This window comes from Natrix helvetica, assembly GCF_964273705.1.
Source record: "Natrix helvetica genome assembly, chromosome: 2".
In the NCBI taxonomy this organism is placed as follows: domain Eukaryota; kingdom Metazoa; phylum Chordata; class Lepidosauria; order Squamata; family Natricidae; genus Natrix; species Natrix helvetica.
The window spans coordinates 198,971,333-199,043,421 of record NC_138552.1 but is presented as its reverse complement, the minus strand read 5'-3'; the positions used below and the strand labels follow the sequence as shown (position 1 = coordinate 199,043,421).

At 40.3% G+C, this 72,089-nt stretch overlaps 3 protein-coding genes across 6 annotated transcripts in view; 1 reads left to right on the top strand and 2 right to left on the bottom strand.

Annotated features, from left to right (window-relative positions):
• Positions 1–14,814: 14,814 nt before the first annotated feature.
• On the top strand, positions 14,815–40,346 carry SLC2A12 (solute carrier family 2 member 12). 2 transcript variants are annotated; one of them, XM_081945547.1, is made up of 5 exons: positions 14,815–15,958; positions 27,642–28,973; positions 33,982–34,104; positions 35,194–35,326; positions 39,789–40,346. In XM_081945547.1, exons 1-5 carry the CDS (start codon positions 15,856–15,858, stop codon positions 39,892–39,894), a joined length of 1,797 nt encoding a protein of 598 aa, XP_081801673.1. In that variant the 5' UTR covers positions 14,815–15,855; the 3' UTR covers positions 39,895–40,346. The 2 variants fall into 2 exon arrangements, with proteins under 2 accessions (XP_081801673.1, XP_081801674.1); XM_081945548.1 differs by having other exon boundaries at positions 14,815–16,078.
• Positions 40,347–46,354: 6,008 nt separating this feature from the next.
• On the bottom strand, positions 46,355–58,333 carry TBPL1 (TATA-box binding protein like 1). Of its 3 annotated transcripts, none has more exons than XM_081944679.1 (7): positions 57,967–58,333; positions 53,864–54,050; positions 51,821–51,903; positions 51,651–51,714; positions 49,399–49,502; positions 49,170–49,264; positions 46,355–47,606 (listed from the first exon to the last, which is right to left on the bottom strand). In XM_081944679.1, the coding sequence occupies exons 2-7, from the start codon at positions 53,996–53,998 to the stop codon at positions 47,527–47,529; spliced, it is 561 nt and encodes a 186-aa protein (XP_081800805.1). In that variant the 5' UTR covers positions 53,999–54,050; positions 57,967–58,333; the 3' UTR covers positions 46,355–47,526. The 3 variants fall into 3 exon arrangements, with proteins under 3 accessions (XP_081800805.1, XP_081800804.1, XP_081800806.1); XM_081944678.1 differs by having other exon boundaries at positions 58,044–58,330; XM_081944680.1 differs by lacking the exon at positions 57,967–58,333 and adding an exon at positions 57,482–57,860.
• An 11,806-nt stretch (positions 58,334–70,139) lies between these two features.
• TCF21 (transcription factor 21) overlaps positions 70,140–72,089 on the bottom strand; it is a 3,980-nt gene continuing 2,030 nt past the window's right edge. The window contains exon 2 of the mRNA XM_081940316.1: positions 70,140–70,729. Coding sequence (XP_081796442.1) covers positions 70,640–70,729 — 90 coding nt within the window. The 3' untranslated portion in view covers positions 70,140–70,639. The remainder of the gene's footprint in view (positions 70,730–72,089) is intronic.

Sequence of the window (72,089 nt, the reverse complement as noted above, 5' to 3'; positions counted from 1 at the left end):
ATTAGATGTCTTGAATAAATCTGAATTAATTGCATGAGAGAATTGGCTCCTTCCATTCCCACGAGATACCACTACCAATGACTCAAATAATTGTGTTGTGCAAATAGTATATACCTGCTTGCGCCTGAATCAGGCAAAACAGGGGTTTAGACATGTTTTGTGCTATGTCACAGTTACAACAGAAGATCAAACATATGGAAATGTAATGTGGATGAATCTTCAGTATCATGTACCTCACTGGCCATCTGGTCCGACACTGCTTGTTTTCCACATACCCTTCTAACACAGCCCCAAACATGTCCAAAGCTAAGCTTAGCAGGCTTAGCAGAAGAGATATTTTCAGATGGCATCTGATGATTCAAACATCTGAGTCATCACACCTACCATGGGGGCAAAGTATGCACAAGTACTTTCATCCTCCCTCTCAAAACATTAGCCAGCTGGGTTTGAGGGAAAGTGCAGGCACAAACACAATAATGAGCCAGGCCCTTACATGTATGTACACATACCGGGAGGTAATTTGCTGTAAAAGCTAGATGGTTTATGAAGGAATCAGAAAGAAAGGGGAATGGGGCAGAAGAATACATTATATACACAAACCATACTCAAATTCTTCCTCATGGCCTCTGAAAATTTCTTTCAGGTCATCATTCCTCCTTTTTGAAATTTATTTCATAATTATGAGATAAAGAAAGTCTTCTGCTTTGGACAAATGGTTTATGTGGCAACATAGAAGGTATGTAACTTTGCTCATGTTGTATGTTTGCATTACCAGCAAACACACTGTTCATAAAACATAAAACTTGTTTGGCCTGTTACATGACCCAGAAATGATTCCCCAGATGCTGTTGAATTAAAACTCCTGTCAAGCCGGCCTCCCTCAGCAACCAAGAAAGAAACCAGTTAAATCCATTTTGCAGAATTAAGAGTACTTTTACTGGTTATGAAAAGATAGCAGCTAAGCAAAGCAAGATCTGAGGCAAAAGTGCGCGAAATCATACATATCAATATGTGACCAACCCCTCCCCCTGGTAACCCTCATTCCACTGTCCAATCTGCAAATCCCTTTGGTGGCATGTGAGTTCCATCTTCAAGGAGCATCATCAGGTTGGTATGCAGGATGGTTGGCCTTGACCAACACCAAGCACTAGTCTCCAGCATGCCCAATAGGCGGTGAGAACAAAACTCCCTTTTAAAATCTCTCCTGTACTTAAGCCTCCCCTCCCAAATAGCAGCCCCCCTCCCTCCCCGTTTCAATGGCAGCCGAAAGCAAATAGTGAAACAGAGGCTGACAACCCCCAAATATGTCACTGTTTATGCTGAATAGGGCTATTGGCTGTTATAGTTCAGCAACATTAGGAGTGCTGCAGGTTCCTATTTTGTTTCCCAGTCAGTGGCTTTTCTGCAATAGGAAAAAAAAATTGGGGAAAACACTGGAAGGCTAAACGTGAAAAGTGATTGCGCTTGTATCGGCAATAAATCTCTGTAAATGGGTCATTTCACAATGAAGCCTTGTTTAGAATCAATCATGAAGTCAGCAGGAGATTTCAAGTTTACATTGCAATTTTCCCTTGGAGTAATTTGCAGCACAGTGAAATGTAGATAAAAAGTGACACCATGTGGTTTGCTAAAGATGTGCAGATCCGTGTTCCACAAAATGAAACAAATCACTTTTTAATCCTTTAAGCTTCAAATGGCTACTACAACACCAGGAAAAATAAGGTACTGATATTATCCTATGGGGTTTTTGTGGAAGGGTGTGTGTGTGTGTGTGTGTGTGGAGAGAATTCTGGAGGTCTGTATTGCAAATTGTGTGCAGATTTAAAAATTATAATAACGAGCAATAATTTTATTTATTTATTAAATTTGTGTGCCACTCATCTTGTCTAGAGGTGACTGGGCGGCTTGCAAACATCTTACCCAAAAAGGAAGAAATATGCCAAAATGTTGGAGATGGAAATTTGAGGAAGAATTTCAGTCCAATTGCTCCTAGACAACAACAGATAAGCATTAAAATGGATATCTTAAAGGCGTTGAGAATACAAGATCAGAAAATTGAAAATAATAGTAATAGAGTGCTGCTGTACCTAGATACAAAATGGCTGCCATTGTGGAAGGAAGAAGGAAGGGAGGGAGAGAGGGAAGGAAGAAAGGAAGGAAGGAATCAAAGCAAATTGATGAGGCTGTATCTTGTTAACTCTTACAGCTTCTCTATCCATGAGGGTTTCTCTCAGTAGATCTTATCTCGATTTCTCTCCCCCTTCCTCACTCTCTTTCTGTCTATTTTGAGGGGGAGCAGGGAAGATGCATAGGCTCCCACATCAAATACAGGCTATATCCATTTTTTTATTTTGTAAGAGTGCCTATGATGGCTACTGGAGACCCAGGGGAAGTCCTGTAAAAACCAAGTTGTTGAGTAAGCACGAAAGGCGAGCGGAGTCGTGAGGAGAATCAAACAGTCTTTATTGAACACAACAGTCTCGACAAAATACAGGAAAGAATCAATCCAGGGTTCGTCTGACAGCTATTTATACGAAGCTGTCAGACGAACCAGCCAATCCCCAAGCCAGAGTTTCCCCGCTCTCAGCCAGGTCGCGTCTTAGCCAATCAGACGCGACCTGGCTGTTGCTAGTGCAGATGCCGGCTGTCAGGGGGAATTCCCTGACGTCATCTGCCTGGACACAATACTCCTTCCCCCCCAGTGACTGCGCATGTGCAGGCGACGCACAAACGTAGTCACGCAAATAGTCTGGGCGGCGTCGGACCCGCCCAGAACGCCTCAGTTCGACAGGAGGCGCCGGAGAGGGAGGTGGTGTCCGTCGAAGCTCCTCCCGCAAGGGAGTGGAGCTCTGGGCGCCATCTTGGAGGCCCACCCCTGACGGAGAACGACAAGGCCCAGGTAGGCAGGGCCGAGGGGGCGCGGCCGAAGGCGGGCTTAAGCAGGGCACTTCTTGGTAGGCCTGGCCTGACCCGGGGAAGGCCAGTTGGAAACCGGGAGGCTGACGCCTAACGGGCGGCACACCCTCAACAATGGACGGCCGGGAGGCGGCGTCCGAGGACGGGAAGGCCCTGGGCAGCTGGACCGGGTGATCAATGTCTGGTGGAAGGGCACCAGGAAACGAAACGTTGGAGGGCTCAGGCGCAGCGACGTCGATGGTCGACCTGGCGGGGGTGTTGTCGCTGTTGCAGGGCAGGCGGCGCCTCAATTGATCCAGGTGCCGCCGCCATTCGGTCCCATCAGGTAGCTGGACCCTGTAAGAACAGGGGCCGGTTATGGCGGAGATGGTGGCAGGCACCCACCTAACCGCCCCTGAGAATGCCTGAGCCCAAACAGAATCGCCCAGAAGGAAAGAACGGGAAGGGGGCCCCAGGTTGCCAGGCTGTTCACTTGAATAGAGTGGGTGCAACCTATCCAAGGTGGTCCGCAGGCGCCGGCCCATCAGCAGCTCAGCTGGAGACTTCCCGGTCAGGGGGCAAGGAGTGGCATGCTGTACCAATAGGTAAGCAGCCACCCTTGATGGCCAGTCTGCCCCATCCATCCTGCCTAACGCCTCCTTGGCCGAGCGGACCGCCCGTTCCGCCCGGCCATTACTAGCCGGATGGTATGGGGCGACTGGGGCATGGCGGATACCCTGAGAAGCCAGGAACAGCTGGAACGCGGTGGATGCAAATTGAGGCCCGTTATCAGAGACAATGACATCCGGCAAGCCATGGGTGGCGAAAAGCCTAGTCAGCTCCCTGATCGTGGCCTCGGCTGTGGTGGACCTCATGAGGATGAGCTCCACCCAGCGCGAATATGCATCCACCACCACCAAGAAGACCTGGCCTCTGAAGGGACCCGCAAAATCCACGTGAATGCGGGACCAAGGTCCACGGGGCAATTCCCATTCCCTAGGAGCGGCTGCCGGTGGCGCCGGTCGGGAATGTTGGCAGGGGGGGCAGCCGGCCACCCAGGCGGCTATCTCGTCATCAATACGAGGCCACCAGACATAGCTGCGCGCCAGGCACTTCATGCGCACTATGCCTGGGTGGCCCTCATGAAGGCGAGACAGCACCTGATGGCGCAGGCTGGGTGGAATGACCACCCTGTCACCCCACAGGAGGCACCCACTGTGAAGTGACAGCTCCAACTGCCTGGCCTTGAAGGGACGAAGGTGCTCTGGCACCGGTCCCTCAGGCCAGCCCCTATGAATCCATCTCATGACCTGGGACAGGTCAGGGTCAGCCCTAGATTTTGAGGCCACCTCTCCGGAAGAGAGTGGCAGAGCCAAATCCGCTATGGCCAAAACCGACAGGCAAGGCACTGTCGGGGGGTCTGCAACGGGCAGGGGGCAGCGGCTGAGGGCATCAGCGTGCCCAATGTGCTTGCCCGGGCGGTAGAGCAGAGTGTAGCTGTATGCAGCCAGGAACTCTGTCCACCTTGTCATGCGCGGTGAAAGAATGGGAGGGGTCGGCTTGTTACCTGCCAAAAGCCCAAGGAGTGGCTTATGGTCGGTGAACAAAGTAAAGTGCCGACCATAGAGGTAATCATGGAACCTCTTAATCCCTGACACTGCAGCCAGAGCCTCCTTGTCGATCTGGCTGTAGTTGCGTTCTGCAGAAGTCAGTGTCCGGGAATAAAAGGCTAGGGGGGCCTCCGAGCCATTGGGCAGCACATGGCTCAGGACCGCCCCCAAACCCACGGGGGAGGCGTCACAAGCAAGAGTCAAAGGCAGCTTGTCCGAATATTGAACGAGGACTGCCTCTGACGTCAGCAAGTCTTTGACAGCCGCGAACGCATGCGCTTCGCGGCTGCCCCAGCGCCAGGCTGCCGATCGGTCGAGCAACCGATGCAGCGGCTCGGCTAGTGACGCCTTATGCGGCAGGAATGGCGCGTAGAAGTTAAGCAAGCCAAGGAACGCCTGCAGCTCCGTCTTGGAGGCAGGCGTGGGGGCGTTCCTGATGGCTGCTACCTTTGAAGGGGTGGGGTGAATTCCTTGGGCGTCAATTGAGAAGCCCAGGAAATCAACCCGGGGCACAGCAAATGAGCATTTGCTGCGCTTTAATTTTAAACCCGCGCCCCTGAAACGCTCGAGGACCTTCACTAGTACTTCGATGAGGCCCGATCGGCTGCTGGCGGCGATCAGGACGTCATCGAAATACAGAACCACGCCCGGGAGCCCATGGAGCAGCCGCTCCATAAGGCTCTGGAAGATCCCCGGGGCTACGGAAACGCCGAATTGCAAGCGGCGGCAACGGAAAGCTCCACGGTGGGTGACGATGGTCTGCGCAGCCGCCGCCTCGTCATCCACCGGGAGCTGCTGGTAGGCCTGCGCCATATCCAGCTTCGCAAAGATGCAGCCCTGCCCCAAAGAGTGGAGCAAGTGCTGCACTACCGGAACTGGATAGGGGTTCGCCTGGAGGGCAAGGTTGATGGTGGATTTAAAGTCGGTGCAGAGGCGAATGGACCCATCCGCCTTAACTGGGATGACCAAAGGGGTCTCCCACTTGGAGTAATCCACCGGCTCCAAGACTCCCTGCGCGACGAGCTTGTCTAGCTCCGCATCAACCTTTGCCCTCAAGGCGAAAGGCACCCTACGGGCCTTCAGCCAAATGGGGGCAACCTGGGGGTCTAGGTTCAAGGAGATGGGCGTGCCCTTATACGCCCCCAGCTGCCCATCAAACACATCAGAAAATCTGGCAAGGACGTCGGCCACGTCAGGAGGCGTGGCCACCACTTGCCTTACCCCGTGCACTGATAGGCCAAGTGCCGGGAACCAGTCAAGGCCCAGGAGGGCCGGCAAAGGCTTTTCCACCACTAGTAGGGGAAGGCAACCCGAAAAGTCCCCGTATTCCACCCGCACCAGGTGACAACCCAGGGTAGGAATTAGAGTCCCCTGGTAGTCCCGTAGGGTTGCGTCTGGGGAGGAGAGCTGGGTCTTCGGGATGCCTGGACAGAGGCGGGAGAACTCTGCCCATGACAGAAGGGATCGGGATGACCCCGAGTCCACCTCCATGGTGCAGGGGGAGCCCTCGATGAGGAGCGACGCCTTGATGCGCTCCGCACCTGCACCCGTATGGAAGGCCAACTCTGCGGGGTTGGCGTGGAAGTCAGCGTCCACGGCGTAGCAGCCTCCGCGCGAAGGCTGCTGCTGCTGCTGCTGCTGCTGCTGCTGCTGCTGCTGCTGTCGTCCAGCACGGCCTCCAGGTCGCTGTTTGACGGCGGCTGTGGTCGGGACGTCATCTGGACGCTGTGGCAAAGGGAGCTGCGCTCGGCAGACCTGGGCCAAATGTCCCTTCTTAAGGCAGCGGCGGCAAACCGCGGCTTTAAAGGGGCAACCCGAACGGTCGTGGTTGCCTCCACAGCCAAGGCAAGCGGTCACAGCTTCCAGGGCTCGCTGAGGGACGCGTCTTCTAGCGGACTGGCCAATGAGCGCCACCGCTCCCTCCTCAGGATAGTCATTTGGCAAGGGAACTAGTTCGTCCACCAGGCAGGTGCGGCCTGGCGGAGGCGGCAGGTTGAACATCTCCGCCATTGACTCGTCGGAGAGTTCAGCCGCCCTTGCCTGCTCGATGGCCCCAGTCAGCGTGATGTCTGCTTGTGACAGGAGCCGCCGGTGAAGGCGCAGATCTTTTACGCCACTGACGAACTGCTCTGTGAGGTTGCGATCGAGGTCGGCAAACTCGCACCTCATCGCCGCGGTGCGAAGCGACTGGAGGAACTGGCTCACCGACTCCTCCGGCTTCTGGACACAGTGCCTGAAAGCGTAGTGCCTCGCCACCCAGGATGGTGTGGGGGCGTAGTGGCGCTGAAGGCGCTCCGTTAATGTGGCCCAGTCCAGAGAATGGACTGGCTGTGGGGCGGCTAATGAGCGAGCGGCGCTAAACATTGGCGTGCCGCAGCAGCTCAAGAAGAAGCTGCACTTCTCGTCATCTGGTACATCGCGACGGCCGTTGGCTATCAGGTAGCACTCGAAGCGCTCCATGAACGCTTCCCAAGTCTCGCCGTCGCAGCCAAATGGAACGAAGGTTGGCATTGCCGACATGGTCTCCTCAGAAATCGAGCTAGGCTGGCAGGAACGGGTCGCCGGTACGATCGTGCCAAGATGGAACGCTCGGTGGGTTAGCGGCTGAATCCCACCTTCGTCGCCAGTGTTGAGTAAGCACAAAAGGCGAGCGGAGTCGTGAGGAGAATCAAACAGTCTTTATTGAACACAACAGTCTCGACAAAATACAGGAAAGAATCAATCCAGGGTTCGTCTGACAGCTATTTATACGAAGCTGTCAGATGAACCAGCCAATCCCCAAGCCAGAGTTTCCCCGCTCTCAGTCAGGTCGCGTCTTAGCCAATCAGACGCGACCTGGCTGTTGCTAGTGCAGATGCCGGCTGTCAGGGGGAATTCCCTGACGTCATCTGCCTGGACACAATACAAGTAGATAATGCCTGACACTTTATTTTGCAACATACATGGTTCCCACTTAAAAATTAGAAGTTACCAATAAAAGCATATTGTTTAAAAATCAAACAAGAGAGGAATCTGATAAGAACCAAGGGCATGACTTAAGACTCAATACATATGGGGACTACATTTCCTGTTCCTAATTCAGACTTTTTTTCTTTTTGGTTTTCTAATTTCAGATGGGATTGATTTAAAAAAGAAACTAAATTGTATATATTATGTCACAACTATGATTATTTTTCCTTTCTGAGTTTAGGGGGGATTAAAAAAATGCACACTCACACAAACTCATATTTTATTTTAACCAATTAATTATTGCAGAGGGTCTTGGCAGATATAGTTTGAAGAATCAATATGTCCAGGATAGGAGTTCAGCTTTTAGATAGATTTGTTATGACAATGTAAACAAAGTTTTTGAGGAAACCCAGAACTAATTACATACAGCCCTTCAGGGATTCTCTTCCTTTTTGATGCTGCACAAAAGTAAAAACAATCCAGAATATGCAACAAACTTAGAATTACCTATTCCAGTTCACAGAACTCTCTTAGTCTGCCAGTTATTTCAAATGGCTAAATGCTAAAATTTTAATTTGACTTCAATCACATCAATCTAAATCATATCAAGTGCTAACACACTATTTTTATTTTTCCTGATAGGCATTCATTCCATATCAACCTTCTCTTTAACATTTCAATTTTTCGTGGAAGCTTTTATTTGTTCACACAATAATGCTGGTGGGATTACACACAGCCTATAATATAGCCCCATCAAAATGGTCTAATCCAGTTTATGGGTATTTGTCTAGCAACTGTTCTTCAACCATTTTTGAAGTATAGGTTTCTTTGTTCTCCAGATAAGGAAATCTCAATTACTTTACTTGGTCTGGACTCTCCAATACAAAAAAATGCTGAGATCCTAAAAAAATGCAGAGAAGAGCAGCAAATATAATAAGGTTCTGCAGGCTAAATCATATGATGAACAGCTAAGGGAACCAGATATGTTTACCCTAACAAAGAGAAGACTTAGGGGTGACATAACTGTCTCCCAATACTTGAAGGCCTAGTCAAGAGACAAGGAGGTTGATTTATTCTCCATAGCACCTAAGGGCAGGAGAAGAATGGGCCATTGCTCATTGGAAGGAGATTCAACCTTGAAGGAATATTTTTTGACAATGAGAACAATTAATCAAAGGAACAGCTTCCCTTCCAGAGTTGTGGGTTCTCCAACTAGAGGTTTTCAAGAAAAGATTGGACAGCCATTTGTCCAGGACGGTAAAAGAATTCCTGCCTTGAGCAGGAGTCTAGAAGACTTCTAAGCAGTGGTGGGATTCAAATAATGTAACAACCAGTTCTCAGCCCTAATGATTTCTTCCAACAACCAGTTCACCAAACTGTTCAGAAGTGGTGCGAACTGGCTGAATCCCACCACTGCTTCTAAGGCCCCTTCCAACCCTGTGACACTATGACTATGCTCTCTAAAATGGCAGCAACATACATTAACATAAAGACTGAATAAAGGAGAGATTTGCAAACTGAATTTTCACATTGAAGAATGAACATTAAAGTTGGATGAGCTATAAGTATGACGTGAAATGACAGATTGACATGAAGGAACTTGATTAGATCTGGATGGCTGGGACTGTTTTGATTCGGCTTGATTAGATCTGGATTCAATAAGTGTGGTTATGAAATCAGGTTGGTAGTTGTGAGTCCAGACTTGTTGGGATTGAGCAAACAAGCTGGTCCATTAAAGTCTAACAGTCTGATTGCTTTTTGGTGTTAGGAGTAGCTAATCAAAGCAATAATTTTTTAACCATGGCTTGTTTAAGCCTTACAACTAAATGGAATAACTGCTTTTCTAATAAAATATAATCTTAAACTGAAAATACAATAAATCTCTAGTTTCTAATCCAGGCTTGTTCAGAAAACAACAAAACAAGGATCTTGTTTTGACATAATGTTAAGCAAAATATGCATGGAGCTAACAAATATTATGATATAAATAAACATCATAATAAATTTTTTGGCTTATTATAGTGTGACCAGCCTGCCAATGGGCAAATAACTGAGCCTCAGCTCTTTCTTTCCAACATGGAAATATTATAAATAGTATATAATTAAATTTGTAATGTGCTTTGAATGTTTAAAATATTAAAAATGATAAAATTGTAGCAAATGGTTTCACCTGAGACTTGGTTGAAATATATTGCCTACTAGAAGAGCCAACAGACAAAATTATTGTTTTGATGACCTCTAGTGGAAGAAACATGAATATATATTTATATTGTTCCTGTTCATCCCTAATGAAAAACACTGCTTTTTCTGCAAAAATTGTTTGCTTGTGATGGTTATTTACTAGCAGATTGGGTCTAACTAGTGACAACTATAATGGTACCCAGTGCTCCGGGCAGGCACCGTTATGCCCATACCGCCTGTAACCCACCACTGGTACACCACTCACAGAATGTGCAGCCTATATGGTCACTTGAAATATACGCAAGGAGAGGATAGCTTCAGAAAATAAAGGCTACAGGTCTACATATTTCCAAATCAATCCACCCTCCATCAAATTTAATTATGTAACTCAGCCATGCAAGTAGAAGATCAGTGAGTATAACGTGAGCATGAAAATCCACTTGAATGTACACTTCACCATATGGAATCTAATTGCTCAGCACACATGAAGAGCTATTTATAAGGAGGATCAATCTCAAGTGATAACTAATGTGATCTTTCCTTTATTTTTAACAAGCTTAGATCTCACACCATATGAAAGGAAACACATGAAAAGAGGAAGAATTTGTTTTAATGGACAACGGTGGTTAATTATAATTATACTTAGTTATAGCTATTGTTCTTTATCTTCTATTTGGAAGTATCTATTGAAGCCAGGTTGCAATTTACTAAGCCTTCAGTTGATGCCTTCAGCTGTTTTTCAATCTGACAGTATACACAATATAGACAAGAATGGTGATTTCCATTACAAAGTGCTATGAAGGACTCACACAGGAAACAGCAAAAACCCAGCCTTACTTCAAAGTCTCAAATGTTCTGCTACATGAAAGGGTTCTCATTGGCGAATAGATCTTTCATCCATTAAAAAAGCTTCTAGATTTTGTGTTTTCTAGTTTGCGAAATAAATTAGAAAAAGGGGGGAAAAACTGATATCCTGGAATACACATAAATCATTCAGTTTAATTTATAAACTATGAGGCATGATCAAATCCTAAAAGTTGTTGCAGGCACTCAGCTACACAAAATCACATGACAGTAATATGGGCTGCATATAAATGTAATAAATAATAATAACAACAATCAGAGAGGTAAACATTGTTGATAAGAAAGACAAAAACGCATGAATGTGGTTGTACCTAGACACAGCAGAATGTAAGAGAAAGAACTGGAGAAAAATCACAAAATAAAAAGACCTGCAAACAGAAGTAGAACAACGGTGACAAAAGAAAGCAAAGATACTACCTGAAGCGAGTATGAAAATCTACTTGAATTTACACTTCATTATATGGAATCTAATTATAGAGGATCAATCTCAAGTGATAGCTAAGTTGAACTTTATTTTTTAACAAGCTTAGATCTTACACCACGTGAAAGGAAACACACGAAAAGAGGGAGAATTTGTTCTGGTGCAATCCCAAAACAATTGGAGCACCATTTACACACCATCAACATCGACAAAAATCATTATCAGTCAATTGCAAAAGGCAACAATTACTTGGAACTGCTTATATCCTATGATTCTTTTAACACACCATCAAACAATAACATCTGCTTATCTGACGTCCATGGATATGATTTGGTAGGTGGATAAAATGCCAAATCCAATTTAAACATCTGGCTGATCATGCAACAAACCAGAGTTTTATTCTTTGTGGCCTGGGTTTGATCCTTGCAATATATTTCACGTACAGCTATCTTTACTGGTTTTGGTTGTACTGCACTGTTCTTGTTATTCTTACAATAGTTTGTTGCTAAATAGATTGTGCTGGATGCATTTGCAAAAGACAGATCTATACTATTTAGCTATCTGCAGGCATAGATATTACATTCCAACAAATTCTACATATATGTTTGTTTATGTTTGTTTGTTTATTGGATTTATATACCGCCCTTCTCCCAAAGGACTCAGGGCGGCGTACAACATTAAAAAAACCACATATAACAAAAGTTAAAAAGGAAATTAGATAGAGTATCCAAAACCAAACCCAATTAAAATTAACAATAACATTTTAAAAATTAGATTAAAATTAACAATTAAATCAATCATTTATTTTATTTCGTTCAGGCCAGGCTGGCTTGCTGGAAAAGCCAACTTTTTAGGGCGCGTCGGAAGGACCGGAGGTCGGGGATTATGCGAAGCTCCGGGGGCAGCTCATTCCAGAGGGAAGGCGCTCCCACAGAGAAGGCTCTCCCCCTGGAGGTCACTAGCCGATACTGCCTGGCTGACGGCACCCTGAGGAGGCCAACTCTGTGGGATAGCACTGGACGGTGGGAGGCTACTGCTGGCAGTAGGTGGTCTCGCAGGTACCCTGGGCATAAGCCATGGAGCGCTTTAAAGGTCGTAATTAGTACCTTGAATCGTACCCAGAACCAACCGGCAACCAGTGCAGGCCGCCTAAAAGGGGTGTAACATGGGAGCACCTAGGTACCCCCATGATAACCTGCACAGCTGCATTCTGGACCAGCTGAAGCCTCTGGGTGCTCTTCAAGGGCAGCCCCACGTAGAGAGCATTGCAGTAGTCCAGGCGAGAAAGGACGAGGGCATGAGTGACTGCACAGAGCATCCCGATCCAGGAAGGGGCGCAACTGATGTACTAGGTGAACCTGGTAAAAGGCCCCCCTGGTCACAGATGTCAGGTGTTCTTCTAAACTAAGCCGCGTATCCAGGAAGACTCCCAGATTGCGAGCCTTCTCTGAGGGGGCTAAAATTTCTCCCCCTATCGTCAAAGATGGAACAAGATGTACAAATCGGGATGACAGAAACCACAGCCACTCAGTCTTGGAGGGATTGAACTTGAGCCTGTTCCTCCCCATCCAGATCCGCACAGCCTCCAGGCATCAGGAAATCACATCGAGGGCATCGTTTGGGGTAGAGATGAAAAGTTGGGTATCATCAGCATATTGATGATACTGTACCCCAAAACCACGGATGATCTCGCCCAGCGGTTTCATATATATGTTGAACAGGAGGGGTGAGAGAACCGACCCCTGGGGCACCCCATGTGACGCGCCTCGGGGTCGATCCCTGCCATCCAGTCACCACGGAGGAAGAGAACCACCGTATATACTTGCACCTGTTGGGGCTACACCTAATTACACTGAATATTTTGAAAATAATATACTTTTGTCCATATTTGCTGTAGAGAAAATCAATATAACCAGACTAGAAACCAGGAGACCAAAACTTCTAGTCCTGCATTAAGTACAAAGAAAGCTGAGTGAATTTGTACAGTCAGTCCTTCTCAATACTAGGAAGAAGACAAGAGCAAGTCGTTTCTGAAATCTTGGCAAGAAAACTGCAGGGACTAGTCCAGGCAGCCACCAAGAGTCAACAATGAGTCAAAAGTACACAAAAAACCCATCAACTGTAACAGGGACATGCTATTGGTTTGGAGAGTACAATATGAGCTATGTCAGGGTTTGTTTAGCATTGAAAATGTATTGCCCATTGAGTTATATGCTTGTTTATCATCCACCATTTGGTTGACTGGAAGTACTCAGTGAATTTTGGGTTTAATGCCATCTTCTAATAATTTCTCTGTTGAAACATTCAAAGTTGCATGTGTGTCCTCTCTTTATTGCCATTTGTTTGTTGCAGCTTGAATACCTTGAATATCTTAAAGCCTTGATAACAAAGGAATAATACAGATAATCCTTGCCATACCCATTTGTTTAATGACTGTTCAAAGTTACAACAGCACTGAAAAAATGACTTACTATATGACCAGGTGCTTATGCAAAACACACTTATGACTACTGTAGTATCCCCATGGTCATGTGATCAACATTGGAGTGTTAGCAACTGCCATATATCTATGACAATTGCAGTGTCTCAGGGTTATGTAATTACCATTTGCAACTTCCCAGCCAACTTCTGAAAAACAAACTCAATGGGGAAAGCTGGTCATTCACTTAATGATTACATTATTAACAACTGCAGTAATTCACTTAACAACTGAGTCAAGAAAGGTCGTAAAATTGGATACAATTCACTTAACAATTGCTTTGCTTAGCAATGGAAATTCTGGTCCAAATTGTAGATATAAATCGAGAACTACCTGTAATGATAGCTTCATATTTTTTCATACACTGCAGCATTAGCCCTTCAATAGTGACTTATTTTTTTCTGCTTTACCTTGCAGTACAAAAAGTAGGGAAGAAAACAACTAAATTGCATCTGAGTACAAATATTGAATTTAAGAAAACAAAATATTACACGTCTCATTGTTGTGTTGGGACAAATATTTTATCTGGAGAGTTGTGGAAAATGTTTATTGAGGATAGAAGTTATAGATGAGCCTTCTCTTTGAATTATTCTTTGAAAATAATGAGACCACATCGGAAGTAGAATTAAAATTCTTCTTGATGAACAGCTTCTCATTTGTCTATAAAGATTCTCATTCATCAAGGTCACGATTGTCCCAAAGTAAAGGCACCAGGAGTTTCTGATTTTTTCTTTAAGAGGTTTCACTTCTCATTCAAGAGAAGTGAAGCTTCTTCAGTTCTTACTATGTGAGAGGACACAGATTATTAGCACCAACCCTCATTGACTGGCTGTTTGCAGAATGTATAAATCCCTTCCATGCCCGCAAGTTAGTTAGAACTGAAGAAACTTCTTGGATGAGAAGTAAAACATCTTAAAGAGCCCAGTTGCCTTTAAAATAAAATCATTTTTGAAGTTTCTTATTTGCTTTGGATTTTCCTCACTTGTGTTGATTTTAGTACTTCTGCCATTCACTAGAAAATTGTTATGATAAAATCCCACTGCCGAGGACACTGAATGGATCTGGAATCATAGTCTCCCCTGCTTAAATGTTAAATTAAAGTTAGTAAACCAAGCCTGATACATTCTTGACAGGAGCACTAGAGGGGTGTTTGCGTCAAAAAGTCAAGGTAGTGACAGGAGTGCTGTGATTAAATCCCCATCTCTTTTTCACATCATGTACTGTGCATGATGTGCAAAAAGCTATAGAGCTTCAATCACACAATTGTGGCCCCCTCCTCTTGACTTTTTTTCACATTTACAGACCCCACCTTGTGATTTCCACTATATTCAAAGCTAGCAGAGCGCATGTACTGAAATTTAAAAGTTTAAAAAAGCCATGGTAAACATTTACAGCATTACCCTCCCCAGAAATGTAGTATTTAAATATTACTGGCGGGATGACACATTGTCCTGAGGCAGTCTTGTTTTGCTTTGTGCAACATAATCAACCCCTGGGGTTTGTAATCCTGTAATCCTCCAATTGGTTTATAATTTTGTGGTTATGTGTGAACCCAAACAATTGGGGGTTGTTCAGGAAATGATGCTACTTAAATAGAACATTGTGAGATTAATATAGTTATTAAATTTATTGTAGGCAATGCTACATTTCTCATGTAATTTCTGCAAGACAGCTGAATCAAAAATATTTATACACACCCACATCCTACTCTTGCCTGGGCAAAATCTCTTTAATTTTTTACAGAAATAATCCACTTTTGACCTGGCTATAAGCACCCCGTTTTTCTTTACTTACGTGTCCAGGGTTCTGCTTCCTTTTTCTTGCCAGCATAGCATCCTTTATTTTGGAGCGTGGGGCGCAATAAATATTGGATTTGCTTTAAGTGACTCTTTCCCACATTTATTTAATTGTTCAGAACGGTTTAAAAAAGATATAAAATGATGGTCCTGTGCACGGACGGTACCCTGTGTGCTCGTTTGGCTCGTTTGTGTAGGCCCTGCAAGTACTTCAGTTCTTAAAACACACACACGCCCGCACGGGGCTGGCTGGGGGCGGGCGGAGTAAACAGGAGCGGGGATAAAATACTCCTTGTGGAGAAACAGCTTCGATTAGAACGAGGAGCTCCAGAGCTTCGGCTGAGCTCCACCTTCCTCCTCTTCGGTTTTCTCAGCTATTTGTTCAAAGCGAAAACAATACGTCTGAACAACAACAACAAAAAAAGATTCCCTCCCTTTCGCGCCGCTGATAGGCTCCGCCAGAATAGCAACAGGCCGGGTCACCGAAAAGGGCAAAGCCAGCGGTAGCGGAAAGAAAAGTTACTCGCGGGTCGCTTTGGTAACTTTCAGATTTCTCCCCGCTGCCATGAGCAGGACGGCGAGACTCATCGCCGGTCTAGAGCGCCTGTAAAGGCGTTTGAGTCTCGAAGGGCCCCCCCTGGCCTTTCTCAGGCTCCAGCCATGTTACTCGGGCAGAAGAAGGAGGACCTCAGTCCGAAAAACCAGAGCGAGACAGAAGAGGGTACCGCACGCAGGAGCCTTCACGAACCTCCAGCTCAAACAGGTAAAGCAACCGAATCCGGATTGTCGGCATGCTTTGCAGACTTGACAAGATGCAGATAAGGTTCGTCTGTAACTTTCCCGTTTCAAGAAACAGAACAATAACGAAGGGGCAAAATGCTTGGTAAGAAACAAAATAGCCCGGAAACTTTGCAATCGTTTTGTCAACTCAACTTTCTCATTCCTGTTTTTCCTTTAGGGAGGTGCTGGAAGCATCACTATCAGTATGTATGTGTACATATAGATCCTTTGGGCGTTTCGAGAAGTCGGAGGAGGCGAAGGAGAAGAATTCTGCTTGTTCTATTTTAGCTTGGTAGCATTTCTGTGTGGTGTGTATAAAGCTAAGCAATGAGATGCGGGATGTGTGCCTTGGAATCAGTCTTGATTCCTAATGACTGCCAGGAAAATCCCGGTGGTTTTCTTGGCAAGATTTCAGAAATAGTTTGCCATTGCCTCCTGCTTACTCTCCTGTTGAAGGAGAGTCCTTGGCTGAAGATCACCAGCTGGCTTTGTGCCTGAGGCAGCACTAGAACTCGGGACCCCCAGTTTCTAGCCTGAAGCCTTAATCACTACCGTAATCTAATATATCAACTCACTCTCATTTAAGCAATAGTAAGTAGGTTTTAATACAGTTTTTCCTTGTCTAAGTAAGTTTCCATCTGCTACAGCACTTTGATCTTATCCTTGCATCATTTTGCATGTAAGGTGAGGGTTGCTTATCTTGCGCTTATTTTATTTCCTGATTTAATTGGACTGACAAGGTGTCCCCACTTATTGCAAGATATATTATAATCTGTTGTGCCCTTTGCAGTACACTATGAAAACAACATCTGTCTCTCTTGAAGCTTCAATTCTTCATCTGACTATGGTTGTCTTTCCAAATGTTTGATGATGATTTTGGCTCTGATTTCAGAACACAGCAAGACTGGTATTATCTCTGTTTTCAAAAACCCTTAAGATTGCAATGTCATTATTGTTCCATTTTGTTTATGCCTACTTGGTCTTTTGCAGATTTCCAAAAGTAACACAAAAGAGCTACATGGGGTGGGTTCACAATGTGCTGATGCTAAGGATTTAACTTTCGCATGACAGCTGAGATACTTGGAGTGGCTTGTGCAGATGATTGTTTGCAATACATGTACAAATCCTTTTAGGAAGCACTTCTATTCTAGCCAGTGAATTCATAAAATGCCCTCTCTTAAAAGCCTGCAGCAAGGAATGTGGGAGGTTGGAAGAGAACTTGTGTTAGTACGATAAGGACTAATGGGCATGATTGATTAACCTTGAACACTTGCTGGATTAGTTAATTAAGTAAAGAACATGGGCAGGATCAGCTTGTTCCTTTAAGAAAGCAAAGAGTTTAGGATTTCAGGGGAAATGGTATAGGTCTGTGACGGTGAACCTATGGCATGTGTGCGCTCACCACCTGACTTCGGCCTTCTTTTTTGGCCATTTTTCACCCTCCGGAGCCTTCCCTGAAGCCTCCGAAGGGTGAAAAAAAGTTTGGGAATGGACTTCTGGTTTGCGTGCTGGGCCATTTTGCGAGCTCCAGAGGCGTTTTGCACCCTCCAGAGCCTTCAGGGAAAGCTCTGGAGTGCGAAAAACACCCCTACGGACAAACCACTTCCAGGTTGCCCGGGGGGGGGGGGAGGCTGTTTTTGCCCTCCCCAGGCTCCTAGAAAGCCTCTGAGCCTGGGGAGGGTGAAAAAAGCATGCCAATAGCAGAGGGGGGTCGGTGTCGTGCGTGCATGCACGCTGGGGTGGCACACATAGCATTATGGGTGTGGCACGCCTGCGCACCCTCTGCGCTCCCCCCGTTTTTGACACGCGATCTAAAAAAGGTTAGCCATCACTGGCATAGGAGATTAACAGAAGCACACAGAAGTACACAGGTAGTCCCCGACATATGGTAACAATTGAGCCCAACATTTCTACTATTAAGCAAGAGTTGTTAAGTGAGTTTTGCCCCATTTTATTACTTTTCTTGCCACAGTTGTTAAGTGAATCACTACAGTTGTTAAGTTAGCAACACTCTTGTTAAGTGAATCTGGTTCCCGCATTGGCTTTGCTTTTAATTAGCAAAACAAAAAACAACCCTCCTCTGGTGTTAGTGACCATCTCCAGAGTTCAGGCATCCGTACCTGGAAAGGTCTCATGTCTCCATTGCCTGCATCTCTTAACATCTCTTAAACTATGCTGCGGCTCCTGACTTCCCATCTCACCTCAAGCCTTCAAGCTGCCAAGCTCATTTCCCTAGGAAGAAACAGTGTTTTTGATGGGGGCCATGCCAGTCCTTTGCTTTGTTTCATAACAGCATCCTGGTAATGGGAGGGAATGGGGACCCATATATTGAATGGCTCAGGTTTGTTGTGGCTTATGGTATTCTTTCATTAGGCCAGTGTTTCTCCACCAGCCTGAAAGCCAGTTTGGTCTAGTGATTAAGGAAACTAAGTTTAGTCCTGCCTTAAGCATAAATTAACAGTCTTTTGGCCAGTCACATACTCTCAACCAAGTTCACCGCTGCAGGGTGGTTGTTGTGGGGAAAATTGGTGGAGAAAGGAATAACCGGTATGTTATCTGCCTTGAGCTATTTGTAAAACTAATAAAGGTGAGAAATAAGTAAAGCAAACCTTGGCGAACCTAAGCTGTGTGGACTTCAACTCCCAGAATTCCACAGCCAGCATGTTGTTGCTAAGGCTGAGAAACACTGTATTAGACAACTGGCAGATATCCGTTGCTATCACTTAAAGAGACACCACACGGCCAATGGAATGGATATTGGCCCTTTTAAATTTGAGGGCCTCGGCATCTGTCCAAGAATGGCATTCTCAGATGGTAGGTTTGGGTAGAGGTCAAAATTCTGTTTGTTGATAATAGTCTGAATGTGGCTTAGATTTAGATTATTCAGCACCTTATTTCCAGTTATATGTAAAATAACTAGATCCCCTCCCCCCCAAAAAAAGTCATTGATGATGTAATAAAATGATGTTCTGATAATGGCTTGTTTCATATATCTGCAACGTAAATTAATTGGTTACATTTTGGATTATTTTAAAGGCTCATTGTCTCCAGTGACCATACATGGCTTTAGAAAAAAGCACTTTTAATTTTGCAAATAGTTGCACGCGGGCACACACACAGACATACACACATACACAGATACATACACGTACATATAATACATACACACATATGCACACACACACAAATGTAAGTATGTAAAAAGCCTTTATCTTTTGAATTTGCTGCCTCTAGTACCAAAAAAAAACACTGTTATGTTGTTCATAATTTTTATTTAGGTTATTCCTAATTATATACTAGGGAAGAATGCATAGAAAGGGTTTACAGTGTAATTCGATCACATTTTTTAGACTTTTCATTAATGCCCTATATTTTTATTAAAATAATGTCAAGGGTTGTAGAGCTTTAAAATGAAAGTTTGGATTGGATTGCATTATATACATACAGCATTTCTTCCTACTGGTAGTACTTCTTTTTATGCTGTTTTCTACTTCTTCCTTCTCTTTCACTTTGCCATTAATTCAAATCGCTGAGTCCAATTGTATCCAATTGGATCTTTCTGTACTGCTTGCCTGAGACTGCTAATATTAGATGGATATGACTAATGTACACAGTATATTGTTGATATATGGGTGCTACTCAGGTTAGCAAGTTAGAAGTTAATCCAGCATTAAAGTTCTGTAAATTTCCTTTATCTACTTACCATATTTAAGAAAATGCCCATCACTCTTGCAGAGGGATTCTGGGTGGTATATAGTAAAATATTAAAAACATAACATAGTATATAAAATTTAAAGAGGCAAGAAATGTTAAAAGTTAGGGGGCACTTTCAGGGAGCTAATCAGCCCTATGGCTACAGGTTCCTCTGCACATCTGAAGCAAGGGCACAGAGCCATGTTTTTACACCTTTACGGAAGGTCAAGAGAGTGGGGGCCTGTGTCACCTCTGAGGGGAGAGCGTTCCACAGGGTGGGTGCACAGCAGAGAAGGCTCTCTTCCTGGACCCCCACCACTCAGAATACTTTGGTTGACAAAGTCCGCAGAATACTTTCCCTACCTGAGTGGGTGACATAGGCTGATGTAACCAGATGAAGATGCTTCCATAGGTAACCCTACTCCATACCATATACAGGTTTTAAGGGTCATAACCAACATTTTGAATTGGACCTGAAAACAGACTTGGCTCAGATCTCATGTAGCAGAAGGGTTATATACACCATTCTTTGGATGCCCAAGATTGTCTGCAATCTCATTTTTTACCAGTTGAAGCTTCTGGATTCTTTTCATGGTAGCCCCATGTAGTTTTTCTTCTTCTTCTTCTTATGAGTGCTCCAACACTAGAAGTTTTTAAGTAGATATTGGATAACCATTTGTTGAAATGGTAAAGGATTTCCTGCCTGAATAGGGGGTTGGACTAGATTAGATTTCCAAGGTCCCTTCCAACTCTGTTATTCAATTCTGTTCTGTTCTGTCCGGTCTCTTCCATTCCACTCCACTCTACTCCACTCCGTCTTTCTTAGCCCAACCAACCTCACAGGGTTGGGGGGGGTGGGGGGAATTGAGTGTTCTGTGACCATTGTTTTTCACCCCAAGGGAGAAATAGCAAACAACCCAAGCAGGTTTTGCATCCTTGAATGCTGTATTTGCTGTAAATAAACCACCTTTGTGTTACAGTTATAACAATTGCCTCACTAAATGATTGCTTAGGTAATATTCACCCTCTTAGGAATGCTTGCAGATGTGCGTAGCACATTTCAAAATCAGGCAGGGTTAAGGGCTCCAACAACTGAATTGAGTGCAAAGAGGTTCATGAAAGGATGAGTCCCAGGAACAGCTGAAGGAAAGATTAGAAATCAGAGTAGACAGAAAGGGATTCAGAAAAGCTTCAGCTTGTACAAAAGTTGAAAGGACCAGAATTCTCCCTCTAGTCATTCAAACCACAAATGCTGTTGAAATTACCTGTGTCCTGGAGAAGGAGAGAGGAAATAAGGGAGGAATAGTGTTAACAGTGTAAGCAACACAATAGGACAATTCTGTGCTGTGCATTTAAGAAATTTAGATTTACTGGTAGATAATGTCCAGGAGAACATTTTCACATTTTAGCCTCTAAAGTGTATATTTTCAGAAAACTATGCAGTAAATATGTGTGTGTTGGGGAAAGTTGAGTTCTAAATATAAAATGTAAATCTAAATGTAAAATCCAAGCTAATGCACGTCAGCCTGTGCAACTAAACATGCTTATACAAGAACTAATGCAAGTGCCTTCATTTTAAATTTATTGCTTAGATGTTAGTAAACCTCTAATAATAGAAATAAAAGAAGCAGTCATTAATCTTGTGATAAATCACAAAGCTTCATATAATTGTAAGAAGATAATGTTGTTTCCCATCAAGAATCTGCTTGGAAAGGAAAGGGGACAGCTTGGGTCCTTTGTAACTTAACTGTCATAAAAAAAAGGTGACAAATAGGTCAAGTAATGTTAATTTGTATGCCACTTAGAGTCATTGTTGAATTTGGGCAGAAATTTAAATTATAAATAAACAATCTTTTTTTTTGCATTTTATTAATTTCCAAGTGCTTAATTCTGTAGTAGTACCTGACGTCGTAAGAATTTATCATTACCAATCGATGAGTAATCTGCTGGGATTGGCAGCTATAATGCATTTAATGAAATAAATTGTATAATGTGTGGATTTTAATAAAGTAGCATGTATGAGAAACTGGAACTATGCCAGATTATGTTTTCTTACTTGCATAGTAGCATTTTAGAAAACATTCCTTTCACTTTCTTCTCATGCAATTTTCCAAATGTTTGTCATCTGGCTATAATTCCCACTCCTAAATGTTAGTATTTGCAGAATAGTTTACTGTATGCCCTAATCTGGATGCTATTTATTGATTCTTTTTATGCTACTTTGCAATATGTATATTATTTTCTGTTCTTGAGTACCTTGTCTGAAATATGTGCCAGTTATATCCATTGTTAATTTTTCATTTACCTGATTGCCCCCCCCCCCAACCAAACAAAGTATCTGGTGATCTCCATTTTCTCCATTAGTTATTTACAGTGTCATTAGACTGAGTAGGCAACTACAATTTTCCACCCTGTTTCCTTATTGCTGGCCTTTCTCATCCCAGAGCATGATTCACCTAGCCAAATCATATGCTTCCCCATCTATGATGAAATAGTTGGCAGCAGCAAGCAGAGAGGTGAGAAAGAGAACCCGGACAATACATTGCTACATTAGCAAGTTTTTCTAATGCCATAGAACTTTTTAGAACTTCTAATAGAACTTCTTTTTTTTTTTCTTCCCGGCATTTTCCAGCAAGTGCAAGGTGTGGGGTGTTTTTTTTTTTCAATGGAGTGTTGATCCATTGGGTACAACAAGAATTGACTAACCAGATTGTCACCCGAGCCCGATGTCATGGGTTGAGAGAGAGGGATTGGCCCAAAATCACACTGGCCCAAAGTCACCCTGCCTAAGACGGAACTTATGGTGACTTGGTTTCTAGCCTGGTGCCTTAAGTTCCACACCAAACTAAAGGTCTTTTCCTCAAAAAATTTCTAATGCCATAGAGCAGTGATGGCAAACCTTTTTGGCACTGAGTGCCCAAACCGAAATGCGTGGGTATGCGCCGGAGGACAGGAAACCCAAAGACCAGCTGGCTGGTGCGCGCATGCTTATTTTCTTGCCGTTTTGGAAGCCTGGTTTTTTTGGCTGTTTTCAGACAGATTCTCAGGCCATTTTGAGGCTGGTTTTCGAGCTGTTTAGGGGCCGTTTTCAGGCAGTTTTTGGCCTAAAAATGGCCTGGAAAACAGCCCGGAAAATGACCTGGTTTTGGGGCATTTTTCAGGACATTTTCTGCTGCTCCAACACCCTTGAAGAGCAGCTGGTGACAGCATGCGTGCCCACAGAGAGGGTTCTACGTGCCACCTCTGGTACACGTGCCATAGGTTTGCCATCACGGGCACAGAACATTGCTACACCAGCAATTTTTCCAATGTCATAGTTCCACTAAGGACCGTCTATGAAAAAGTTTTCATACAGGGATTTGGCAGGTTTGGATGTTTCCAAATAAGCTCATTAAAACCCAAAGAGCTGTGCTGGCTTCCAGCAGATTTCCGAGTATAATTAAAAGCTGTCGCCATCACTTACATAGCCCTACATGGCACAGAGTCATGTTATTTGCACAACAATCAGGCTCCATCTTTCTTTGTTCTACCTAGTTCTTGTCTTTATTTGACTGGAAAGTAGAATGATTTTTGGATATTGGGCGTGTGTTATATTATCGGGGTGTTATTTTTGTAAACTGTTTTTTAATCACTTCGAATCACTATTGTAACATGAATAAGTTATAACTTATTTAATTAATAAATAAGCCATTTCCAAATAATGTCAATGGTGAATAATAAAATATACAATTATAATAACAGGTAGTATAAGAAATAAAAAAGTAATTAGTTTTTAGTGTAATAAATACACACTTCAAAATGGTTTGCAATATTAAGTCAATACAATATGTTTTGAAATTACTGTTCAGGTTCATGTCTTAATTTACAGTTTCTTATGACTAACAAAAATAAACAAAGTGAAATGTAGCAAGAGATAATTTAAAAAGACCAAGTGAAAGGAAATCTAAGGAAATTAATCATTAAAATAGACTTGGGAGCCAACATGTATGTACTCTTGCAAAAAGTACAGGTTCTTTCTTGAATAACTACCTACTTAATAAATTGCAATGGTGCATGGAAAGCTAATCAACTTCTTCTGTTACCTATTTTCACCTATTATTCTGAAAATCATGAGCATCTCATTCTCCCTCCTCCTTAATGATGAATATGATGGCGTGTAATGTTTCTGGGCCCATTGTTTAACAACAGTTAAACAATGTAATTAATGGAACATGCATTCTAGTCCTTGGAAAGACCAACTTAAGGTGGATATTAAAATGTGTCTTTCAACCTATGTCCAGCTAGCATGATTAAATGGAATTTTATTTTATTTTATTCAGAGTTTCTTCTTTAAAATCAGAAACTAAAGTAATTTCTAATATACAAGATAAGTGGACTATCAGCAAAGTTAGGAAGAAAAAATGTAAATCATAAACAGTGCAAACCTCAGGCCACATGGTTAAGCAGGTTCATAAGATTTACAATGCTGTCTGCTTGAGCTAAACTTTACACACACACATACTAGATAGATAGATAGATACTGTAGATAGATAGGTAGACAGACAGATAGATATAGACAGGTGTGTGTGTGTGTTGTATTTGTGCTGATAAATAAATAAAGGGAGTCTAGTATAGATCTATTTCAACCTATTTAGCTCTCATCAGCTAGCCATACCCTTACTAGGATTTGAACCTGGGCTGTATTGCATATTAGGCAGATGTATTAGCCACTAAGCCAAAGGGTCTCCTCCTTATCAGCTGAGCCAGGAAAATAGGTATGTAATTGTGTTACAGCCTAGGTTCAAATCCCAGTAAGGATATGGCTAGCTGATGAGAGCTAAATAGTTTGAAATAGATCTATACTAGTCTCCCTTTATTTATTTATCAGCACAAATATAACACAAATATAAAAAAGGCAACATTAAAAATATGGTTTTCTGCCTGGATGGTCTCCTGTAGGGAGCCGATAGACAGAAAGGGGGAGTAGTGAGTTCCCTCCCATATTTGGGCATACCAGGGGTTGTAATACAAATACATATATATATATATGTTACGGTGAAAGACCGAAATCTGGTGAATGTCGACATTCACTGGTGAAAGACCGAATATTTCATTACATCGTTTTACATTCGGACCTTCGGTGAATGTCGACATTCACATAGTCGCTTGGTGTATGTCCAAAAATACCCTTATCCTCTCGACACCCTTACCCTAATACCTCGGCTCCTCGCTTCCTTTTAAGCGTCTTCTATTCGCGGAGTTTTTTTTTTTTAAACCTGCGATCCTTAAGAAGACGCTTAAAAGGAAGCGAGGAGCCGAGGTATTAGGGTAAGAGGTTTAGGGTAAGGGTGTCGAGAGGATTACCCTTATCCTCTCGACACCCTTACCCTAATACCTCGGCTCCTCGCTTCCTTTTAAGCGTCTTCTATTCGCGGAGTTTTTTTTTTAAAACCTGCGATCCTTAAGAAGACGCTTAAAAGGAAGCGAGGAGCCGAGGTATTAGGGTAAGAGGATTAGGGTAAGGGTGTCGAGAGGCTTACCCTTATCCTCTCGACACCCTTACCCTAATACCTCGGCTCCTCGCTTCCTTTTAAGCGTCTTCTTAAGGATCGCAGGTTTAAAAAAAAAAAACTCCGCGAATAGAAGATGCTTAAAAGGAAGCGATGAGCCGAGGTATTAGGGTAAGGGGATTAGGGTAAGGGTGTCGAGAGGATAAGGGTATTTTCGGACATACACCAAGCGACTATGTGAATGTCGACATTCACCGGTGAAGGTCCGAATGTAAAACGATGTAATGAAATATTCGGTCTTTCACCGGTGAATGTCGACATTCACCAGATTTCGGTCTTTCACCGTAACATACATACACACACACACACACACACACACACACACACACACACATATATATATATATATATATATATATATATATATATATATATATATAATACTGCATACCTGTACCCGTGAAAAATCTAATATATATATATAAGATTTTTCACGGGTACAGGTATGCAGGTCTTGGCATATTCGGGTCTTTTCCTGCCTAAGATTGAGAATATCTTGGCGACGTTTCGACGAGGTCCCACTCGTCATCTTCAGGCTCGTGCTTTCGGCTTCGTGCTTGTGCGAGCAAAGCGTGATCGGAACTGCCGTCTTTCTATAAATATTAATAAGGGTGTGTGGAGTGCTGGCTTTGTTGGTGTAGGCGGATGGTTGGCTGTGTTGTAACATCTTGATTAGTTGATAGAGTTGATGTTTGTAGATTAGTCGGCTGTTTCGTAACTCCTGTGTGGCTGAGGTACTGGCTGTGTGCCTATTGTTCTTTTGTGTTGTAACAACCTGGGTAATGGGCTGTGTGATGACATCCTGAGCACTATTGTAGTGATATCCTGAGTCCTGTACTGCAACCTCCTGGGAGGTTAGCTGCATTGTAACTTCCTGAGCCTTTGTGTTGTAACCTCCTGAGTTCTGTGATGTAATGTCCTGAGCAGATGAAAGAACCAAATTAATCTCCAAAACTGAACACTTCAACAAGAGAATAATTATGGAAGCCATCAAAATAGAGAAACATCCCCACAACAGGAATAAACGTGAGAATACCTTCCGCCTACCAGACATCTGGAAACTAGCCCTAGTCAACAAACAAGCCCCAGCCACGAAAACCGACACCAGACTTACAACAACACAGGACGCAACCACCAATCACCCTCACCAGAGTCAAACCCAAACCCATCCCATAGACCAAATGCAACCACCATCCAGAAGCCAAACCACGGTGGCATCACCAACTGCTGCACCCCCCTCCGACCCTCACACAAAGCAAACTGACACACGCCATGAACACATGGCCAGACCACAAACTCAGAACCAAACCAAAGCCCGGGATGTTACACCTCAGCCATCTGCTCAGGACATTACATCACAGAACTCAGGAGGTTACAATGCAAAGGCTCAGGATATTACAACGCAGCCAATCCCCAGGAGGTTGCAGAACAGGACTCAGAATATCACTACAATAGAGCTCAGGGTGTCATCACACAGCCCATTACCCAGGTTGTTACAACACAAAAGAACAATAGGCACACAGCCAGTACCTCAGCCACACAGGAGTTACGAAACAGCCGACTAATCTACAAACATCAACTCTATCAACTAATCAAGATGTTACAACACAGCCAACCATCCGCCTACACCAACAAAGCCAGCACTCCACACACCCTTATTAATATTTATAGAAAGACGGCAGCTCCGATCACGCTTTGCTCGCACAAGCACGAATCCGAAGGCACCAGCCTGAAATAAATAGTATGGGAGATATTATCTGAACAGTTTAACATTGCCTACTTCAATTGGAACTTCATGTGAATTCATGTTACCATTTAGTAGTTCTAATATAATTAATCTAGGTCCTTTCCTAAATCTTAAAATCCAAAGGATGAAAAAAGCTTATGGAAAATTTTTTTAAAGGAAGATAAGTAAAGTAAAACAAGTACTTTTCAAATAAAATGGTACTTTGTTATTACAACCATTTCTCAGGTTTCCTGTTGTCCATTACTCTGACATCTCAAACAGCCCCATGTTTTAGCAAAAAAGAAAAATGATGATGGAGATCAAAGATGTTTTGTTGTGAATACTCCCTCTAGATACACCATTTCAACTCATAACCAGCACATTCTGTCATGGAATTTTTGTTGATGACAAGTAATACTGGATAGGACTCCATTCATCAGCAGACCCTGGTTCCATTCGGGATCCAGAAAACTCTGTCACAGTTTGACCATGATTAACCATTTCTTTAGCTCAATTCTTAATTCTCTGGGCTCATATAGTATCTGGTTTTTGAAAAAAAAAGAGTTAATCTATTCAAAACTACTTTTATACAATTCTCCATTTTAACTGCTGGAGCATCATAGAAAGTATGGTTTCCAAGCTATATTTACTGATGTAACAAAACTAAATGGATTTTTTCTCATATCCTTTAATTTCAGGTTGTGGAAAGCTCACTCTCCTGTCATCTGTCATTGCGGCCATCAGTGGATTTTTGATGGGTTATGAGCTTGCAGTTATCTCTGGAGCTCTTCTTCAGCTAACTAGCATCCTAACACTTTCGTGCCGAGAACAAGAAATAATTGTAAGCACAATTCTTGTTGGTGCCTTGTTAGCTTCAATAACTGGTGGAATCCTGATAGACAAATATGGGAGGCGATTTACCATTATGTTGTCATCTGCTTTCCTAGTTGTGGGCAGTCTGATTCTGATCATTTTTGCCTCCTATGGACTACTTATAGTAGGACGGATTGTGATAGGGGTTTCTGTTTCTCTTTCTTCAACTGCAACATGTGTGTATATCGCAGAGATTGCCCCGCAGCACAGAAGAGGTTTGCTTGTGTGTTTAAATGAACTTATGATTGTTACGGGCATTCTTTTTGCCTACATTTCTAATTATGCTTTTGCTAATGTTTCTCATGGCTGGAAGTACATGTTCGGCCTTGTTATTCCACTGGGGGTTTTACAGATAGTTGCTTTATATTTTCTTCTGCCCAGTCCTCGTTTTCTGGTTATGAAAGGTTTCGATGAAGCTGCTAGTAAAGTACTTGGAAAGCTCAGGGCAACTTCGGACACTACCGAAGAATTGACCATGATCAAATCTTCCTTGAAAGATGAACACCAATATCATTTTCTGGATTTGTTCCATTCCAAAGACAACATGAGAACACGGCTGCTGATAGGGGTCGGTCTCGTTTTTTTTGTACAAATAACTGGACAACCCAACATCTTGTTTTACACATCCACCGTTTTGAAATCAGTTGGATTCCAGAGCAATGCAGCAGCTACTTTGGCCTCAACCGGGGTTGGAGTAGTTAAAGTGATCAGTACGATACCAGCTATTTTTTTTGTGGACCACTTAGGAAGCAAGACATTTCTCTGTATTGGCTCATCCCTCATGTCGGTGTCATTGATCACCTTAGGATTAGTGATGCAAAATATACACGTGAATGTCACCACTGTCTGTTTAAACCAGTCTTTGGAAGAGATTCTGTCTCAGGGAGCAGGAACTGGGACCTTCACTAATGAAACTTTTAAGGAACGTTTTGCTGGCACGACTTTATCTATTAAAAGTTCCTCACGGTGGAAGGATGAGATTGCTGATCCCGAGTATCAGAACGGGACAACATTGGTGGGAGACAAAACATTTGTCAGAATGCAAGCAGAATCCCAGGTTGCAGTTGAACCGGCCAAGGTGCAACCCTTTCTGAAATGGCTCTCTTTGGCTAGCTTGCTGGTTTACGTTGCTGCTTTCTCCATAGGACTTGGACCAAGTAAGTATTACATATATTGCTTTCTCTCATACTTTAGTGTAGTGTTAAGATGCTTGGATTGAAGTCACTGATCAGGAATGTTTTACAACAAAAATTGTAAAGCAAAATCTTTGCTGATGTGCCAAGGCAGTATGATGTGTCTAGGACAGTGGTTCTCAACTTGTGATGCACAGACACACACACACACTGGGGGGGGGGAATATCACAGGGGGGGTCTGCAAAGGTTTGAAGAAATTTCATGATTTAAGTCTTGAGTTAAATCTTGGTGGTTTGTGGCCACAAAAGGTATTTAAAAGGGGTCAGTGGTGAACGAAAGATTGAGAACCACTGTTGCAGGAAATAGATTTGCTTGCAAGCAGTTGGATTCCCCAGATCGATGTTTCTCAGCCTTACTGGCTGGGGAATTCTGGGAGATGAAGTCACACCTCTTACAGTTGCCAAGGTTGTGAAACACTGACCCAGGCGAAAGATAATATAATTGCTGTCTGTGTCACATCTTGTTTGGCCCTCAGAAGCTGCTTCTGGTAGTGCCTGTCTCATTAGTAAACAATACTTTTAGGTTGGAGGATACGTTTTATAGTTTAAGAATATGTTTTGGCTGGTAACCGTAGATCAATTTAAAGAATGGTTGCCGTCCTGAACATAGCCAGTCATAAAACATCCATTTATTTGAAAACAGGCTGGTGATATCATATCCCATTATTTCCTCTAGCTCCTGGAGGATGTGCTTAACCTCAGTGCTTTTCCTCAGATTAAGGGGATAAACTTCTAATCAGAGGTTGCAGTTTTTATTGGCCTCGGGACAGGCTATGTTGTGCCAAAGGCTTGGGGAAAAAAACCACATTAAATGAATTGATGCTGTGCTTTATATAGCATTATTATATATATTTTTTATTTAAAACATCTTAGCCAAAATAAATAGGATTTAGATAGGGCAGGGAACTTGGCTGACTTCAAGGAAGATTTCCTCAAGAATATTAATACTCCAGGGCATGTCACTTATCTCCTAATCAAATCTACACCTCCTACCTTTGCATCACTGTGGAAACAAGGTGAAATGATACTGGTGGTTGGTGCACACATCATAGTTAGCCATTATGTGATCTACTTGAAAGTAATGTAACACTAAGATATTGTGGTTTGTAGTTTATGGTTTACATTCAGGGTTATGTGTGAAGCCAACTAGGCTTTTAAAAAGACATCGATTGGTTTGTAATAGAAAGCTATTTTTGCCTTGTAAATACCATGATGAACAAATGGGTGGCTCACCAGTTGTGTTCTTTTTTGTGTTACACAGAAAGTAAAAGGTATAAGAGGGTTTTTTAAATCGGTTTTGCATTCTTAAAAGTGATTAAATTAAATCCAGCAGCTCCTTTCTGCTTTCTATTTTAGGCTAGGTTATTATAAATTACTGTATTTTTCGGAGTATAAGACACACCTTTTTTCCTCAAAAAAGAGGCTGAAAATCTGGGTGTGTCTTATACACTGAATGCAGCATTTTTTGCCTCCTAACCCCCCCCCCCCTTCACCAAAATGGCCATGCGTACCCTTATGGAGGCTTTCAGAGAGCTCCTGGGGGCTGGGGAGGGCAGAAATGAGCAAAAAATGGCCCGTTTTTGCCCCTCTCTAGCCCCCAGCAGCACTCTATAAGTCTCCATAAGGCTATGCATGCATTTTTTTTGACAAAAAATGGGCCCGTTTTTGCCCCCCCTCCCCAGGAGCACTCTGCAAGCCCCCCCCCCCCCAGCTATTCATGCCTTTTTTTAAAAAAAAGAAACAGGCCCATTTTCGAAAAATCGGGCCGTTTTGGGGAGGTTTGCAGAGTGCAAAAACTTTTTTTTCCCTTTTAGAAAGCTCTTTAACTGATTGATGAGAATTTCATTGATCAAGTGCTGTGCCAGCAGAAACAAAGTCTTAGGTGCTGCAGATTGTCAGCAATTTCCTTCTCCAGCACATGGATAAATGCACCTCCAAATACCTACTCTCTCTCTCCCTACCTACCTACTGTATTTCTCTCTCTCTATCCCTCTATCTAGCTATCTACCTCCCTGCTCGCTCGCTCTCCCTACCTATCTACTGTATCTCTCTCTATTTCTCTCTCTCTATCCCTCTACCTACGTACCTACACACACACACACACTCCCTACCTACCTACTGTATTTCTCTCTCTCTCTCTCTCTCTCTCTATCCTTCTATCTACCTACTTGTCTACCTACTCTCTCATTCTCCCTACTTATCTACTGTATTTCTCTCTTTCTATCTCTCTCTCTCTCTCTTTCCCTACCTACCTACTGTATTTCTCCATCTCTCTATTTCTCTTTCTCTCTCTCTATCCCTTTATCTAACCTACCTACCTACCTACTTACCTAACTACTCTTTCTCTCTCCCTACCTACCTACTGTATTTCTCTCTCTTTCTTTCTCTCCCTCTCTATCCCTCTATCTACTTACCTACTTTTTTTAAAAAATTGCCTCTTCAAAACCTTGGTGCGTCTTATACTCTGAAAAATACGGTATTAGCAGCTAACAAATACATACATCAATACTCTCAAAAATGAACAATTCCCTTTGTTCATAATAGTTGACAATTTTTTGGCCTCTGTGGCTCAGATTTCCTAAAATCTCAAGAAACTTTTTGCTTCATTATCTTTGGATTCCATTGTAGTATTTCAGAGCATCAGGTGGAATGAAAACTTAAAATGTCTGTCTGTTCTTTCTTCAGAGCCTTTAGCAGATTAGATGTCATGAATAGGATGATAGCTTGAATATCCAACATTGATTAAACCCTTCCTTTCACTTTTTAAATCAATTCTATTTTGAGAAATGCCTGAATCACAATTATTAATAATGCTAATATGTGAAAGAAACAGTCTCCGTCTCCAAGGAAGGCTGCTGAAAACCAAACAAGAACAGGCTTGCCCTCTTCTGAATAATATGAAAAAGCGTGTTAACATAAACTTTGCTGCTTTAGTATGTTGTTTTGGTAGGATTACTTGCTTCAAATGCTCAGTGATAATGAATCAAAGCCACAGACCAGGATGGGGCGTTGTTATATTCTAGTTTCTTTTCATAATATGGCCTCATTCCAAACTAAAGACGTACTTGAATTTCTAGAAACCTGGACTATGCTTGAGGCTACTGTATGGGGCCTCTCGTTTTTCATGTCCCCTCTTTCTGCAAGGGAACTTTTCCCCAGAGCAGAGCAAGGAACAGGATGGGAGCAAGTGAACTGATCTTGCTGCCTTCTTAAGATTGAGATCTTTATTTGGAAATTTCCTACGTTCTTAAGGCTCCGACTAATGAACCCAAGCATATCAGAACTCTAAAACTTGACTTCTTCTCAAAGTTCCTGTTTATTGAGTACATCATATCGGCACAACTTCAATGGAAAACCAATTCTAAATCTTTCCCGCAGTTTCGGTATAATTAAACTAGGAAATAACCCCATCCCCAGGTTATCACAGGTCATGTTGGCCAATTTGGTCAATTGCCGTGCTCTCCAGGCACTCCTTCCCAACCTTATCGGTTGCCAGTAGAGTTTGACCTTGGTTCTCATAAGAAAGCTCTTTGTTGTGTCTAGTAAAGCTTTCCAACCGCCTTCCCCACTTCCCCCCTCTGTGTGACAAAGGCGGAACAGAAAGATGGCTGCAGCTACGTTTGGTTCGAAGTGGACATGATGCCATTTAAGATCTTAACTTAAAGGTAGATAATGTTGAGATATTACTGTTCCTTAGTGAAGGAAAATTAGATAATAATGATTTCAACAACATCTGCAGGACTACTTGAATACCATTGGCATTGACAAAATCACCATCATTTGCAGAAGGCAGCTTTACTTGGATCAGCTTGTTTTAATATTAATAAACAGCAACATCTACCTATCCTGGTCCTTGGGAAGGACTTGCTAGGCAGAATAAAATACCAAATCCAGTCTAAATATCTGGCTGGCTATGTGACCAAACATAATTTATTCAATTTGTTATGTCCATCTCATCTGAGTGACTCTGGGTGACTCAAAACAGGTAAAAACAGTGGAAATGGGGAAGAGGATAGTCTGAATTTAGATTGCAACTAAGCAACCAAGCATTGTGATGGCAGTGTTTAACATCCAAAATAAATCAAATGGGTCTCCCAGATATATGTTTAGAAAAGAATCATTGTCCCTGATCAGCAAATATAACTCATTCAGTTAAGTCAATGGAGACGATAAATCAGAAGGCTTTCATTTGGTCTCCATGCCTACTTGGGAAGTCCTTCAAGGTCATCGAGTAGCACCTTTTATATAAGTCAGCTTAGAATGTTGTTTCAAGACACAAAAAGGAGAAAGTCAGGTTGTTGTTTTAAGACCTGGAACAAAAACCCCACTGTTTACCATATGGAGACTGTAAGCTGCTTTATTTTTATATTTTAATCACAGTATCCAAGTATTTCGTGCTTTGGAGGGATTTTTTTTAATGGATCATTTATGTGACTTTTAAAAAGTAGCTCCTTTTAAAATAAATGTTCCAATTTTATTATTATCTGTGGGTCTCTTCTGCTGCTTTTAGAACCTCTGTGATAGTTGATAATCCAGAATTTAATGGAACTATGAAGTATAAGAGGACGTAGTGTCTCAGTGGCTAAGATGCTGAGCTTGTCGATCAGAAAGATTGGCGGTTCGAATCCCTAGCACCGCATAATGGAGTAAGCTCCCGTTATTTGTCCCAGCTTCTGCCAACCTAGCAGTTCGAAAGTATGTAAAAATGCAAGTAGAAAAATAGGAACCATCTTTGGTGGGAAAGTAACAGCGTTCTGTGCACCTTTGGCGTTTAGTCATGCCAGTCACATGACCATGGAGACGTCTTCGGACAGCGCTGGCTCTTCGGCTTTGAAACGGAGATGGGCACCACCCCCTAGAGTCAGGAACGACTAGCACATATGTGCGAGGGGAACCTTTACCTATGAAATATAAGATCAGGGTAGAAGAGTGTGAAACTTGACTAGCTAACTGATTTTGTTTTTGATTTCAGTGTCGTGGTTGGTGTTAAGTGAAATATTTCCTGGAGGGATCAGAGGAAGAGCAATTGCTTTCACATCAAGTGTCAACTGGGGGGTTAATCTCCTTATCTCATCAACGTTTTTGACTGTAACAAGTAAGTTTGCTGCCTTTTTCTCCTCTTGGTGAAGTCCTTTAAAAATAAGTTGAATTGATGCATATTTGAGCAGAATTCCAGAAATCTGGGAAAGGCCAAACATTTATGGATGCTTCATTGCTGGAGGCTTTCAACAAAGTGTGGACAACCATTTGTCTGAGATAACATGAGGATTCCTGCTCTAGGCAGGGAGTTGGACTAGAGCAGTGATGGCGAACCTATGGCACGTGTGCCACATGTGTTCCTGAAGCCTTCGGAATGCTTAAAACCACCCTCCGAGCAAACCGGAAGTCACTTCCGGTTTGCTCGGAGGGTGGTTTTAAGTGCTCCGAAGGCGTCAGGGAAGCCTCCAGACGGTCCCTGAAGCCTTTGGAACGCTTAAAACGACCCTCTGAGCAAACCGGAAGTGACTTCCGGTTTGCTCGGATGGTCGTTTTAAGCGTTCCGAAGGCTTCAGGAAGGCTCCGGATGGTCCCTGAAGCCTCCAGAGGCCCTCTGGGAGGGCGGGGGAGGCTCTTTTTGCCCTCCCCGGGCTCCTATAAAGCCTCTGGAGCCTGGGGAGGGCGAAAAAAGCATGTAAAAATGGGGGGGTCGCGCGTTGTGCGCGCATGCGCACTGGGGGGTCACGCATTGCATTATGGGTGCGGCATGCCTGCACACGACCCCCCCTGCGCTCCCCCCACTTGTGGCACGCGAGCCAAAAAAGGTTCGCCATCGCTGGACTAGAGGACTTCTGTAGACAGGAGGATATTTTTAGTATTATATGACAAAATCACTCTTAGAATGAAAGCAAAGTAAAAGAGAAAATAGTCATTACTCGTTACGTCCAAGGAAATGACAATCGAGTAGTATATTTCATAATATCCTTTCTATTATCTGGTATAAGGTTTTGTTTTGTAAGCTAGTAATTTCTATATGTTGAAAATAAAACATACTTGTCATTTTTCAATGTTATACTGGTTTTGTAGTTGCTGTTACTCTGTGTATTAAGATTTGTATGTTATAGCAAATCTTGGGTAACCTCAGATTATTTGTCTAAAAATATGGGTCCCTAAAGTATCTGAGTCAAACAATTTTTATTCTTTTTAGACCTACTAGGCTTACCCTGGATATGTTACATTTATGCCCTGATGAGCCTAGCATCATTAGCTTTCGTCATTATCTGTATACCAGAGACAAAAGGATATTCTTTAGAACAAATATCCATGGAACTGGCAAAACAGTAAGTACAAAGCAATATGCACATATATTGTAGTTCAGGGGTGTCCAAACCAGGGAACTTTAAGACTTGTGGACTTCAACTCCCAGAATTCCCCAGCCAGTATGGCTGGCTGGGGAATTCTGGAAGTTGAAGTCCACAAGTCTTAAAGTTCCCAAGTTTGGACACCTATGTTGTAGTTGTTTATATATAAGTGTATTACAGGTAGTCCTCGATTTACGATCACAACTGACCCCAAAATTTCATTTAAGTGAGTTTGCCCCATTTTACGACCTTTCTTGCCCACAGTTGTTAAGTGAATCTCCATAGTTGTTAAATTAGTCAAACCGTTGCTAAGTGAGTCTAGCTTCCCCATTGACTTTGCTTGTCAGAAGGTCACAAAAGGAGACCACGTGGCCCCAGGTTACTGCAACCGTCATAAATAGGAGTTATTAATTGCCAAGCATTTGAATTTTGATCACATGACCATAGGGATGCTACAAGGGTTGTAATTGTGAAAACTGGTGGTAAGTCCCTTTTTTCGATGCTGTTGTAACTTTGAACAGTCACTAAATAAAGTCTTGTAAGCCGAGGGCTACCTGTACTATAATTAAAGATTTATTTGACTCCGGGGAAAAAGTCACTACACATCCCTCTGAATTTATAACACTTAAAGTTACACATTGTGATGGATGTAGGCTTGAACGGCTACACCATAGTTTTATGCTTTGATGATTCTCTGAAATGGAGAACAGTTGATGTCTAGTGCAGCGGCCCCCAAACTGTTGGGCACCAGGGACCGGTTCTGTGAAGAGAGGTTTTGCCACAGACCAGAGGGGGCGTGGTTTCATCTGCTGCCTGCATCCCACAAATAGGGCTTGTTTGCGCAAGCCAGTTTCTGGCATGCTGCGGCCTGATGCCGATATATGGTCTGTGGGTTGGGGAGCCCTGGTCTAGTGGACAAGTGGTGACATATTATGCAGTAGTAGAAAATAATGTCAGACTATGAGTGAATAGAATTGCCAGCTACCGCCACAAGTTATGCAAGCAAGCCATCACTGCCCCGATTTCCAAACCTGGGAGCTCTCCATTGTGGCCATAACTTTTCTGTCCACACTTGGCCTTTTAAAATAATATGAGAGACGGTGACATACAAATAGGCCTCTTTGAAAACCTCCTTTGAAACTGGACAAATGTCTTAATAGCAGCATTGATGCTAAGATGTTGTTGTTGTTGTTGTTGTTGTTATTATTATTATTATTATTATTATTATTATTATTATTATTATTATTATTATAGCTGCTATTTTTGATTGATTATTTTTAGATTTATAGTTTTAATATTTATAGAAAGTAGGATTGTGTGAGACACTCTTAGTTAGTTATATTGTGGAGGCAGCATATGAGATAGCATAGGTCCGGGATGGCGAACCTATGGCACGCTTGCCACATGTGGCACACAGAGCCATTTGTCAGGGCGTGCAAGGCACGCGCTGGCCAGCTGAGTTCAGCCTTTTTTAAGCCATTTTTCGCCCTCCTCAGGCTCCAGAGGCTTGATAGAAGCCTGGGGAGGGCAGAAACAGCCTCCCCCTTCTGGAAGCCCTCCGGAGGCTTCAGGAGCTTCCCCTGAAGACTCCAGAGTGCAAAAAACCGGTGTCCCCAGGAAGCCTCCTGAAGGTCCCTGAAGGCTCTGGAGGAATAAAAAAAGCCCTACGAGCAAACTGGAAGTGCCTTCCGGTTTGTCCGTTGGGTCGTTTTTCGTCCTCCGGAGCCTTCAGGGAAGCCTCTGGAAGGCCCCTGAAGGCTCCGGAGGGCTTAAACCGGCCCTACGAAGCAAACCAGAAGTCCGTTCCTGAACTTCTGGTTTGCCCATAGGGCCATTTTTTTGCACTCCGGAGGCTTCAGGGAAGCTCCTGAAGCCTCCGGATGGTATCGGCGAGGGGGGCTGTTTTTGCCCTCCCCAGGCTCCTAGAAAGTCTCTGGAGCCTGGGGAGGGCGAAAGAAGCATGCAAAAATGGGGGGGGGGAGCACCTGTCATGCACGCATGCATGCTGGGGGGGGTGTCACGCATTGCATTATGGGTGCAGCACGCCCGTGCACGCCTCCCCCTACGCTCCCCCCGCTTATGGCACGCGAGCCAAAAAAATGTTCGCCATCGCCGGCATAGGTAATTTTGTTTGCAGGAAGCCTATTTCAATACTTTCAGAAAGCTTCTGTAGACATAATCTTCAGTGTTTGAAAATTATGTGTACAGAAGCCTCAATTGGACATGTCAGAAAAGACACTGTTGCTAAGAACAATATGATAGCTTTAATTTAAACTGGGAAGCTGGGGAAATAACAGCTGCAGTGGTGTGAATAGTCCTGCTTCAAGCAAGAAATGTAAGCACTGAACTTCAAGAATTTGATGCCCTTCATCAGCCTGTGTGTGCTGTGTCATGGCAGTGTGTCCCTTGCTCTCTACTCTTTTAAACACTTACATACAAGTCTTCAAGTGTTTAAAAGAGTAGAGGGCAAACGGTTTTATGTTAGTCAAGCAGAGCATGTGACTACCTATACTAGCTATTTTGGAATTTACTTGCATAAATAAAAATGATTTTTTTTAGATCTTCTATTTTAAATCTTAAGTATTCTGTAGAAAGATGGTGCTGACTAGACGTTTGGGAAATTGAAATGCTCAATATTTAGAGTGTACCAGCTTGAGGAAAACTGTTAGGTATACAGTATATCAGTATTCTTTTGAAAAGGAATTGTGTGCTATGCTTATCATGACGGAAATATCCCATTTAATAACTTCTGACCTGGTGACATAGCATGGGAAAGGATGAAAAGCAAAGCTAATACCAACTGCTACCCAACATTTTTGGATCAATGCACACTTCTGGAATTTTGAAAGCCTACTTGCACTTCTACAAAATAGTTGGTCACACCCACCATGGCCCATATGCCAGAAAGCAAGCAAAACTGTAGCCACACATCGTTTTATTTTCTAGGAATTCTTCTGAGATATACGGGCAGTTCAGAAACCTTAATGGAAATAAAAATATTGCTGGAAATTGATTCCTGATGCGTTGGTCCATTCTAGTTCCTGTTGATTTCTTTTTCTTTTCTTTTTTTAATATAGAAGAGTCTTAAATAAAATCAGACAGGACAGAGGGTTTGGTAATATGTAAAGGTACATTTTTCCATCCAAGTTGGAACCCAGGGTCTCAAGGCAAAGCTTCCCAAACTGGCAGTTGCAAGTGGTGTGTGTGTGTGTGTGTGTGTGTGTGTGAGTGACGCTCCCACTCTGGCTGGACCAGACCACGCATGGGACCTCAGTGCTGTGTTCTCCTTCTTTGAATTCATACCAGCAGCTCTTGCAAGATCTGAACCTGCTGTTGACCACTGCTCAAGGCAACTTGGCAGAGTCTTCATCTCTCTCCTCTTCCAGGGACAGAATGGGACAACTTGCCATAGCCAACTTGCTGCGGGCAACCCACCATGTCTAACTTGCCACAGCCAACTCTCCATGGGACAACTCGCTGTGGGACAATTTAACAATTGTATTTAATTATTTTAAATAAAAGAAAGCATATTTTAATTTTGTTATCCCCATTTCATTCTGTCCCTCCTTTTGCACCCTTTCTTTAATGATTCTATTCCACCATTTATTTGATATTAGTTTGACTCTTGTCCTGCAGCGAGTTGGCCATGGCAAAGTTCCTGCAATGAGCTGGCTGCAGCAAGTGGGCCACGGCAAGTTAGCCGCGGTGAGTTCGCTGCGTCAAGTTGGCCGTGGCAAATCGTCATAGACCCTCCAGGGATAACTTTTCCTGGATTTGATGCTGGATCCTGGTAGTGAATGTGCGTATTCACTCCAGGCAGCCTGGGCATTGCACCTCTTGCAGAAAACAGTTTTGCAATGGGGAGCCAGTTTGACATCCCCTAAGTCTGTGATGGCGAACCTATGGCACGTGTGCCACAGGTGGCATGTGGAGCCATATCTGCCGGCACTCGAGCCGTCAGCTCCAGCGTGCATGTGTGCACCAGCCAGTTGATTTTCGGTCTTCTGGAGGGCCGGGGGAATTTTTGCTCTGCCCAGGCTTCAGGAAAGCCTCTGGAGCTTGGGGGGGTGAAAACTGCCCCCCCCCATGTGGAGGGGGTCATGCACGCATGCGCGGGGGGTCACACGCTCACGTGCAGGGGGCGCACGCACATGCGCAGGGGGCCGGGGCACATTGCATTGTGGGTGTGGGCACACGTCCGCACGCTATCACACCCGCATGGCTCATTTTGGCACGTGTTTACAAAAAGGTTCACCATCACTGCCCTAGGAAAAAGCTGCTTTGGAACAGAGAGAAGGTAAGACTGTAAAAGAGTGTCATATATATTCATTAGGTATTTTAGAGGGTCATAATACCCCATAGTTTGAGGATCTGTGTGTTTAGGAGTGAATGCTGATCCTTATGTTAAAGATTGTGCTGAAAATGTTTCCTCTTTTTTCAGAAAGCATGCCAAGAATCCTTTTTGTTGGATGGGCCAGCGGCAAAACCAACTGATTGGCTCAGCTATAGAACTTTCCAATAAAGACGCCAATGAACATTTCTTCTAGACAGAAGCAGAGGCAGGTGCTTGAGTCACTAAGTCTAGAAGAGTGCAAGATGGTAGAATTTATAGAAATCCTGCTGCTACACCTGAATGCTTTAGCGTCTTACTCTAAATTAGCTTTCTCTGATTTTTATTGTAGAGGACTTTTTTGGTCAGTGAACGTTACGAAATAATGAATTTGCACATTTTCAACACAGAACTGTCAAACTGTAAGGATATTTCTATGGAAATAAATCAATAAAAAAAACCCATGAACGTGATATAGCCAATTATACAAACATGAGAAATTTGTGCAAACTTCTCTTTTAAGAGAGTAAAATGTTTTAGTCACGCTCAGCAGACTTGTGCAACTGTACTCATCCTTTCTAGGCCTTTTAGCCAAGCTCTTTAAAAAAGGAAGGCCACTGACGATTGCTTCATGCTAAGTCACAAACACACAAACTGCATCACAGATAGTATTCCGGTTATGTCTGCTTGTTCAGCAATCAAAAGTTACGACGCAGTCATGAAATTCATTTTTTTTTTACTACCAGTTCTGTGGGGGTGGCTTGGTGGGCAGGGCAGGGCAAGGATACTGCAAAATCTCCATTCCAACCCCACTCTGGGGCCAGCTAGAGGTGGTATTTGCTGGTACTCAAAATTTCCGTTACCGGTTCTCCAGAACCTGCTGAATTTCACCCTTGTTATGACGGCACCAAACTGGTGACAAGGATGAAGTTGTGGCTGTTGCAGCATTTCTGTGGTCACGTGATCATGATTTGGGCCCTTGGCAACCGGCTTGCAGTTGCATCAGTTGCAGCATTTTGCAGTCACATGATTGCCATCTGTAACTTTTTCTGTCTGCTGATTACAAGGAAAGTCAGTGGGGAAACTGGCAGGGAAAATCTCAAATTGCTCCCACAGCCATACTCTGCAGCACCTGCCCATGACACCTTCCTACCCTCCTGTGCCTGCCTGGGACACCCACCTGCCCGTGACACCTTCCTACCCTCCTGTGCCTGCCTGGGACACCCATCTGCCAATGCTCAATACTGCCTGCCCATGGTACTTATCCATCTGTAGCTCTCACCTGCTTGCCTCTTCTGTTGTAATCATGTGAGATCCTTGTTTAATAACTTGCGTCATTCTGGGGTTAAGACAGCAGTTGGGAATGCAGGGGTTGCCGTTGCCTAGCAATGCAGCCACATGACTTCACACTTTGACCACATTACTAGTGACAGAAATTCCAGTCCCATTGAGTTATTATAACCTGAGGACTACCTGCTTGGCAGTCTATAATGGCTGCCTAAGAAAATCTACCCTAAGGTCATTAAATCTGGGCAAATGGCAAGATCTGGATATAGGAAGCTGTGGTTAAATTTGAATATAGTATTCAATTGTGGTTTAGAGTTACTTGCACGAGTTTATCTGAAAACTTCCCTTTCTCCCTGGAGATGGAAAAAAATCTGATTTGTGGTTTGAATTAAACATTTTCCTTTCTTTTTCAAGTGGTACTGACCTTAAGTTATGACATTTTTTTTAAAGCAAAGAGTTATATATATATTAAAGCAAACCAGTATTCAAAGGCAGATGGTTTAATTCATGTTTTGTTGTGATTTGTCTGTTGTAGAACTCAAAGGGCAACCAAAATAAGAAAGGGACCTGAGCAGTGGTGGGTTTCAAATTTAGAACCTCTTCTGTAGGTGTGGCCTGCTTTGTGGGAGTGGCTTGCCGGTCATGTGACCGGGTGGGAGTGGCTTGCCTGCCATGTGACTGGATGGGTGTCGCCAACTTGTAAAATGTGGTGAAACTCACTTAACAACGCTCATGCTTAGCAACCGAAATGTTGGCTCAGAAACTCTGGCATTTGAAGCACGCAAGTCTTAAAGCTGTCAAGTTACAAGACCCTTGCACCTCTAACCTTTAGAAAAAAAACCCAGGGATGTTCAAACTTGACAGCTTTAAGACTTGTGGACTTCAACTCCCAGAATTCCTCCTCTCGTTCTTCATCTTGATGATGTGCGGACGGGCGGGGGGAGGGAGCTGGAACCGGTTCTAAACGGCACTGTAGATTTGTGGAACCTCTTCTATAGAAGAGGTTAGAACTGGCAGGAACTCACCCCTGGTCTCAAGTGATTCCCCTTAGAGAAAGTGGAAACTTTTTACTGTGTCTTAGAATAAAGATGAGTAAGGATAGAAATCATGCTGGATGTTGGGAACATGTTTACCTGAACTGTGGTATTAGAAATCAAGGCCATCCAATAGAGCGGAATGGTGGGAAGTTTTGCTCTCGCTGCTGTGGGTGGCCTTTCTACAGGCGTTTGTTGGACATTGCACAGGAACACTGGCCTTGCAATGCCATTGATCTGAGTCAACGCAGCTCTTCAGTGTTGTGACTTAGTAATATGCTGGACTAGTTTAAGGCTAGAAATAAGCACTTTGTTTCCTATTTATGTTCACACCACAGAATGACAGAACGGATAAGAATGTGAGACTTTTCAAGACGTATCCTGGTACTGTTGAAGTACGGTTTGCTGTTATGCTTGAAAACAACTTTTCTGTTTTAGATTGTACAGACTAGAGCTGTGCTGGCGAACCTATGGCACACATGCCCAAAGTGGCACACAAAGCCACGTTGCCCGACCCATGCGGCCTTGCCTGCTCGTCTGGGTTTTGGGCGCGCATGTGTGCGTGACAATCAGCTGTCCTTCGTGTACATAGCAGTACAGAGTCAGCCTGTGCATGCGCTCTGGGCAGCTGATTGTCAGGTGCTCGCGCATGCCAGAACCCAGAAGTTCAGCTTTTCCAGAGCACGGTCCCTTTGCATGCGCGGCAGTGCCGAAAACCTGCCTGCGCATGCGTGCCGGCCAGCTGATAATCAGGCACACATGCACGCTAGAACCCAGAAGTTTGGCTTTTCCAGAGTGTGGCCCCAACGCGCTCTTGTGCGACGTTTCCACACAAAGGTTCACCATCACTGGACTAGCGGTTACATCAGCCTTAAATAATTACCAAAACATCTCGGGATACCGTCTCACAATTTGAACAGATTAGGAAATTTAAAGAAAAAGAATAGTGTCTTGTTTTAATGGATGCTTAAATGTGGGGTGGGTAGTCTTAGCAGGCTCAAAGCCCAGATGTGACATAAAGCAATCGGAGGCTTTATCAAGTGATATGTACCCTCACGTGTGAAAGTTTTTGCCAGCTGCATTGCAACCACCGAGGAGGGAAATTTGAATGCCTCTATTACTTACAGTATCTCCTCCTCCTTTGGAAATGATCCTCTTCCTGAATGGCCCAGCAATTCTCTGGGTGGAAACATTTCTAGATATGGCAAGTGGCAATATGATGGGAGGACGGTATTTCAAGACTTACATTAGACTACCTAAAAGTACCTGGAGGGCTGGTGAGTTTCCCACTTTTGTGTTGAGTCCATGAAGACTGAATCTTTTTTTTTTCCTATTAGATTTCAGATTGAGAAATGAAATTATGGCTACACTAGGCTTAAAACATCTGGTTTCTTTTAATTTTGGATGGGAAAAGACTGATGTTTTAACATTACTATGTAGGCACTATGAATCAGCTACTTGTAACCTAAAGCACCTCCTAGACCATATATGCTGCTCATCATCTTTGTCCCCTACTAAACTAATAAGCCTTTTCAAATCACTGCAATCACATATTTTACTATAAAATTATAATGTAGTCTATCTTAATTTTTGCTTGGTATTGAACAACTGTGTAAACCAGGCTATGATTTAAAAAAACAAGATTTAAAACAAATCATTGCTTAGTGTAATGTGGAAGTCCAATCAACAGAGAAACTTTCCTGGTCTTCTGTCATTGTTGGCCCAAAACAATTTCTATCTCATTTTAAAAGCCTTTAAGTGTTCTCTTCAAACGCCTGATTGCTAAATACCAACTATATTGATCTGGACTTTATTTGTATGGGAATGTTTTCTCTGCTTTTCTGAGTTTCTTTCTATATAGTTGTGTTGCCCACATGTAACAACTTTTCTGTGTAGCAAAATGCATCATTGACAATTTTGAACAGCAGAATCCCACTGTCTCACTACTATATGAATCACTTTTGTGCAAATGGATTCATGAGAAACAGAATACTAACCATTTTATGCAATTTACTACATGCATGTAAAACAATGTTTCTTAATTGGAATACAAACATTAAAGGTAAAGTAAAAATTTGGAAAGCTAACGTTTTGAGATAGCAGATTAGGTGTTGTTGCTAGATTAGTATGGAAATATTTGGGTACATCTCTTTCCTGCACTTTATTCCTGTTTCCTCTAGGCCACAGTTCTCAATCTTGACAACTTTAAGATGTGTGAACTTCAACGTCCAGAATTCCCCAGATTGCATACTTCTGGGAGTTGACTCAAGTCCAGGGATGTCAAATTGGCAGCCCCTGCAAGCTGGATGCATTATGTGCATTTTAACTTTCTGGACTCATTGCAACTGCTATCAGATCAACTTGAAATTTGGCACAATTGCACTCCAACTCATCAGTCTAGGAAATGTCACTTTCATAAGCGATACCTTTTTGAAATGTAAATAATGACTAATTAAAAGTTAATGTAGAGAGTGCAATTATTCTCCCTATCATTCTTATTAATAATACAATAGTAGAGTTGGAAGGGACCTTGGAGGTCTTCTAGTCCAACCCCCTGCCTAGGCCTATACCGTTTCAGACAAATAGGTATCCAACATCTTCTTAAAGACTTTCAGTGTTGGGGCATTCACAACTTCTGGAGGCAAGCTGTTCCACTGATTAATTGTTCTAACTGTCAGGAAATTTCTCCTCAGTTCTAAGTTGCTTCTCTCCTTGATTAGTTTCCGCCCATTGCTTCTTGTTCTACCCTCAGGTGCCTTGGAAAATAGTTTGACTCCCTCTTCTTTGTGGCAACCCCTGAGATATTGGAACAATGCTATCATGTCTCCCCTAGTCCTTCTTTCTCTTCGCTAAACATACCCAGTTCCTGCAACCGTTCATGTTTTAGTCTCCAGTCCCCTAATCATCTTTGTTGCTCTTCTCTGCACTCTTTCTAGTCTCCACATCTTTTTTACATCGTGGCGACCAGAACTGAATGCAGTATTCCAAGTGTGGCCTTACCAAGGCATTATAAAGTGGTATTAACACTTCACGTGATCTTGATTCTATCCCTCTGTTGATGCAGCCTAGAACTGTGTTGGCTTTTTTGGCAGCTGCTGCACACTGCTGGCTCATATTTAAATGGTTGTCCACTAGAACTCCAAGATCCCTCTCACAGTTACTACTATTGAGCACGGTACCACCTATACTGTACCTGTGCATTCCGTTTTTGTTGCCTAAATGAAGAACCTTACCCTTTTCACCATTAAATTTCATTTTATTAGATAGTGCCCAATGTTCAAGTTTGTCAAGATCCTTCTGTATCTTAAGCCTATCTTCTGGAGTGTTGGCTATTCCTGCCAGCTTGGTGTCATCTGCAAATTTGATGAGTTCCCCATTTATTCCCTCATCCAAATCATTGATGAAGATGTTGAAGAGTACTGGGCCTAAAACAGAGCCTTGGAGTACTCCACTGCATACTTCCCTCCATGTAGATGCAATTCCATTGAGGACTACACGTGAGTGTGGTTGGTCAGCAAGTTACGAATCCATCTGGTGGTGATGCTGTCTAACCCACATTCTTCTACTTTATCTAGTAGTAGGTTATGGTCTACCTTATCAAAAGCCTCCATACTTTTTCCTACACACTATGCAGTTATCTTACATAAGTTTCCAAAGAAACAATCAACAAATTCTGAACACTAGATGATTTGGGATGAGAGCTTGGTGAGCGGTTAGGAGACCATGGCTTCTACTTCTGCTTTAGACACAAAAGCAGCTGGCTAATTTTGGGTGAGTCCTACCCGTTCGCCCCTAGGAAGCAAGCAATGGCAAACCGTTTCCAAAATCTTGCCAAGGGAACTTGCCCAGGCAGTCACCATGAGTCACACGACTTGATGGCACACACATCACAAAAAGATGATAATCAACATTAGCTTGTAGCTATGGAGGTGCTCTTCCTAGATCCACTGTAATTATTATTAGCATAATCATTGTTTCCATGTTGTAATCTATGTGAGTAGATGCCTCTTAAAAAGTGAGCCTGCTTCTTTGATGAAAATGCTTTAGGAAGATATATTTAGCATACTTTCTGCTTGGAATAACACAATGTCTATTTATATCTAGTCCATTTGTATCCTCTTGCAAAGCACAATTTATATATCATTTTTCCAGCAGACCTCCAAAGTTCTCTCATGACATTTGAACAGTATTTTAAAAATAGTTTGAAAAAATATGCCAATGGGATTTTTATCTGCAGAACCCTGCTGAATTTATTTCAGTCTGAAGTGGAAGCTGAGAACCGAATACATGGTATTTGCAATATTCATATCAACATTTATTCATTTTTGAGGCTTAGATATGAAAAAGAGACATCTGCATTTTTACATATTTATTGTATATGATGAGAGTAGCATCTCCATTCCAATTAAAATTTAGTAATACCACTCAGCTGTACCAATGCACATGTACTGAGAGACTCTATAGTGGCTTTTGAAGTCCCAAGATTACATGTCAAAACCAAGCTTTCTTACATGTTAGAATAAAAAACAAAAACAAAAATGAAGTACTATAGCAGTATTTGGCAAATGTGGACAATTTTTTAGAAGTAGCTAAAGGTCTACATCAATTAAACTTTTTTCCTGAAAAATAACACTAGTCAATGGAAGGAATTCACAGCAGTTTTTTAAAAAAACCAACCAAAACTGTATCTGAATTATGGACACAGTAAGCTGATTTTACTAACATCAAGTGCTATCATGGTACTTCTATCTTTACTGAATACAATGTTCATTAAAATCTGTTATGATCCAGAATGTGCCCTTACTGAACAAAGCAGAAAAAGATCAGCCAACCTCTGCATTTACTTACAAGTACATTGCAGAAAAAACAGAGTCTGTCCTTTGTATACATATGTATCTGTCATTCACTTGAACCTAGTCTGCTATTGACCACTTTACATACGCACACTAAAACTGGAAGAAGAAAAAATGAACAAAAGATTACACTAATAATGCTCTAATTACTTTGCCAATATACAATTGTTAATTGAAAAGGGAAAAGGAATGTAACAGAACAGGTATGAAGGAAGGTTTTGCAGACTTTTATTTGTGCATGTTTGTCAGGTGAAAAAGGTAATGTCTACAGCTTCTTTGGTGCCCAACAGTCAGCATACAAAAATGTAAAAGACTATTAACAAATAAAAACACAAGCTCAACCTAAAGAAGTATTTCCAAGGTTAGTGCATATCATGACAATTCCGCCTATGAACACAGAAATCACTGCAGAAATAAATAGAATGTCTTGTAAAAAGCAGCAATTTCATATTTTTGTAAACTTTTGTTTTTACAATACAGCACTGTTCAAAATAAAATCCAAAAGGGACTGGAGTTTATCACTATGGCCAAGAGTTTGTACCTTCTCAGCTGTCTTGGTCCAGTTAATCCTTTTTTCTTTACTTTTTTTTTTTTTTTTTTTTTTTGCTTTAAGTCCAATATGCAGCAGTCTTATAAAAGGTGCTTGGTTAGTTCACCTAACCATGAAGTGGCAAATTATAAAATTTCTTTCCTGCTCTCAAACACATATGGGTAGATCTGTTCCACTGCAGTGGCAACAGCTTTTACATTTGGCCCTAAGAATAAACGAGAAAAAAAGGATCAGAAGAGACACAGAAACAAATATTTGAAACTCCTAAACTTTATTAGTGGAACTTCATACTTACGACAATTGTTTTGTCCAATATTCTAAAAGTAAACAATTCCAACATTACTGAAGCAGATAATAAAACTAACCTGAAAACATTAATTAAATTATATATCACACACATCCATATACCTCCTAGATGGATCTCCTCTCTTCTCACATTGAAGACTAGCTGTACCATAAACTCAGAAGAAAAAAGTACAAATTCAGCAACTGATTTCACCATATTTGCTACTTGCACTTTATACTGTTATAAATTACCTGTTATCATCAACGGCCACCCAACACTCCAACTCAAATTAGACCTTAATATAACTATTTATCTTGTTTTTCTTCATTTATAAGTCCAGAAAATCTTCACTGGGATTCCAACATGTAGGAATCAAAGTCTTATTTCTTCTCTCTTCAGCAAGACTGAACAAAATTGTTACTTCCCCAGAGTTGCTAAAGTATAAAAAAAAGAATGTTCCCATTGATACAATGGGACATTTATTCTTAAAGTGTATAAGTCACAAGCAGAAAGGGAGATGTAAGTCTTCTTCCATCGTATGCTATATTCCTGATTAAAAAACTATATTTCTCCAAGTGCTCATAATTAAATTGGACGTTTTAATTAAATTGGACGTTTTAATTAAAAACTACTACTTATGATATAAGAAACCAGTTCCTGCCAGTTATATTGACTTATGGTTGGACTACTGAATTTAATACCTGGAACACCTAATCGTAACAAATTAACTGATCCTACTCAATTATGTTCCTGTTTTTATCTGTTAGATTTTCAAATTTCAATTTATTAGACTTTCAGCCTAAAATTTAATTTAACTAATTTCATTCAAATGTCACTTGTCACACAAGCTTGATGATGACACTATTTTAATGGAAAAAAACAAGGTGTTATGCGATCTACAAGAATGATCATACAGGATCTACAAAAACAAAATTTGTTTAAAAACAAAAATATGGCACTCTTATTTAGTACTGGGGCCAATCCCAAAAGAAATATTGCCTTCTGTGGATTTTCATATAGTCTTGCAGATTAAAATAGCTATCTCTGCATCTATTAATGCCATATGAGGTATTGAGGACTCTAGTATCATAACATCATTATTCTCTACCTAAGCATAAACTATGTTTTACTCAATGCAAGAGATCTGAATTTTAGCTTTATTGTCAGAGAAGGTAAGAAAGAAGTAATGGGGATTAATCCAATCTACAAACTACTGCCTTGGAATTACAGGTAGCATTCATAAAAAGTTGGGCCTGTTTTTAGCTGTCATTCCCACCCCTCCATTTCAACGCAGCTATGCTTAACATCTTGCCAAGTGAACACTTCTATTAAATTCAGATTTTTGAAAAAAAAACTTGTAGCACATTGTTTTGTCTTAATAAAGGTAGTTTTTGTTATTGTTTTCATGTTCATACATCTATCTTTAATTACCTGAGGTCCCATTGCTAAGGAAGGTATTTATTGACAAAAATGAATGAGTACCTGTAACTGTGATACTTCCTGTTGAAAAAATCTGTAAAGTAGCTCTAAGAGTTTTTATTCTGTAGCACACTGCAGGATGAAGCTCTGGTTCATAACTAGGAAATAAATAAATGAAATGTATTTCAAAAATAAATCCCAATATAAAAACATAAAAGAATTTTAATTTATTCTATTCAAACTAAAACAATTTTAATTTGTATCATAATAATACTGTTAAATTGGACTATACCTGGCATGGGGTCGGTTGTTTTTTGTAAATTCTGGCAATCTGACTTCAAACGGCATGTTGCATACTGCTAAAACATTGACAACTTTAAAATCTGTAAAAATCACCTTTTTGAAGGAGAAAGAACATGTGGAGATAAACGTGTTAGAACACTGTTAAAACTTAAATAAAGGGGTTATATACATTTTTGTCTCATTTTAAAGAAACCACCAGTTGTTTCCTGTAACTATGGCTAGAATGTGATTTTTAGCATAAGACCTTTTTGAGAAAAGAATTTAACATATTTTAGTCAACAGAAAATTATTTCAGTAATCAACTTCGTATAATTCGATTAAGTTGCTGCAATGGCAATCAGGAATTACTAATGTTCCTGAAAACAGAGAAATATTCTGTAATTGTCTTTTTAATCATATTCCTGTTTCACAGTAAACAAATCTTCATTAGATAGTACTGAACTTGCAGCTGCTATCTTTTAAACAAGAGTGATTCTATTTTCCCATTTTGCTTTTAGAAGTATTTAATTTACCTTGGCTAAAAGAATTAAGAAACCAAGCTTTTTAAAAGATAGCTGCATCACTTGAAAGCGATTTTTGGCAGCAGCTATATGGAGTAAAGTGGCATTAAACAAATCCCTAAAATCCACATGTATTAGTTCTTCTAATAATTAACACAAAATATAACGCCTATTCGTTTATTCCTATATATAAGAACATGACAATATATAAACCAGCACTAGCCAATTATTGGGATAGGGTGGGGGAACATCACATGCATGAGATACTACATCTGCAAAGAGTATCATTTATATCAATGTTTCTCAACCTCAGCAACCTTAAACTGTGTGGGATTCTACTCTCAGAATTCCTTCAGCTAGCCTGGGAGTTGAAGTCCACACATCTTAAAAGTTGATGAGATTGAGAAACACCGATTTAGATTATTTTTAAGACAAGCTATATTGTCAGAAGTGCCACCCTACTGCACTTTGTGAAAGAATGCATTTGCTTCTTAAAACATATACACACGCACACTCCTGCATCCACACATACAGTGCAACTGATGTCTGAATACTATGATTAAATTCTATTTACTAGCCAGGCCTTCACTTTTGAATTGTATCTAATGTCAAATTGAACATAGTTGTTTTATTGCAAATAAAGTATACACCCCACTCTTTCCTTTTAATAAACTACTTTATATTTGGATTTATAGTTGGTAAAGTCAGAATTGATAGCTGAGAAAACGTTTTATTATTGACATTTCCATTGGCATCCTTCAATCTCAAAAGATTATGCTATCGTGCTCTGGAAAAAGGTGTGGCAGCATCTGGTGTGGATAACAAGTCCAATACCGGAGTGGCAATCCCTTCCACACTGAGGGCAGGCCATGCTGCGTCTTTAAACTTCAAGCTGAATGATCAGAGGTCAAGGTTTCCCAACTGTTAATGTCCATTCCCACTGCCTTTAGATCCCTCTTGCAGATATCCTTATATTGCAGCTGTGGTCTCTCTCTGGGGCACTTTCCCTGCACTAATTCTCCATATAGGAGATATTTCGGAATCTGACCATCAGCCATTCTCATAACATGCCCAAGCCAGCATAGACGTCGCTGTTTCAATAGTTTATACATGCTTTAGATTCCAACACATTCCAAGACTGCGCTATTTGGAACTTTGTCATGCCAGGTGATGTCAGAGACAGTGCATATGAAAGGTGATCAACTTTCTCTCCTGCTGTGCGTAAAGACTCACTGCAGTACAAGAGTGTGCTCTATAGACATTTAGTCAAGTAATAACATACAAACCAACAGAGACAAAATGAACACAGACACTTGCTGATAGCACTGTGTTTTTGCAGGGAATAGATGTAGAGCCGTGATGTTCCTTCAATTCTTTTTGCATTCTGTTCCTTACAAAAGAACCTGGTTTCTTTTTATAGTAAAGGATCTAAGCATTTTTTGCAATGACTCAGCTAATGAGAGAAACTTTTCTTTTCAAAGAAATTGATGAAAAGAAAGAAAAAGCTGTTTTTTGACCCATTTTGTTTTGTGGTGTTTTGCCTGCAACGCACAGGATTCATCAGAGAGGAAAAAGGTTTTAATTGCTAGTGAGCAGATTAATGAAATCTGCTCAGTTGTGAGTATAGTCAGTTGACTTTTTAGAAACTGAGCCAATAAGAAAAATCTCTGAATGAGAACAAGAAGAGAGGTATCACAATTGACTAATAAATCAAAATATATTTATTTCACTAGAAAATTACCTGAAAACCTAGTTTCTGCAGACTACGGGCTAGTCGTCTGGCACCTAATTTTGCTTCTTCTTCACTAAAGTTCAAAACAAACAAACAACCAGTTAAGGGATTATGCAATTAAGCATTACTAATTCATAAATGGTTTCATTAAAAAGCAATAAAATATAAATTAAGTATACCTTGTAGCTCCTGTGCAAATTACTTTCCCTGAGGACCAAATTGTTGCTGTAATCCTGGGTTTCCTAAGCTTCATTAATACTTTCTGAAATCAATCAGGGAAAAATAAGTTGAAAAACCTAAAAAAAAGATCTAAATGCTATCGTTTAGAAAGATTCAATGAGAAGTTTCACTTCTGAAGTACTGTATTTTTCGGCGTATAAGACACATTTCCCCCCCCCTAAAAAGCGTGAAAATGTTGGTGCGTCTTATACACCACATACAGCCATTTTTGGTCTCCTGAAGCTGCTTGCAGAAACGCCTCCATTTTTGCGAAAAACAGCCCATTTTCCACCCGTTTTTCTCACAAACCAGAGCATTTCTGCCTTCCCCAAGTCCTGCTGAAGCCTGCAGAGTGCTCCTGGGGACCAGGGAGAACAAAAACCTTTTTTTCTTACTTATCTCTTCGAAATCTTGGTGTCTTATATACCGGTGCATCTTATAGTCTGAAAAATATGGTACTCTACACTGGGGGGGAAACTAAAATGTTTCTTACCTAGCACATAATTTTGTTGTTTTTGAAACAATTAACTCCAATAAAAAGGCAAGATTTTAAGTATTTAATTTACATTACAGCTGACAAGAAGATAACTGCTGAAATCTAATGCATCAAAAGGAAACTAGGCTAAGGAAGCCTATGATAAAGTATTATCTTTATTTTCAACTTTGGATAGGCAGTACTAAACCACAGTAAAAACCAAGAAAAGTCTGAACATGAACATAATAAAACATTTTCTTCCTTTCTCTAAGTATTTTAATTAAAATGGTTTCAGCCTTGGAATCTCCTGCAATTAATTCTTATTACTATAGTTGTTCAGGCATGATGCTTTACCAACAAAACAATATTTATTTGCAAACAAGTTACACATTACGGGTTACTTGTGGACAGAATTCTAATTATATAAGCAACTCATGTGAACAAAGTATCAGCTATATAAATGTCTAATATTCATCAACCTGAATTTTTTAAACTGGAGAAATGATTATATTTCAGAAATTCAATTCTGAGGCCAATAAAAACAAATCATGGTTAAAATCCCTGTTCTTTTCCCCATGCTGGCATTTCGTTTTTCAGCTGCTCACTTTAAAACAGTAACACAATTAAAAGGTTAAAAAACACATTTTATAATATTAAAATCAACATCTGTTTCAACTAGAAAAGCAGCAAGACCATTTCAAGGTATAAATAAATGCATCTATTGGCTTTTCAGAAAACTCCCACTAATGGTGCTGATGTACCCCAGATAGCAAGTTACTCCATATGTGTGTGGAACTACTATAGAAAAAGCTCTTTCTTGTTTTAACCACTCAATTATCTCCCTTAAGTATGGTCAAGAGAGCCTTCACTCCTGGCCCTGAAGTGCAGGCAAATTGATAAAATGAAGACAGTCCTTCAAGCAATTTGGTTAAAGTACTGAAGGTTTTAAGGATAAGAACTAGCGCAATTTTTGTTTTTACTATATACACTAGAAGTGTACAAAACAGCTCAAATCTGAAACAGGTTTGCTGAAGTTTAATATACTGCTGATTGAATTAAAAACCACCATCCCAGCTTATAAAAGTATTCTAATATTCTTCTGATTATGGCTGTTGGAACACTTTTGGTAAGACTGGCCTTTGAGCTTGAAATGTTACATAAACATTTTTGTACGCTTGCTATGCATGCAATGCAACAATTAAAATCTGAGAACCCATATCACGATAAACTAACTCAATCTAAAAAAGCCTGGCTGTAGAGGAAAAATACAATTCCTTTAAAAGTGTAGGAGCTCCCAATGGAGTACCTTCCATAATTTGGGAATGTCACTGAAGACGCTCTCCCGAGTGCCTGACCATTGAATTTTGGACACTTAGCATGTCTTTAGAAACCCTTTTACAATTCATGTCTTTACTACTGACACACTGTAAAAAAAATTCATCCGTATTACCAAATAAATTATCTAAAATGTTTTGTTATATAGAGCTGTTTAGAGTTTCCAATATTCTAAAATTAAAGTGTTACTTACCCCAACGTCACGCTTGTATATCACATTTGCTCCTTCCAAAGCAATCTTTCGCAAATTTAAATGACATCTTGTTCGGAAGACACAGACCACATTTGTAATTAAAATATCCAATGCAACATCACTCTCTGCATCCATTGGGGTGATTTAAAACACAGATTCCCAGCACCATACCATGAAAGATCACATTCTGAGGGTAAGATACATTAAACAGATATCAAAACGTATAACAGTATGTTTTAACTCCCAAAATGAAGTCCTAATTTGAAAAACAGCATCTTCCCAATAGACAAATGGTGTGTGTGCGCGTGTGTGTGCGCATGTGTGTGAACGTTTAAGTTACATGATTTAATTAGAATTTTTTTTACAACAGTTTGATCTAAGGACACTGATATCCATTTAATGTAAAGATATTAATGTGATTGATTTTTTAGCCAACCAAAACTGTTAAGCATACCATCATCTGCAAAATACAGTATGTAGAATACTTTCAAACAACAAGGTTAGCCCTGGAATTGTTTTATTTATTTATTATTGATTGATTGATTTAATTTTCCAGAGCTTTTTCTTTTTCAATCTTTTTGTTATTACAATTGTTTGAAATTATTATCGCTTCACTAATACTTTTCCTTTCATTAATTAGTTTAATACATTTTTGAAAACAATGTATTAAACTAATTTAAACCAATTTATACCTAATCAGACATTGCTAAACAAATAATGTTCAGAATAAATCATTTTCTGCATTAGTTAGCCGTAAATCTATTTTCAACATTCTGGAAAAAAAGTTTGGTTTGCTTCAGATTCACTTTTTATTTATATTCATATAATTTTTTTCAGGGTGTATCATGACCAGTCTTAAAAAACTTTCCCAGCATAATTACAGTACTGAATTTATACTGTTTTCATGTCATAAGAATCTGAGAGACAGAAATCTAACTGAATTGTTAATGTTTTTCTGCCTCCTGTGAACATAATGGCAGGGAGAAATACTCTGAAAATCAATTTTTCTATGCAATATGATATTTAAATTATGAAATATATTCCATGAAAGTGTAAAATGTATATTTTTGTTATTTTATGCAGAATAAATTATACCACTGTATTTGGACTTAATTGTAGCTTGTTCATAGTGGATGGCATCATGCCCAAATTTACAGCATAGCAACAATACACATGTAAAGAATGGAAATTGGAATTGCACTATCTTCTTCTTCCAGAAATGGGTGAGATTTACTGATGAAGAAGTCATCTGTAATTATCATCAAAAAATCTAAAAGCATTCCAAAATGAACACAAATTAACAGTGTAATCTGCATTCTTTAAAGTTATCCTACTTCAATTGAATTTCTGACAATTATTTTTCAGCCATTAAGATCTGTCTAAATGAAGTCTGAAGTATCTGAATTAGTGAAATCTTTAACTATTCCTTAACTAGCTGACCTTAAATTACAAACAAGAATGAAGTGAAAAATGGTTATATGAATTTTTGAAATCCAATACGTATCACCCTTAGCCAATACTAAGTACAGGTAATTCAGTAACAACTAATGGTTCTCACACTATTCACACCTGTCTTTTGGCTCAAAAAAAATATTTCAAAATTCAAAACTAAGAAACAGACCACCTGGTAGTTCAAGATAGCAGCTGGGGAACTGAGAAGAAAAAAAATAATATAAATCTTTTATTGGAAGAAAGTATAATACAGGAAACCTACACAAGTTCTGGATACCATTTCCTGAAAGTGCTTTCTACAAGTTAGCTAGCAGCTGTCCACTAAAAATATTTCATTTCCCACCAAATACAGTGATTTATTCCTGAGCTCAAATGTGTGAACATATACACAACTTTCTTCTTAATTATACATTCACTGATTCATAAAATATACTTCTACATTTTTTCTCTAGGATGCTATTATAACTTTCAGAACTGCAGATGGAAAAAGCATGTAATAATATCCAGAAATATTCTAGAATACACTCAAAGTTCATTTACAATATTATCCCCATCTTCCAATTAAGAATATTCATCAGTTACTCTTTAATAATTTTCAAGGCTTGTGTATTACTTCTATATTCTAAAGGAACCAATTCCTTCTTTTGATTGGCATGCATTTCAGCTTAAGAACTGACTCTGTTTCACTCCATTGGAGTGTTTCAAATGGGTTGATAGTGGCAAAATAGAATTCACTTGTTTTGTCCTATACTATAGGCATCGCTGCAATACTCAAGGAGTACAGGAGAGAAGCAATTGTGCAAACTCTCCTCCACATAGTACAATAGCTCAAGGCTAGCAAAATTTGGTTGTTTATTCACCCCATCTAGCTCTAAATTTTAATATGGCAATATAGTTTAATTGCTGTACAGATATGTTAACAAGAGTTCAAGGCAAGGTGTACAAAATGCAAGTCACCTATTCAGAGGCATTTACTTTAAGTTTACAATGTTATTTGAGGGATAAGTTATTTAAATGAAAGATATAAACTTAAATGCACACATCTCAATTCCAGAATACCTCAAGCTTTGCCTTTTTATAATAGAAAGTATATGAGGGAAGGTGACTGACATTGATTGGAGAAAAGGTTTCTTGCATTCTAAGAGAGATCCCAATGATAAAGAAAATAGAGCTCCTAAAAAAGGGAATCCTAGATTTGTGAAAGGGACTAAATAGGTCTTTCCAGAGTATACCCATGTGTCTTCTAGACTATGACAACATTTTTCAACCTGAAACTCATTTTAATTCATTCTATTTTTACCATCCTGTTCTATGGACTCCAGATTCAATTGTTGGTGGGTTTTCTGAGATTGGGGGGGGGGGGATGCTCTTTTGCACTTAATTTCAATTATACTTTTCTGAGAGATTATTTGAGTATTATTTATAATGCAATTAATAATCTGCTTTTCAATATACTTTCTCAGAAACAAAGGAGTTGAAAACAAGTAAACAATAAAACCGGGCAGGCAGATAGCTACAGTGTCCTACTAAACATGGCTAAAGTACAAAACAGGAATTTAAATTCACTATTCAGACTTCTGAAATGCTGCAGCAAACAGGAAAAAAAATCAAAATGCAACAAATATCTGGTTTCTCAGTCAAAAAGGCTGTCTCGGATTACCATTCATGTATCTTCAAATGGCAATGGGACTCAAATGGATAAAAATTATGGGATGCAAGAAATACTAACTATTGAACATTTTGCTGGTGCAGAATAAATGTAGCCGCTTAAATGATGAGATGGTTTCTATCAAGCCAAGTTACCTAACAGCTGCATTTTCTATAAACTGGAGTTTCTTTAGAACAACTCCTGCATATGTCACATTACAACAGACAGCGGTTTAGAGAAGTTACTGCAACGAGGATAGCTATACCCAGGCTCTATTTAAGGGCGTTATTTTTTTAAAAGCCTCCGGTAGAAATAGGATGCATAGCATTATGGACCCCTCACAACTAACAAGATATAAATCTGGGCTTCTGTACAGGCAACACTATGAAGAACCGAAGTGGATCTCTGCGCGGATCCATTTCACTTTCTGCCTCCAGGAGAGGTCACAGAGCGGAGCCCTGAGAAAGAAGAGCAACGGGTGAATGAAAAGGAGGGCCTTCCTTCTTCAGCTTATTTACTTTTTATGAACGTGAGTCACTGAGGTTGCCAGGGAACGGAGAAGTGCCTGCGGAGGACGCTATTTCCTCCTCCTCCGGCTGGCTGTTTCCCAGGGAGGACGAATAAGGCAGCCATTCCCAACCCCGTTAAGCGTCCAGTTTTCTTGGGCTAGAGAGCTCTCTCTCCTCATCGCCCTTGCCAGCATGGCTGTTCTCCCCCCCCCCCCCCCCCACAAAAGGACACCGGGGGTTGAGGGAAGGCTGGCTTAAGGCGTTGCATTCCCCTTTCCCCCCGCAGCCGAAACGGGAAGGAAGATGGGAGAAAGCTCTGGAGCAGATGCGCAGGGAGGAGGGGGAGGAGGGAGAAGAAACGTAGCAACCTCCGGTTTTGCACCCAAACCAACTCTTCGGCCCTTCCTGGGCGCAGAAACCTTCCTCCCCCCGCCCCTTCAGCTCTTCCTCCATCTCAAGATGCCAGATGGAAAGGCGGGGGGGGGGGAACCCACCCCGACACTTCTGACCCCGCTTCCCCGTAGGCTCGCGTGCAACGGTTCGCGCGGCACAAAGACCGTTACTGACGTACAGCCCCGACGGCCTTTCCGCCTCTCCTTTGGGCTCAAGGGCTTCCGATGAGAAAGCGGCCGCTAAGCGACCCACAGACGTTCGGCAATCGCTGCCGCTGCCGCCGCCGCGTCTCCTGACGGTTCCGGGTTTCCAGGCCGCCGAATCTCCGCGACACAATAAAACATCACAAAGCGCGCGAACACCATAGATGGCGCCCCCATCTCCGCTGCCTAGAGCGGCAACAGGATGTTCTCCGCGTGCACGGTCCTTCCGGTTTAAGGTCGCTTCTATAGTTTGTTCGATCCGGCTTACTTTCTTCGAGTGTCCGAAAGCTTCCAATGCAAATCGAGACGGGGAAGGGCGTGGCCAGGGAAGAGCAATCGCGTTCTCTCCCCCCCTTCCCCGCCCTCGGGGCTTTCCCGGCTGATTTCTTCTGAAGGCTAATAGTAACTTACCAACTGGCTGTCGCTAGATGACAGCAGAATTCAGAGTTTTAGGTATGCTGTCTGCCGTCTAGCACTTATCCAAGTATTTAATATAGCTCCCCTTCTGGAAATAGGGAATAATATTTCTCTTTTCTTTTTCCTTCCTTCCTTCTTTCTTTCATTAATAATTATAATAATATCAATATCTTAAAGAAACTGGACAGTTCAGCATTAAGTTATCCATGAAACGTGATTTGCAAGCAGCAGATATTGTCATTTGAATATTTACTTTCCTCCAAATGTTCTCTGTATGGAGAACTGTAACTGCCTCATCCAGAAACATTACTTTCGAAGAACATGGATATGGTACTTAAAAGTTTTCAAAAAGTGATTTTTTTTTACATCTGTTGATAATAATTTTGATCCAGAACATAGCACCAGCTAAACCAAGAAAAAACTAGGAACCTAATACTAGATGAGAGTTTAGTTGTCCCTCATGCATTTTAATTATGATGAGAACGTAAAACAGATGAATTTATTAAAGTGTATTGTGGATTGCATTGTACTAAATAGACTATCTGGAGACTAGTTTTTCATTCTAAAAAAGCAAGCATTTTCTACCTAATATGATTGGAGATCTGATTGAAAATGTGTGTGTGTATAAATTTATAAAATACAATATTAGAGAAAACTAATTTTAATTTCTCTCCATGGGTTTGTTTGTTTGTTGTTTGTTTATGTGGTAGAAAAATATACCAAGCATGAGTGCCACCCTGTGGCATATAAAAAGAAAACAATTGAGAAAATGTTTAAATGTTTATCTTTTTAAATTCTTGGATATAAGACACCACATACTATAGATCCTAAAGTTGGTATAATTTACTTTTGATTTTTTTCCCCAAGCAAGTTAGAATATTTTTCTGCATTTTTATTTATAATACCTCTATTAGGTTTTGATATCATATATTGAAATACTAACATAAAAGGAAAAGGAATGGCAAAACACATTAAAAGTGATAAAAAATATATACATCAAACAAATTTAACAAAGGTGACCTCTGGCTTCCTTTTAAGACAGAGATATTAGCAATAACACCACATCTTTTTCATAAAAGAAAATTCCTTTTAGATATTCTGGTAAACATTTTAGTAAATATTCAATTATAGCAGTGAGTATAAAAAGAAAACTATATACAATTCATATGAAAAAAGCTTTGTTGCATTTGTCGGTGGAATTTCTGCAGATAAAATTGTCTCTCTTAAATGTGTCTGTGGAAAAAGTATAATTAGTAGTAATGTTTGCATGTTGCTTCATTTCTAACTCGGCCGTTGTTAGACAAACAAGCCTTTAAAGGGTGAAGACTGGCTTCCTGTTTCAGCTGTGAAATTTACAGGGATTTCTGCAGATCAGCCACAAGATTTGAAATGCTTCAATGCCCTTTAGAACTTGCATGTTTTCTTTCTTGTGCCCTACTGTAGCCTGACCCTAAAGCAGAGAGGGAAAATTATTTTTCTGTTGAAGTTGTATACTCTGGGAGAGGATGGTAAAGCCTATCCCAAAATTAGATAAGTTGTCCTTCCCTCTTTCTTTTTTTCTACTTTTTCCTCTATGCAAGCAGACTTTGGGGGAAAGTATACTCTTGCCAAAAGTTTGAAGCAAACACTACCAGACAATTTTCCCATCCCATCCATCATTCTGCCTGCCCTTTAATTCCCCCCTCCTCTGCTTCCATCTCACCGGCCAACCCCCAATAAATTGAAAGTCATTTTCCTACTCCATTTCAGCTATAGCTATAAAGATTGTAATACTGTGACTTCTCCTTCTAGCTTATTGAATTTCGACTATCAAAATCCTAGCCAGTGAACATGGAGAAACAATGCACACGCTTCTGGAATTATTAGATTGCAACTCTTAGTAGCTAGCCCTTATCACTAATTGTTAGATAGGACTGATTGGGGCTTGGAAGAAAACTCTAACATAAAGATCTTGCTGTGTACTCAAAATTTATTAATTTAAAACATTTATATAGCCACCCATCTTATAACAAATTCTGGACAGCTCTGAATTAAAAATTAAAATAACACAAGAACCATATTAAAAGTGTTAAAATCAAGTACATAAAAACAAAAATCTGGTGTAAGTTAAGCTTCCGTTGTGCAATCACCTCATCAGAGTGCCTGGGGGGAAGTCAGATCTTCAATACTTTATGGATGTTGAGGATGGTAGAGGCCTGGCGATTGAGGGGTGGGTGGGTAGAAGGATGTTCCATGGGGCAGGGGCTGCCAAGGAAAAGGCATGCTTTCTACAAGATAGCAATGTTGAAAGGAAGTTTAAAATATTTTGGCAGAGGTCTGTTCTCCAACTTTGCTGGTTAGCTCCTGGGCATTTCGTTATCAAACCAGGTAACATCTTCAGCGGGATTTTTGGATGAAGTATCTCTATATAAACAAATAAGACACTTCACCCAAAACCCTGCTGAAGTTTGGTAATGAAAAGTCTGGGAGCTAAACAGCAAGCTCAGAGAACAGACCTCTGCTCAAACCTACAACCCGAACTATGAATATTCTCAACAATTTCTAATGTTTAAAATGTGTTTGAGAGCCATATTTATAGCGTTCATTTTCTTGTATGAAGACACCTAGATCAAGACAAACACAATTTGCTTAACCAACGTAAATTTCTACAAAACAACACTGGCTACTATTATGGTATTAAACTAAACTATTGAATTAAATATTGTGGTTTATCATATCAGAGGCTAGGTTCCTGCAGTGTGTTAAGCTACTAGAACCAAGGAAAGCTCATAATTTAGTGCCATGCATGAGTGGTGTTTGTGTATTTGTGTGCAGATAGATGGGGAGTTTTTTGGGATCAGTTATAAAGCAGGTAAAAGGAGGCGCAAAGAATAATAGAATGCTATATTGGGTGATAGATATTGATCTCTAATACTCTGTTCACAAAATGAACTCTTAAATTGTCTCAATCATAATGAGATGCAATGAAAGAAGGGAGAGATCAGTTGATTGCAAATGCAAGCCATGGGTTGATTATTTTTTTTTAATTTGAAGGCCTGTGCTCTGTTTATGGTAGCATCTAAGCAATATTCTTCTCATCATAGCTGTTAGAGCCATTCTGCCAGCTGTTGCAGTGCTTATTGGGTACAAAGAAAATTAGGGCTCATGTACTAATACAGAAGGTGACATTCTTATTAGTCTTTTATTAATGAATTTTCAAGTAATAGGATGCACACCATTCCATTTCATCAGGTTCGGAGATTATTATTTTTTTAAAGTTTTTGAGCCAATATCCCTTAAAATGTAGTATTTTAAAATACATAGCATATAAAGAGTAATGATTTCCAGGGAATAAAAATATCTCTGCCTAATTGCCACTAAAAAGATAATAAACTAGGTGCTAAGTAAGCCTATTAAGGAGGGCTTTCCTGAAAGACACTTGGAGAAAGTCCATTGCCAGGTGGCCATTCAGTCAGATATATTATTCCACTGATTTGACCCAATTCAAGAGAACTGGTTCTTAAATATTCACACTGGAGCTCAAACCAAACTCTTATTTTTCTACTCTCCCGGACAAGTCAGGTTGTTCTAATTTGGCAAGTTTAAGATGTGTAGACTTCAACTTCCAGAATTCTAATTTCCAATTTTGTTCTACTTACACAGAACATTCTGTGAAGTTCATTACTCACTCAGTGAAACATCTTTAAGGTATGTTCATGTTGTATTAGCCCTTTTAGTAACAATCGATAAAGCTCTCCCACAGGGAGTTGATAGAGCCACAAGCTGATAACATGCTGGATGCGTCTCCTGAGACTGTATCACAAAGAATGGCCATATATTCATGTACCTTAAGCTTCAGGTACTTTAAACATGGGCAGAGTCATGATACAGAGTCACAGAGAGGGACTTCTCCGGGTGCCGTCCGCCAAACAGTGCCGGGGGGCGACACCCAGGAGCAGAGCCTTCTCTGTGATGGGCCCAGCCCTGTGGAATGACCTCCCTCGTGACATCAGGATTACTTCCGATCTCCGCTCCTTCCGTGTACAACTGAAGACCCACCTCTTTCAACTATCTGGCCTGGCTCAACCGTAATTTTCTCGTACCCCTCCTGACTGTCTGTTTTTAACATTTTGAATTTGGATTGTACATGGGGTTTTATAATTAGGGTATTTTAATGGTTTTTAATTGTCTATGTATTGTATCTGTTAACCTCCTCCGTACATGTGTGTTTTTGTATTTATGTATGTCATGGGTTTATGTAAATGTTATATGTTTTTTACTCCATTGTACGCCGCCCCGAGTCCTATTCGGAAAGGGAGCGGCTAATAAATTTAAATTGATTGATTGATTGATGACTTTCAGAAGAGATGAGAATAGAATAGATAAGATACTAACAGGAAAGAAATTAAAAGAAATTCTTGGTTTCAGCAGAATTCCATATCTATGGTATAGAAAATGAAGAATTCTGTAGACTCGGGAACTTTTTTATTTAGGTTTGTTTGATTTGCTTCAGGTGAAATACTAGCCATGAATAAATTTATGTTATTCTCAGAGAATCTAGAACAGAAAATATTCCAATTTATATACACATACATACACGTATGTACGTATGATTCAGAGTAAGTAATCCTGAAGAGGAAACATATGAGCACTTTGCTAATTTTGCTAAGAATTATAGTTCTCCAGGGACAGTCCTATTTTTAAGGATAACAAGCAACAGAAGTTTGGACATCACAAAAAGACAGCAAAAGGATAATTATTCATTCATTGTTATGCTCTTGTATTGTCAGGTTATAGGAGAGGCATCAGTGCCCTTAAAATATGAAATTCTAATACTGTGTACTGTTTGCTTCTTAGCCTCAGGAATGAAATGCCTTGAACCAACCCTGTAGATTACTTTTAGGTCAATAAAATCATACATACCCACACATCTGAACTGGGGATCAACTTTGTTGAAGAGTTATTCATATATCACTCAACAATAAAGCTCTGAATATTAATTCATTTTGGGTCAGGGTTTTTTCAAACTTGGCAACTTTAAGATTTGTGGATTTCTACTACAAGAATTCCCCAACTGTTTCAGGGAATTCTTAAAGTTGATTTCCACATATCTTAAACTTGCCACATTTGAAAAACACTGCTTTAGAGCAACTCAGCACAATGTTGGATGGGTTCAACCCTAACCAATAAGACCAGCCTTTTGCTTTGTTTGATATAAAAAAGATAGTCCATTCCAATGATTAATTCAATCATAGTTCTTGTCTTCCCCAAACTTTGAAAAGGCTCTCTACACATTTGTTTATTCAATGTAGATGTTTTAAAAAATAAAAGTTTTGTTTTTAAATTAGGCAATAAATTAAGAAAACTTATTGCCTAATTTTTAAAAAAAACATTTTTATAGTGGCAAAACTAGAGAGAGGGCTAGATTTATTATATTGCATTATATTATATTGCAGGCAGCAGCCAATTAGTATTAAAGGAAAAAAATCAGAAATGTGCACAACTGTCCTTTGCTATAAATTTGTTACCTCTTGTCTTACCTTCAGCATATTTAGAGAACATCATATAAACATAAGCGAGAGACAAACATTTCTCAGGCCAGAATTCTAAGAACCAAAATACATATGTTGTTTACAAGAGCCTCCTTCCTGCCACAAAAAGTTTGGGTAACAGTAAAGATACTTTAGGTTAATCCTCTTCCAATATGCCTTGGTGCCAACTTTAGTAAGGTCGAGGGTTATTATTACTTACAACATGATAGATTAAAAATGTAATTAACCGAGTAATTAGGCCCTAAAACCGCAGAGAGGCCTCAGTACAATTTTTTTTAAAAAAATTAAGACTAAATATCTTCATGTTACAGATTTTATACAGATGAAATGTCATGTACCTTATATAAATGAATGTGGGGCCTATGCAATTCTTTGTTTAAATTAAATTGAAGATGGAGAAAGAATGACAGTGCATCTTTAACATACATCTTGCACATACTTCAGATAAACTAATTACCTCTTGGCAGTCTTTAATGCTGTCTTATTCTATCTCTTTATACTTATAAAATATAGGGGGGACGACTGAAGCCTTAGGTTAGGTCCCATATGGCTCACCCAGAGCCATGTATATAGGCCTCAGGGATTCTCCAAAAGCAGCTGCTGAGCTGTAGTTTTAACAAAATTGGAGGAGAAGCCTAGTAAATATAGGAAGAGTTTTATGTATACCTAATTTAATTATTTTGGTTTAAATTCAGTTTAATTGAGATGATGCTGAATTATTTTTAACAAGCTGGAAGGAGAATCATTAAATACATAAAGAGGGAGATATATTCTAGTTAATATAATCTAGTTAAATTCAGTTAAAATGCTGCTGAATATTAATAATGCGACAGACAAAAAATACAAAATATATGGAGAGTTATTGATACTGCATTTAATTATTTGGTGCACATTTCAGTTCAATTATGTTGAATCTGCCCACATTCTTGACCTGATTCTATCCATATTTTGGAATCTGGTGCTAGCCATTTGTCATAAAAACCTAATGGCAGCTCTCTCCTGAAAACACTATTTACTCATTGAGGTGAAGTAAGTATACTTAATTATTTTAATATTAAAAGAGGATTCTGAAATTATTTCTGGTTAATTAAAACCAAGTGTATATTAATGTTGTTTTAAGATGTATGTTTCTTATATCACATTTTACAGTCATAATCTATGTAAGAATAATTTAGATAATTATCTTAATACACCAGGCCACAATACCCCTTATAATTATGAAGCATGGATATTAGAACCTAATTAATTCTGATGGGATGATGTCACAGATAAATTAACAATCAAATCTGTCTCTGTGAAATTTGGTTGCAGAAAAACCCTGGGGATTTCTAGCTTATTGCAAAAGAGCATTATCTGTCTTTAGATGTGTATTTTTTTTTAAATTCAGCCTGCTATTCAGAAGTTAGTACTCTTGTGGATCACACACCCATGCTAATAGGAAAAATATTTATTTTCTTGTGTCTGATATATATGTGAGGTTTGTGTAATTTGCACAATATCCCAATAGATGTATTGTGTGTTTCCTGGAGTTTTGTAAACAAAAATCTGGAAAATTTGTCAACTTCCGCCTGTCTTAAGCTATCTTTGTATCAGGCCATTAAGAAAACTATTTCATGCATGTGATAAGATGGTCCATTAAAACTTCTACAATAAACATGTTTTTTAAGCTTACGCAAGACAGTTACATCTTGGATAAGGGGTCTTAATCACATCTTCCCAAACTGCCATGTTCCTTCTACTTATTTATATACCTTTTAGTTAGGGTTTTTTATGGTTGTTGTGTTTTTTTTGCAAATTTTGGAAAAGGTTAGGTTGACTTTAGTTAAACTTTCCCCCATGGGAATGTTACTGTTCCCAAAAGGAATCTAGGTATCAAATTAAACAATATTGCACATATATGAACGAAACTGTGGAAATTTAAAGCTCCTCTGCTGGGAATAACAGTATAAATAACTGAAGACATTTTGTAAACAGTGCGGTCATAACCTTGAAACGTTAAACAGTTCTCTGGGATCTGGCGCATCAGCTGCCTCTGGACTGAGCTGCCTCAGAGGAAAGAGCCCAGCACTTCTGTTTATCTCTTCGCTTAATCTCTCACAGAGTAACAGATCAGATCAATAGAAAGAATGATGTTTAAATTAAAGCCAGGGCACTATGCGACTGTAACAAGGCAAGAGGATCATCCCATCCAAATTATTCCATCAGTATTTTTTAATGTTCCTTAAGATACTCCCCTGGGTCTTACCTGTTGGGAGGCTCTGGGAGTTTGATGAAAAGGGTAATTATCTTTGCAACAAGGCTGTTTTTAAAGTTAGGTACCCCACACTAAAGAAAGGAACTTATTTGAAAATATTCTTTTATCTTCCAGTAATATAAATTATTGTTTGATGATTAATAACAAATGGTTATCCAAATAGGGATGAGCAGTTAAAGATTATCCTATCCTGTGCAAAAGTATAGTGTAGATGCATAACAAGTGCTTCCATAATACTATATAAAATGTATACAGAGGGCCTGGGGAACAGGGAGCAGGATGGAGCCCATTAAATGGCTCGTATGATGTGTTGTCACCAGGGCGGGGGGGGGGGCGTATTTTATTTTATTATTTATGATTCTTTTCTTAGTTTGTTTTTTATATAATGTTTTTATATTTTTGTAAGCTGCCTTGAGTCACCATGTGCGATTAGGCAGCAATATAAATCTAATAAATAAATAAATAATAAATAAATAAATAAATAAACAAACAAACAAACAAATACACACACACACACACACACACACACACACACACATTTAGCCTTGCACCATCCGATTGATAAAACATTTGGAAATATGGCATACCTTATAATTTTATTCAGCATTCCAGCAGATGACAAGTTGAAACACCACTATGACAGAATGCAAAGGCACCAGATGTTCTCCTTACAGACTTCAGCAATCCAGAAATTGGAGAGAGAAGGGTTGGTAGTGGGAACCTGGTTTGTAATGTCCCATGGTTTGTAAGGATACATGCACATGTGGATGTGGAGATTGTCAACATAGCCCAGCCAGCCCAAATCAGATGGTTAACAAAAACATTACGTTCTTTTTAATAAAACAGAAGTGTGGACTTCCCTGTCCTTCCGTTTAAAAGATGTAGAGTAGACCTGTAAAGAAGTAAAAGTTGAACGTGTGGTCCTACAAAGAAATCATCTTGTTTTGACTGCTTGGTTAAATCAGTTAAATATAAAGGTAGTTTCACCTAAAGAGTATTCTGATTTACCAAGAAATCATATTTGCAAGATACAGGCTAGAAATAAAAATTAAAATAAGCAAGAAAGTGGTAATACAACACCTGTCTGACCTTGATGGATATAAATCACTGGGATCAGATGGATTACATCCCAGAGTTCTGAAGGAGCTGGCAGGTGTTATCTCAGAATCATTGTATCATATCTTTCAAAAACCTTGGCCCACCGGGAACTACCAGAAGACTGGAAAAGAGCTGATGTGGTTCCCATCTTAAAAAAAAAAGGAGGGGGGAAATAGACCCAGGAAACTACAAACTAATCAGTCTAACATCAATACCTAGAAAGATACTGAAAAAAAATTAATCAAAAAAATAATCTTTGAACATCTAGAAACAAATAAAAGTTATAACTAGTAGCCAGCATGGTTTGTTAAAAACAGATCATGCCAAACCAATCTTATTTCATTCTTTGACAAGTGACTAAATTAGTAGACCAACAAAATGCTGTGGACGTGGTATATTCAGACTTCAGTAAGGCATTTGACAAAGTGTACCTACTTCTTGGTAAGCTAGAAAAATGTGGAATTCATCACCACCAGATGGATTTGTAACTGGCTGACAAATTGTACTCAACAAATAGTCCCTAATGGTACTACAGCTACAGTGGGGTACCACAAGATTCTGTCTTTGGCCCAGTACACTTCCATATGTTCATAAATGACTTAGATGAGGGAATAGAAGGAGAGCTCATCAAATTTGCAGATGACACTAAGCTGGCAAGAATAGTCAATACCACAGAAGACAAACTCAGGATCCAAAAAGATATTGACAGACTTGAAAAATGAGCCCTAGCCAACAAAATGAAATTTAATGTGGAGAAAAACAAGGTTTTACACCTGGTCAGAAAAAACCAAAGGTACAAGTACAGATTAGGTGAAACCTGACTCCAAAACAGTAACTGTGAGAGGGACCTTGCAGTCCTGGTGGATGACCACTTAAACATGAGTCAGCAGTTTTGGCAGCACCCAAAAAAGTTAATACAATCCTTGGTTATATAAACAAAAGGCATAGAATCAAAATCATGTGAAGTATTAGTACTGCTTTAAAGATCCGGAGACTAAAACATATAAAGAATGGTTGTAGGAACTGGGTATGGCTAATCTAAAGAAAAGAAGGATGAGAGGGTGACATGATAGCAGTATTCCAGTATTTGAGAGGCTTCCACAAAACAGAGGGGGTCAATTTATTTTCCAAAACACCAGAGGGCAGGACAAGAAACAATGGATGAAAATTAATCAAGGAGAGAAGCAACCTGGAATTAAGGAGAAATTTCCTAACAGTGAGGACATTAACCAGTGGAAAAAGCAATGCATTCAGACATTGTGGGTGCTTCTTCATCACTGGAGGTTTTTAAGCAGAGATTGGACAGTTACTTGTCTGAAATAGTATAGGATCTCCTGCTTGAGCAGGGGAAGACCTCCAAGATCCCTTCCAGCTCAATTCTGATTCATTTCTGGATATATAAAGGTTTAATTGATATTGAAGATAAAAGTGATATCATTTAAAGAGTATTTTGAGTTACTGAGTTTCTTAATAAGCATAGGTTATTGAAGATAATGTGTTGCCTTACTTTATGAAAGCATTAATTAACTTTATATATTTATTAGATTTCTATAGCCATCCGACTCAAACAAGTAATTGCCCCCAACACTGCTGTTGGTAGCTTGGGTCTGCCTATCTCTCTATCACTATATTAGTGATATGCAAACAAAAATGAAAAAATCTTAAAGCAAAGTATTTCAGCTTTTGCTTTGTTTGGTTTATTTGAAAGGTTATGGATGGCAGTCTGAATGGCAGAACAAAGCAAAAGTTCAAATATTTTACGGCTTTTTACATTTTTTACATATCTAATTCATATATAATTTAAATTATTAACTGCATCCTTGTGACATTCAGAAAAAAAATTGTTTGACCTGCTTGATACTTTTCAAATAATTCCTTTCTACCATTTTTAACGAAAAAACCCAAACTATATACAGCAGACCTTCAAGCTGCTTAACTAAAAACAAATATGCTGGGATGTAATCTGGAAGTATTTTTTCTCATGTTGTGTCTGTTATTTAGGAATGTATAATTTAGAGCTGATGCTAGTTTCCAAAAAGTTATTTAGGATCATCATATAAATCCCTTGGAAACAATGAGGTTAACAGGAAAACCCTCTGAATTTACCTGGGATTTATTTCCAAGTATAAATCAAATCACTTTAATCCTTCAAACACCCTGCTTCAGATTTATTCTATTCAAAGAAATTGTACCTACCTACCTACCTTCAGCATTTTTCTGTTTTCAGCCTTACATTAGCAATGTTTAGAAAAGACACATTCCATGCTAACACTTAGTTTGCATGACTTGTAAAAAATTCTATAAAACTTAGATGGCTTGGTATGCAAAGATAATATAAAACTGTCTGCTTTCCATCCTTATCAGCTTTGCAAACAACCCATTCTAAATTAAGACATGAATGAGAATGACAATACAAATGTATGGATTGAGCTACAAATTTTGCATTAAACTTTGTTGCTAATTTCACAATCTCCCTAATTCTTAAGTTAAATTATTGGAAATGTGACAAACAGGTTCCTTCCTTCTTGAGTGAGACAGCCATTACATGCTGTTTTTCTAGCCATCTAAACCTCCCCCCAAAGGATACGGTCTACCTCTTCTTAATTAGGAAAATAAACATTTCATAATCTGAGGTCAAATGGTTTTTGGATTGTGTCACTTTAAGATTTGTAAAATCTGCTCAGCCAAAATAAAATAAATAGTAATCCTCTCTTTTTCTCTTTTCTTTGAAAACAAATGGGGAAAAAAAACCCACACACCACAGTGCGCTATTTTCGTTTTCCTGTTGAGGATTTTTTTAAAAAAAAATTAAACAAATTATAGCAAAATTTGTTTGAAGAAAATATATTCATAGAATATCTTTAATGTGTATTCTTTTTAAAGATGTGATTTCAGAATAATTGATTCTAGGAATCGCCGTCTTTCACAAAGTGGAGTACACAAAGATAGAAAGTTGCAAATTTTGGTTGGATCCAGAGAACAGCACTTGGACCAGCAAGGCGTTGCTGCAGGATATTCAAAATATATATATATGTTTATATATATATATATATGTACAAGTTAATAAAGTTAAATATATGTTCTTTGTGATTGTTTCACTTTCCTTTGGCATAGTACATTTGGTCTTCTTTTCAGTTTTAGGATTTGTTTGTTCCATGAGAAAACAGTTTGTTGTCCCCTTGAAATGCTTCCTCCACCCGTTCGTATACACGATGCACAACTGCATTCATCCACAGAGAAGAGTGCTTTTCTCATGCTCAAAAAACCTGGGTCAGGAGGCAGTAGGGCCACACAACCGAGTTGTGTTTACTGCTTCTTTCAGCTCATTCTCTGGTTTGCCAGCAATCATAAAAGGCCATGTCTGTAGCCAAGGAGCAAAAAGGGGTGGGGGCAAAGGAGAGGAAGAAAAAGAAAGGAAGAGAAAGAGAGATCAGTGTATTTCAAATGGCGGCAGTTCTTGAACTGTAATAAACAAAGCCTTACATAGATAACCCAGGTGTTCTTTCCAAACAATAGGAAGTAGTAGTTATACAAGTCTCAGCTACTGAGTGAAACTAGGTTCTTAAGATGGCTCCAACGTATTGTCCCATGCGGCTGCAGAGTCATAATATGTTTTGCACCATAAATATGTATTTTTACTCTTTGTGTTCCTCATAACTCTCTGAAATCTTTTTTAGGGTGAAAGGTCGTGCTTTATTGATCCTAGATACCAGCATTTGTTACATTTGATAGAAATGATATTTCTCGAGTAGATATATAATGAATGCAACCCAAAAAGGCATATTGGGGCAGACATCTTTTTTTTTAAGCCCCTGTCTATTCTTGACTGGGTAATGTCAAGGCACGGCTCCCACTTCACTTTTGCTTTGTTTTGAAAAAGATAAGAGTACTATCTCCTCTAAAAGCATTTTAAAGTTGGAGATGGGGGTTTCTTCTTGACTGTATCCTTTGGTTTGCAGCTGCCAAAGTTCTGTTGAGGTCAGAAGCCTCATAAGGAAAGTATAATTCTAGAACAGTAAAATTACAGTCCTATCCGTTTCTTATGGGCAAAGACAATAGCCACAAATCACCTTGTTTTTTAAATGTCATGAATGCAAAATTGCTAGCAAAATAAAATCTGTGTAGATTATCTCTATTGTGGTGGCGGGAAATTATTCATCATTGTCATGCTATTGTAGTAACTAATCTCAATGTCTCTTAAAAATGAAGTAAACTTATGCATGCAATAATGATATCAGCAAAATTAACAAGGTCAACTGTGTCTCATCCCTTCTCCCAAATCCATCAGTCAAAATAGTTGGGGTTCTGAGTTTGTTTCGCTTTCAATAACTTTTTTTTATATGTTTACTGTTGCTAACCATAGTAATAAATAAAGCCTCATCCCTTTATTACGAACTAATTAATCATTAATACGAGTATGAAAATAATTGTTTTACATATAGGACCACAATAAAAGTAAACTATCAATCAGATAATTTTTTTTAAAAAACAGAGAAGGAATGTAATGCCCCCCTGCCACATTCCCTTCCAATAAGGAAGGTTCAATCGATAAAATCCTGAATGGAAGTTTTTTTTTAAAAGAGAGTTCCTCCCTTTAGAAACTCTTGCGTTGGTTTCAGCCATAAACGGGGCTAAAAGTTTCCCTTTTTATGATCAACTCTGTTGCTATAAATAATAAATAACGGGAGCCTCCAAATATCGGAATCGACATGTATGTATGT

Bases quoted from the DNA above. Each gene is read 5' to 3' on its own strand.
- SLC2A12 (XM_081945547.1), top strand. From the start codon at position 15,856: ATGTTACTCGGGCAGAAGAAGGAGGACCTCAGTCCGAAAAACCAGAGC. The intron at 34,105-35,193 runs GTAAGTTTGCTG...TATTCTTTTTAG, and splicing joins AACGTTTTTGACTGTAACAA to ACCTACTAGGCTTACCCTGG. The intron at 35,327-39,788 runs GTAAGTACAAAG...CTCTTTTTTCAG, and splicing joins TCCATGGAACTGGCAAAACA to AAAGCATGCCAAGAATCCTT.
- TBPL1 (XM_081944679.1), bottom strand. From the start codon at position 53,998: ATGGATGCAGAGAGTGATGTTGCATTGGATATTTTAATTACAAATGTG. The intron at 51,715-51,820 runs GTATACTTAATT...TTTGAACTTTAG, and splicing joins ATTTGCACAGGAGCTACAAG to TGAAGAAGAAGCAAAATTAG. The intron at 47,607-49,169 runs GTACTCATTCAT...GTTTATTCTTAG, and splicing joins AGGAAGTATCACAGTTACAG to GGCCAAATGTAAAAGCTGTT.